Source organism: Pecten maximus, chromosome 5 (assembly GCF_902652985.1).
Source record: "Pecten maximus chromosome 5, xPecMax1.1, whole genome shotgun sequence".
Classification (NCBI taxonomy): domain Eukaryota; kingdom Metazoa; phylum Mollusca; class Bivalvia; order Pectinida; family Pectinidae; genus Pecten; species Pecten maximus.
In genome coordinates, this window is record NC_047019.1 from 29354466 (window position 1) to 29409439 (window position 54974).

General features: G+C 36.7%; 1 protein-coding gene across 2 annotated transcripts; it reads left to right on the forward strand.

The window, feature by feature from the left end:
- Nucleotides 1-773: 773 nt before the first annotated feature.
- On the forward strand, nt 774-40819 carry LOC117327746. Of its 2 annotated transcripts, XM_033884875.1 has the most exons (15): nt 774-826; nt 4245-4310; nt 10649-10789; nt 11517-11607; nt 20623-20656; nt 21219-21318; nt 21644-24129; nt 24980-25059; nt 25754-26707; nt 27438-27607; nt 28268-28481; nt 31822-31926; nt 36256-36483; nt 39009-39044; nt 39485-40819. In XM_033884875.1, exons 6-15 carry the CDS (start codon nt 21277-21279, stop codon nt 39679-39681), a joined length of 4512 nt encoding a protein of 1503 aa, XP_033740766.1. In that variant the 5' UTR covers nt 774-826; nt 4245-4310; nt 10649-10789; nt 11517-11607; nt 20623-20656; nt 21219-21276; the 3' UTR covers nt 39682-40819. The 2 variants fall into 2 exon arrangements, with proteins under 2 accessions (XP_033740766.1, XP_033740767.1); XM_033884876.1 differs by lacking the exons at nt 774-826; nt 4245-4310; nt 10649-10789; nt 11517-11607; nt 20623-20656 and adding an exon at nt 14380-14452.
- Nucleotides 40820-54974: the final 14155 nt, after the last annotated feature.

Sequence of the window (54974 nt, forward strand, 5' to 3'; positions counted from 1 at the left end):
GTAATTAATATATAAATGTCTAGAATATATAACTACAACATGTTTGTAATCCCCTATGTACTTCTGAAATTTCCATGGCAGAATTTGTAATTTGTGAAAACAATGTACACATTAATTATTGAAGTGTGAGAGATATTCCTCTACACTATTCTAGATGTAACCGACCGGTGTTCATGTGTGTGGATCAGTGTGAGTGTGTGGGTATAGGTGTGTATGTGCTGTAGTGTATATGTGTGGATTGGTGTGTGTGTGTGAGTTTGTATGTGGATCAGTGTGAGTGGGTGGGTATGTATGGATCAGTGTGGGTGTGTGAGTATTTGTGAGGACTATGAGGACTTGTTGTACATGTAATTTATATACTGATAAACCATGAAGTTATAAAGAACTTGAACTTGAACTATACAAAATTACACCCCCCCCCCCCCTCGAGCGGCCGGGTACTGTGGCCTCCCCACCTGGCAGGCGGGAGGACGGTGCCCAGACCGACTGAGCGGGTAAGTGGTTGTTAACTGGCTTGTGTAAGTCTATGAATGTGGGTCACGCGCATGCTTATTGCATAACAATATACAATTATTTCAATATGTGTATATGAATGTATGCTGGTAAATGCGTCTATATATGTATGTATTTTATAAGACTTACATGTACCAAAATCAGCTAAGTTATGACCAACACCTATATATATATCATAAACTTTCACTTTGGAATATGCTTCCTAGAATCGGTGTACGTCATGGGAATTAACATTTCTTGGAACAAAGCTCTAATAGTTATATACAAGTTCCTGTTTGTGGTGGACGCCATATGCATTTTTCGTTCAATTCAGGTATAACATCTCGCTAATAACTTTGGATAGGTAAAATCAAATCATTCTTTCACATTCTTAATTAGGGTATCGATGACATTTATTTCAACAATTTTTCAAATATAATGGTTTACTCCGTGATAAGCATTAACATTATACGAGTGCTCGTGATTTGAATTAGGTTCCTTGATGGTGACTATTATAAAAATTATCAAAAGTATTTCTGAATTGATAAAGTTATTTTGAAATTTTCTCTTTCTATGCGAGCCTCATATGAGATTTATACTCTTCTAACACTCCATGTTCGGAAATGGCTTTGCAGCAGATACCTATTACAAAGAGTTATATACAGTAGATGATACAAATTTCTCATCATTGAGACTTATTGTTCTCCCTAACATGTACTAAATATAGACATGTATATACAGCCAATGGGCAGCGCTGGTAGGCTGTATGGACAGGGAAGTAAATTTCATTTGTATTCTACTAAAGACCAGAAACAATTTATACCTACAACATCTGCATTTTCTTCAAAACTAGTCCATTCCTCGCGCTCCGTTTGCCCTAAAATTGTAGAATATAAAATATTTTTTAATAATCTAAATGGCAGTAAAATCTTGGCATTCACCTTAATAAATTAAAACTTAAGATATTTTAGAATTAAAATATAAATCTTAGAAAAGGTTACAAGGCACGGGGGTCACTTTGGCCCCACAGTGGTCAGTGTGCCCCTTGACCAATGAATGGACACTTAATTAGCATAATATAATTTCATGTATTCTAACCCAAGTATGTGTGAATCTTTATTGTACAGAAATATGTCTATAAATAGACATTTATTATGTAGGGACCGAAAAGACGGTTTAAATTAAACTGGAGTGTACTATTGGCACAAATGGCTTCGCGGCCTTGTCTAGATTACTTTTTTTGTTATGGATCAATAACATAAAGCTAATTAAAGTCAACCAAAAATGTGAAACATTTTGAGGTAGCATAAAAAAGTTATTAGTAATTTGACTTACATCAATTGCCCGGCTCCTTGTCGGGGCTATATTTCAGAATTAAACAGTACACTGTATCTATGTGCATAATTGAGGACATTGACAATTCTATTCATAGTGACAGTGACCTAAATTTTGACCTCACTGGGTCGGCTTTTACTTAGCTTTCCAAAACGGGAGGTAAATTCTACCTCTTCTATGCAGATGTACAATGTACAAAGATTATTGCCGGCAAGTATAGTTGAAATATCATTGTATTCACATAACAAGTACTGATTGTAATAGGAAATCATTACAGAAGTCTCCAAAACCCCCATACTCCCGATGCAAATGTGTTGGCAACGGCAACAAAAGCCATAAGGTTGAATTCGCAAGTCTCCCAATACTCCTTTATTCCAAATTTCATAAAAATCGGACAATATCCAAATTTCGACCAAGCATAGAGAAGGAAAAGCGGCCATTTTATTTTTCCAAGAATAAATGCCGCCATTGTTTTTGTTGTGTCATACTACACCTACCAGCCAAATTTCATTTTAATTTGACGATATCTTAATGTCGACCAATCAGAAGTCATCTCTATACTCATTTCATTTTTAACTTCATATTTTGTTGATACTCAATTCAAGTAAATCTTGTAACCATCCCTCCCACAAAGCTTTATTGAATTGCATTAAACAGTAAAAGAGTAAAAGCGAATTAGAGTTAAAAAAAAATTAAGCCAATGAGAGGCCGTGACGGCGATGGTTGACCAATCGGGAATAAAAGGGTCCATTGCACACATCCTGACCATGACCCTTGTGTAAAGTTTCATTAAATTCCGTCCAATAGTTTTCGAGAAATGGGTAGAAATTTTTTCCATAATATGAAGTATAAATAAGAAAGCCGGAGTAAGCACAAAATCCCCCAATTCGTTTTGCTCAAGATATTGAGCTGAAGCTGTTTCGGCAAAGGGCCAACTATGTTGTATAACTTTTGTCCAATTTCATTTGAATTTTTCAAATAAAATATGTTTAAACTAAACTAAAGGGCCAACTCGATTAAAAAAATGTGGGGAAAAATTCGCTATCAAACCTGTCCAAGCTCTCACGGCAATAATTCTTCCTATGAATTTTCTAATTAGTCTACTAACAATTATTTTAAGTTACTTTAGCTGTTTCGTGGAAGCTGTTTCGTCACATCTTCATACGTAGACCAAACACAAAAATCAAGCACACTTAAATTTACACCAACGCAACAAAACCTACACAATCTGGAACTTCATCGTTCCCCTCCTTTTCTGATCCTGTCCTCCAAGGATTCGGATAAGACGAAGTGAAGCCTCATGCTTCACTTATTCTTCAAAGGGTTAATGGTTAGGTGCCCAGTTTTGAAGAACGACCCAGAGGCCTACTTTCAGCAAGAGGACAATATTCCTGTCTCCAAATTTGGACGGATTACCAGTCCCATTCATCATTCTGAATGATTTCTATGGTCATAACAGCATGCTTGGATCATCCAACATCGATGATAGTGGTAGACGCATTGATGTCATCATCAACAAGCAAAATTAGTGTTTCTTCAACAATGACAACCCTACTTACCTACATCTGTCGTTAAGATCTTTACCAACTTCGACCTGTCATTACGCAATCCATACGGCCACATTGACTATGGTTGGAGAATCGTTGATGATCTTTGCGGAAGTGGCCAATTTACTTTTAAGGAAAGTATCGGACCACCGATAGATGAACCTGTCAGTCGACGCAATATACACAAAACTGTTAAAAGAGATCGGTCTTTTCACAAAACATAACTTCATATCTCTCAATTTTTCACACACCATAACCAACTATTGACAATCATCCGTTTTTGTTTTTACATTATATCTTGACTATTTTAACTCCACTTTTATGTGTATATAGAGACCTTTATCATGTAATTTTAACCCAAAACGTTTTAAAATTCCATATATCACAATTCAATGTTGTTGTCCCAAAATCACCATGGCTGTCAACGGGCTGTTAAACATAATCAATCAACCGAACCTTATAGTCCTACCAGAAATACCCGCAGCTGATACCACTGCATCACATCCACGTTTAAAAAAGGGGCGTTTCAATGGCCCACTGATGATGCCCTGACATGATTTCAAATACTTGGATCGAGACCCGGTCATGACACAAGACCTAAACGTTATTTTGGAATCGTTCATTTAAAGGCGCTACATCTCCGCAAATGGGCAATTTCAATCGATTAAAAGCAAGACTATGCAACACCAAAAACTATATACGTGTGCTTGAAGCTGTTAACACCCTCCTCTAGACTCAACTTATCTTTCTATCTTTTCTCCGCGGACCATATATCTTTTATAATAAATAAGGTATCTTTTATAATTTGGTACTGGATCAACATTAAGTGCTCCATGAATATAATCTTCCATTTTTTGTTTTTTATTACAGCATACATAGCTGATTTCTTCCGACACCATCGTTTTTTACACAGAAGGTATCATCAGGTAACTTCAGGTACGTCTTTCAGTCTAAACTCTGCATTTTCCAAATCGTAGAATTAATAAAAGATTTTTTTATTAAAATGTAGAAGTCATGGACTTTTTAATCAGGAAATAATGAGTCAGCACAACTTGGACAATACATGTTTCACGTTGAGAAAATAAGATAATGGATACATCATCGATTACAATGCAAGACAAGGGTAAATGAGACCGCCAGGGATTCATCTAGAATGTCAGTTTAAGTCATTTGTGAAATACATGTATATACAACTGAAGAGTAACTTGGAGAAATTTTGTAGTGACCAAAACCTGCGGTCCAGGAAGAAGTTTCGTACAATATCGCCTCACTTGGAATCGATAGTCATGGAGACAAAATGAAGCCAGTCGTGTCGCTGGGTCATCATATAGTGTCTGAGAGCAACGACTGTAACGCAATTGGATAAAAAAGGATATAAACGCAAACACATCATGGCCATATCTGCCTGAGACCAACTTTCAGTCCTACGTCAAGAGTCCATGATACATATGTTATTTTCATCTTGGATTTTAATTTTCGCTAAGTATGAAATAAGACTGACAACACTCCACGACTTGAAGAACATATACCAGTCATAAACAAAGTTGCGAAGATTTGCATCGATAAAACCGAGCCCATGTGCTCTATAAGAAGACAATAAGAGGTTTTCAATGGTTTGTTCTCCTTTCGCCCACTTTTTGGAGTTCAAAAGAATTATATAAACACTTGAGAACAATGGCCCACCAATTATAGTCTGTTCTGGGAAAGTTCGTAAATACATGCAGATATTTACCTGTATTTTTTCAAAGTCACACTACATCACAAATATTATTATTATATTAGTAATTTATATTAAAATGTAACGTCTTTTTTTCAGTTATATATATACACACACTCAACAACTTCCAGTTTAACAATGAAAACCATGCCACTTGCAGGTCAGTGGTACAGCTATGGGCACTAAGATGGCTCCTTCATATGCTAATGTATTCATGGGACATCTTGAATCCCAACTTTTAGCATCTGCTCCAATTAAGCCATTCAGCTGGCTCAGATTCATCGATGATATTGAAATCAAATAGACTTCGAACCAGACATCACTCGATGAATTTATAGATCACGCAAACACGTCCCATCCAACAATCAAATTCACTGCAGAGGTCTCCACGGAAACTAACACATTTCTAGACACCAGTTCAACCTTACTTGACGGAAAAATAAACACAGACCTCTATTCCAAACCAACGGACACGCACCAGTATCACCGCCCGTCCAGCTGTCATCCCTCGCACACAACGAAGAGCATTCCCTATTCCCAAGCTCTGCGTATCCGACGGATAGTGTCCGATGATACAGTCTTCGAACGTCGATGCTCAGAACATAAATCACACCTTCTTGCTAGAGGATATAAATCTACTTTGATAAATCAGGAACTAGACAAAGTCAGGGTACTTGACAGAGCCAGCCTTCTAGAATACAAAGTCAGAACTCCGACACAAAGGGTCCCTTGTGTTGTCACGTTCCATCCTAACTTGCCGTCAATTTCTTCCATTTTACATAATCATTGGCGCATCCTTGAGTCGTCAGCTGCACTCAAACGGATCTTTCCAGAACCACCGTTATTGGCCTATCGTAGACCAAAAAATGTAAGAGATCTGGTGGTGAGCAGCAAATTACATTCATCTGCCTCTGTCGTTACAACAGGCTCCTTCAACACATGCAGCAAAAAAATGTGCAAATTGTGCCCATACACTGAGTCCACAGACACGTTTAAATGTGTAATAAACAACCGTGTTTATCACATTTTACAAACACTGACATGCACATCAGCCAATGTTGTATATCTGCTCTCCTGCAAAAAATGCAAAATGCAGTATGTTGGAGAAACCATCACAAAGCTCAACATCAGAATCAACAATCCCCGTTGCTCCATCAAGCAAAACAGACCAGACTTTCCTGTGGTAAGGCACTTCAATTTACCCAGTCACAGTTGGAAGGATATGCAGGTGGTCGCCATTGATCACTGTCCTACCTGGAATGAAACGAAACGTCGTTCCAGAGAAAGATACTGGATTACCAATCTCCAAACCTGCTACCCTCGGGGTATGAACGAACGTTAAAGACGTCTTCTGGATGTACTCTCCATCTGACCATTATATTTGACTATTCATGTAGTTAATTATACAATTTGTTAAAATTTTCATAATTGCTGTACTTTTTGGGGCATCTATTCATTGTTGCTCTTTGAGACTCACATTTAGTCGCCTCCCGCCATAATGCAACAGCATCTTGGTCCGAGTTGGCCCGAATCGTCTGTTTTCCGTAGCGTCCTGTAGGGACACTTCGGCATTTGTATTTCTTATATTTTCAGTCTTGATAAATATTTGAAGTAGTTTTTTCACACCACTCTCTATAATTCTAATGATCTAAAACATATTTTTCTAAAGTTTTTCAGACTTTGTACACGATATTTAATCAATCACTGTAGAGACGATAATGCAACATTTTTTATTCTGAAATCTGATATGAATGCAATGTCGTCCACTAGCAGTATTTAGGGATGAATCGTCTTTGAACTCTTCGATATACTTTCACGTGCGGGGGGATTCAAAATATCTCTGCCGTTGGTCGCATAGCGTTCTAGTGTTGAACATGATGCAGTCACGCTAGTAGCCCGAGTTTTCTCTTGCCCTGTCACCATGTCTGGTGTAGGGCCAGAGCGCACTACTATATGAAAACGTGGAATTATCCGACACCGTTTGGTGTCGCTAAGAATTTGGTGGATATACAATAAAATCGGGTGTGACATAACACCTACCTTACATATATGGATAAATGAGATATTTATTTACCCTGGAACACCCATTTAGTCCCATCTAGGTGGTTTATTCCGTCCGTATAGACCCTCGCTTTACGCTAGTCAAAATTTCGTACTGCTGACCCGCCATTTTGTAAGTGACAGTACGACTAACCACCCGAATCGGAACGCAATGGACCGAAAAGACCACGTATCATTTATTGTGTTTTTCGTCTTACATTGTTTAAAATAAGAAAACTAAGCTTATTATTTCCCAAAACCTGTTATATCCAATTTAAAAATTCATTATTTATGAATTATAAGCGGTAAAATATATAAAAATAAATGTTGTATTTTTTTTCTTTTCGCTCCATCGCGCACTGATTAGGGTAATTAGGCCGACCGCGACCTACATGGTTAGCAATATGGCGCCGAGTCAAGTATGAAATTTTGGCTAGTGTACAACGAGGGTCTATACAGACGAAATAAAACACCTAAGTGGGACTAAAGGGGTGTTTTGGAGTAAATAGATATATCATTTATCCATATATGTAAGGTAGGTGTTATGTCACACCCGATTTTATTGTATTTCACCAAATTCTTAACGACACCAAACGGTGTCGGATAATTCCATGTTTTCATATAGTAGTGCGCTCTGGCCCTACACCAGACATGGTAACAGGGCCAGAGAAAACTCGGGCTATCACGCTAGTATCCGCCTTCGGCCCACGTTTGCCGAAGGGTTTATTGTGGTTTCTCCAGTTACTAAAACATTATTCTTATTGTATTTTATTGTATTTCCAGTACTTCTTATATATATTATGTGATTGTATTTGTATTTTTTTTTTGTGTTTTGATAAAGGGGCGGATTGCATCGAAAATTTAACAAGCCTTATTGTTTACACTGTTTGAATTACTTCTTTGCCCTATATATATATATATAGGATATCTAACAGTGTCTTCAGTATATATTTCACTCGTGTGGCTAATATTTTGATATTAAAATATCAAAATATTAGCCCCACTCGTGAAATATATTTAAGGATTGATTGTCAATTTTGTTGCTTGCATGGACTGATGAAGGGAAGTGAACCTCGTGCAAATGGTACATGAACTGCTTCGCAGTTCACTTCATTTGCACGAGGTTCACTTCCCTTCATCAGTCCATGCAAGCAACAAAATTGACAATCAATCCTTATATTTACGTTAACCAAATTTAAAACTTCGCCACCAGATTGCAAAATTCGGTCGCAACAGTGTGACGTAAGTGCGTCACTTTGTAACATTGTTATACTTATCGTACATGTGTGCACAGTAGTGGAACAGCAGACAGTCAACTATTCTCGTCGCCAAGGCAACACAAAATATAGTGCCATACACGTTTTGATTATTACGATGTTGATACACATAGATACGATATTTTCAAGGTAAAATTTTCATTTATAACAAATATTTATGATATTGTATAATAAAACCTTAGCAATACCCATATAAATACGAATTTAAAGTGCATTGTTGACAGTATAGTATGTGTGTGATTTGGTCACTCGAGACACAGGGACTCGGTTAAAAAAATGACGTGATGCAGTCTAATAACTGGGATATTCATAGCTCGAGAAAAAGTGTAACAATGTGGATTTTAGTCGCAGGTTAGCTGGTGATGTACATGGTGTTCTTGAAATATTGGATTTCATTGTCGCACTGGCGTTTTGGGATGTAAATTCTGATAATAGTAAGTAAAGAAACATTGATTTGAAAATTGGCGGTATTCGACGGCCGGAAACTTGTGTCCTCCATATGTTTAGATTGAGTCAAATTACGACAATAATGTGTCCCTGTTCTCGATATAGCATGCTTCTGCTACCAGTCTGTTTTGTGTTGTTAAATAGTGTTAAAATTGAGGTTTATTTTCTGTGACCACTAAAATGGTATCAAGGCATGGCATTCGAGATACAGCTAACGTTAGACCTACTGCGCTACGTAGGTCATGAGCTTGGTGCTATCGGGGGTGTCAGTGTTCTGTCAGATCCTGTTTTCTAAACTGTCTGCATTATACTGTCATTTTTATTAGCACATAAAGCGGCTATTCCACTTGTGTTTATATACGTTTATAACAATGTTAAACAATTCACAAAATGAAAGTGCATTCAAGACTGTGGCGGTACAGAACTCGATCGCCATTGTAAACTCAGTGAATGTATTCACACGCCGGCAACAAAGTGATTCGTCTCTCAGAACAGAAGCACGCGACCCAAAATCTTCAACGGGAAATGAAGTGAAATGAGTTTACTATGTTCATTGAGGCGGAGCGAAGTGAAAATGTAAATATTATGACATGGGAAGGCCTGAACTATCTGTATAACAAACAATATACCTCTAATATATCTTACAAAGAAATTTACCTTCGTTCTATAGATGTCATGTTTTATATTTTATATCTGATTTATTTTTTCTGTATTTACGTTTAGCACCACGGTCTCCCATTACCTCAATGTTTATCTTGGCTGCATGGGTTGCTGATAAAGGGGCAGATTGCCTCGAAAACTCGAATTACTACATGACCAAATATAAATACATAAGGCATCTTATGTAAAATCCTATATATTTTATGTTTAAAGATATATACAGGGCAGACAGAGCTCCTTGAAATAAATCTTTCCTTGCCAGCAATGGTACGGAATGACAAGATATACGGCTTGTTCGATCATCAGGACATCCAAGTATATTTTATACCAGTTCAATAAATTCATATGTTTGAAAGATTGCCTTTGAAAAACAATGCCTTAATTATCATAGTCAGTATTGCTGTAACATTGTTTCATGGTACAACTATGTGTAACTACTGTATCACTACGACTTCATTGTCAAACCCGACAAAAACATAGTTCAAAAAAGGTAAAAGGAATGTTCGGGGGTTGCTGGTAGCTCATCTCATCTTGGTTTCTTTTAGGACTTGACAACCCAGAATCTTATCACTAAGTCAGACATCAAAGGTTTTCTGGTGTTGGAAAGCCTAGATAAAAATCGGACTTCTTCTATAATATCAGCACTTCGGTTGACACGGATAGATTGTTAAAAACGACGAAGCATTGGCTCATTTGTTTGGTTGTTTTAATGGCCACATTTGTAACGTTAAAAACGCCTACGTGTCACGTGATATTGGTCGAGCCATGCCATCAAAGTCATACTGCCCTGTTAGTCACAACCTGTTAAGTAACATTGAAATGATAATATATTGTATTTTTATCAATAGGAAATCCTAACACGATATAAGGAATGTCCCATAACTCCTCCTCCCATTAAGTACAATAATACTTTCCAATGGCAAATTATCCTAAGTTTAGCATCCCATTTATTTATTTTTTAAAGCTTCCGTAGGGTATGATAGACATACGGTGACCTTCTGAACCGGAAGTGAGGGACACTACAATGCAAGATTGATGCCTAACACACTTAGTTGGCATGGTTACGCACATGTATTTCCCGAGAGTTTCTTTGAAATCGTTCATTTTTCTATTGATTATTTTTTGGAAGGCAGAAACCTGAGACAGAGGAGATTTTTGCGCAAAAAAAAAAAAAAAAAAAACACCACAGGAATCAGTAGCATAATTTTGACGACGTGTTTTATGACGTTACACTTGACAAGAACGTGCTGTTCAACGCAATCTGCCCTTACCTGGTAAGTTTAGCTCGTACAACTTTTGTCAGATGAGTATGTTATCAAAAACCGCAATGTATATTTCGGTAGTATCGCAAAATAATCACATATTTAGACTGAAACGAAAAAACGCATTGACATGGATTTTTTTAAAATCTAAAATTGAAGCGAAATTATGATAGATGTAAAATGATATTGTGCTGTTTTTCTGCAATAATGCATTGCAGTTTTTGATGAAATACTTATTTGACAACAGTTTTATACGCAATAAATTTCATTATCGAGAGAGACACTTTGCTAACCATATGAATCAGACGTTCTGTGATTAAATCATTAACATATTGATAAAAATATTAGCCCTCTTACTAAATATAAGAGTCCAATTCATGTGATGTAACTTGACAATTATACTGTTTTTATAAACCAATATTACATTGGAACAGAAAATATAACGAGAAGTTCTAAATAATTTGCTGAATTGTTCGAAGCCTGCATTCTCTTCTGTAATTGCTGTTTATTAAAATCCCCTAAACGAAGGCTTCTGATTGGTCGAAATTCAAATATTGTTTGATTTCTATGAAAATGTGTTTATAGGTGTTTAATGGGACTGCGAATTAAACCATGTTTTTCGCTGCCATAGCCACCACATTAGCATCTTCGGGACCATGGGAGCGTTTGTAGGACGTATCTGATAGTTTCCCATTACAATTACATGTAGTACTTGTTATTAATTTCATTATCATTTTAGGTGCGAAAGAGGAAGACTGCCTTGACATTCATAGCCACCCACACGGACAGGAAAGCGCCTTTGCATTTGCGTCGGAACTTGAAAGAACTAGGTGGGTAATAACAAGCAATTCCTTACGTTAAACGTTTGAGTGATAATCTTAAGAGTGTAAACCATTCCATCTATAATGAATATTTGACTCTGGCTTATTTAGGGCTTTAGAAAAAGACTTCGGGCCCGCCATCAGCCCCTATGGTCCACCAGGGCCAATATGTGCATATGTATCATCAAGATGCCATCCCATGCTGGTATTTCTAGCCAAGTTTGAATTTATTCCAATAGCAATCCAGCAAAAAATCCTGCACAAAAATTTGATTTCCCTATACAAACTACATGTATAATAAAGTCCCCCTCCCTCCCCCGGGGGAAACGTTAGACCCCCTGGGTCACGAATTCACAATTATGATAAAGCATCTTAAGACCCATCTATGAAGAGTATTTGATTCGGGCAAATCGCTAATTGTCATGAACCATATATAATAGCTTCGGTCCATATTTGGTCTTAAGCATCCTTGGGTGAAGGGGAAGCAATTTTGTGTAAACAGTGGTTCTGGTCCCAGGGGCCTGAGGGCGGTCAAATTTTGGTAATATAAAACATTCTTTAAAATCATTCTTCTGTATAAATAAAAGGATTGGTCCATATTTTGTCCAAAGTATCAATTCTGTAGACAACGCCTGAGGTTGAAATTAAACAACAAGTTAACTCAGAACTAAAGGTCAAAGGCCATTTCGAGGGTCAAAGTCAAAAATCTTTTCAGTGGTGAACGTTTTTGATGACATTATCAAACAGAGATGGTCGGAATTAAACAAAGAAACGGCTGACCATAAGTCAATGTCACTGGCGGGTTAAAGGTCGACACATTTTGTATCTTTTCACTGATGAATATTTCGTGATGATATTACAAACAAATTAAGAGGCCCATGGGCCTTAACGGTCACCCGGATTTTGGTATATTTAACCCCTGTGACCATGAATGCTGGTAAAGTTCATTCATTTGAACAAATTATGTATAGCCCTTTACACCAGAATGCTATAGGCCCCTATCCCATCTCGAGGCCTAATTGGTTATTGAAAAAACATTGTCCTTTCAATGTTTTTCCATATTTGACCCCTAAGACCTTCAATGAAGCTCAATGTCATTAATTTGATCAATCCTGATAGCTGTTCAACACAGCATGCCTAAGGCCCCATTTCAGGTCTCTGGGCCTCTTAATTGCTTATAGCCAATCTAATTACGATACATGAACATCTCACGACATCGCATAAATGGTCACGTTCTAGTGACCTTTGATATCTCAATATTTCACTTTCAGATCGAATTGTCAATTTTTCAATGTCATCAATCTCACCCATTCGTCACATCATGATGCAGTGGCGTAGGAAGCGGGGGGGCAGGGGGGGCAATTGCCCCCCCCCCCCCCACTTTTTACAGTGGGGGGGGGGGGGGGGGGGGGGGCAAACATATCTTTTTGCCCCCCCACTTTTTGACATCCAAAATCTAAAAAAGGGGAAAAAACACGAATTTATATATTCATTTCGATAAATATCTGTATATTTTCGAACCGATAATGTTTTCTTGAAGGCAACGATAAAAACTTTATCTTGTACATCCGGAACATTCCGACTTTTATACTAGTATATCAATCCTCAGACCTGTGTGTCGGTCGTCTGCAATAGAGCCTGGTAAGTCAATATTTATATCTTAATACGAAATTTTGCTTAACCTCATCACATAGATTCAATAAGTTGATGATAATTTGTGAAGTTAATTGAGTTCATAATGAGAACAAGACAGAAACACAACATGAATAAGAATGCGCGGTTTTAATGTGAATAGAGTGACACTAATAACCGACAGGTACGAGGAAATACAAAAAAAAAATTCGTCTCGCGCCTACGGCGCTCGATTATTACTTAGTTACTGGACCCCCCGCCCTTTCGAAAATCCTGGCCGGGCCTATAGCTAGTGATTCATGTTTTGCCATAAATAATATATCCTGATTTGCGTCAATAACTTATTTTGTACTACATAAATTATCAAAATTATCATGGGATGTTGAAATGATAATTATTGGCTAATTTTGCGGAGATGGCATACGGTTTGTTTAGTGCGTAAAATTTAAGGTTAAAAAAAATTTTGCCCCCCCACTTTTTGACGACTTACTACGCCACTGTGATGCATCTGAAGCTGACTACTTCGGTACAGAATGGATATAGCTATATGCTTCGTTGGACGAAATGACTTTAAACAGATTGACAGAGTACGCAAGCTTTGCGCTGCTATATCGCATCTTTAAGTAGCAATTTGATTGGTTAATCCAAAATGCCATTCTGACGTGAAGTCGTTAGATGATCATGTAACGTAGTGAGAACGAGAATCTATATCATGTCCACCAGGTGTCAGGACCAGAGGAAACCCGGACTGATTGCTTAGAAAAAAAAGGAGCCATTTAAACATTTTAGCATATGTTACCCATTTGACATTGAATGAAGGCCAATGCCTTTCATTTGAACAATCTTGATAGTTCTTCATCTTAGCATGCTACAGGCAGTGTCGGTCCTAGAGGAAAAGTTTGAATTGTAAATTGTTTACGACGGACGACACCGCACTAAAGCGTTACGTTGAATAGACCTGGCAGGACATGAATGAGTTTTAAATGTGTTCGTCGCTTATAATGTGTGTTTTCTTAATAATATCATCCCTTCTTGCACAAAACACAGAGAAAGTACACATGTAGAATCTATAAGCAATAGATACTAAGGCCCATTCATGTCTATTCATGTCTTTAGGGGGACCCTGTTTTAATTGAAGGGTAATCGCCCAATGCACTCTGGGAGAAATTGCAATAGGCCTACTTCCGGTGATCATCTGAAATGTGAAAGTGTAAATAAACGGGTGAGTTCTTGCAATGTTGAAATTTAGAACATCATTCCTCTAGATTTACTGAAAGTACACTATTGGTGAATGACCTGTCGCCGAGACGAGGTTGTTCTTGCCCGCTTCAAGTGAATAGAGATGGATATCCAGGATGGGCAAAACCACCCACTTCGGCACTTGGCAAGCGATACTGTACACGAACTCGGGCAGATTGATTGTTACAAAAAATAACTAAAAACAGCCAAAATCTATTAAACAGTAAATTTTGAAATATATTATTTAATGTCTAAAAGACGTTTTTACTGAAAGCGTTGTCTACCTAGAAACTTTGTTACACTTCCGGAAGTATTGCATCAAAGGGAAAGGGCTTAATATAAGTTTGATAATTATAACTTGTGCCCAATTCCCATGTATATAATATGAAACAGGCAATGCCTGAAAAGAGCGAAGCCAGCTAGTATGCCAATGTATAACATAAAAATATAGCGATAAACGTTTCGCCGTTTAATAATGAGTAAGTAATTATAACCGGAAACCAGAGACTTCTGAAGATGCTATTTCTCAGAAACTTGTGAAATGCTTTGTAGTATGTATGGTCAATATCAACATGCAAAGGATTTTTTTTGAATTTGCGGGAATGTTTGTGAATTGGTTATCTCCATTGCTTTGTGCTGACTTTCAAAACCCAACATTTTAATTTTTTATTTTCTGTTTGGGGTTGAACATTTGGAATTGTTTCGCCCTTGGTTTTGCATAGTACAGTATGTGTGATCATTCTCTGCAGAGACATATGAATGATTTATTGCATATAATGTGTTTATATACCAGACATATATCTCTGTATATACCTAAAATGAGAGTTTTCTTACAGCAGTTAAACTGTAGGTATATGGCCCCATGTAGTTGAAGGATCAAAGCATGACATTGAGTACATGCCAATTATTTCCATTGGTTCCTTTCAACCATACTTTTATGTGAATGTCCAAATGAATTGCTGCTTTCACTTCAGAAAGTGTAGCCCAACCATTATTGAATAGCGTATGTGTCCTGTATGTGGAATTAGAAATTGATGTGTTTTGAACCAATTTTAATATATTTTTTTTAAATCTTCCCAGAAAATCCAGTTTTTATACATATCTGTACAGATGTGCTTTCTCAATCTTTGAAAAAATCATCACCATGTAATGATAAACATCAAATTGCATCACTGCAACACCAATGGTGAACATGTAAACTTGATTCACAGGGACATGTCTAGTCTTATATTTAAAAATAAATACATTTTGTAGCCAGAAATAGCTATATGTTAATTTATATAGGTATTTCTAGCTATTTTTTCAATATAAGACAAGACATGTCCCTGTGGTTGATTAGAGGAACAATTGTTAAGTTCCAATGTAGACAGAGCTATAACCAAGGCACTGGACTGTTAATTGTCTTTGATTATTTTCCCCTTATTAGCCTTGATACAAAGTAGAATAATCAGTGAGCTTAAATGAGTAATTTAAAATATGTAATACCCAAACCTGTATAGTAATTAAAACTATAAAGTGCAGTACAGTACAGTACAGGTCTAACAATGTTATGTCTAGTTATAACCAGAAGTGGATCCAGGATGGATAAAAAATCTAGACAACAGTTACAATTCAGGATGTCAATCGATTTTATTTCTGCTTAATTTCACAATCAATATAACACTTGAGAAGGATGTAGTATTTTGTTGTTCATGGTGCAAATTCAGCAGCTCATATCTATGTAGTTGTTGTTCTAGCCTCTTTATTTCAGCTGCTGCTGACAAAACTTTCAAAGCTGTATCTGAAAAAATACAATAGTTACAAATGTTGTTTTTTTTCATATTTTTCATTTAATGACAACACTCTTAAGCTAAAGCTTTCATTTTTCTACATGTCGGGAGTATGCTTTACAATATCTCAACAAATAGGATGTATATATTCTATGTATGTGCTATTCCCACCCTATACATGAAGTCTTTTGACATGCCTGCTGTTTACTTTATAGACAAGAAAATAGAACACATATGTACAATCATTTTACATGTATTTTAATTGGTAAATTAGAAAGCTCAGGATTCATATCAGGCAAGGTCATGGATGTTAGAATACTCAGGGGGTGGGGTCGGACAAGATATGCTTACTGATGGTGGATAAGGTCATGGATTAATAACACTCTGGGATTAGATTAGACAGTTTCAAAATTTCACTTGTATTATATTGTAGTTACCGATGTTTATTATAGAGGAAGGAAAATCAAATGCATACAATTAGTCAAGCTGTCACACCATTATGTTTGACTGGTTTATAGATTCAAATGTGGTTTATTAAATATTTAGTTATAATTTTCACTCAATGCCAATATGATAATCAACAGGAAAGTGTTCCATTAAAAAATATCACATTATCATTAGATATCCCAAATATTAGTGCCAAATGGAGGCGTTCCAGTAATATACACATTTCATGTGGTAGTACATTTGGTAATCTGTGAGGGGAAAATAAGTGTGAATCAGATGTAATTTTGCAACATTAATATTGTTGGTAACGGTAACATAGCTGGTAACTACAATGTAACTTAATGTCTCAACCAACCTTATGTATATACGGTGTTCTATAGTGGAATTAAAAATACAGTAAGATTTGAGAGATTGTCATCTTTTAATTAAAACTGGTATTGGGCACCACTGATACATGTATAAGGCATGATCTAAACAATAATTTAATTATACATATTTATTGAAAAAAAAAGCTTAATTTATGGTACATCACTACAAAAAAATCCTACTTTCAGTTTTGAAATATCAAGATAGACAGAGAAATCAATGGAAACAAATATTTTGGCATACTTTTGAAATTAATAGCTAATGAATTTGATATAACCACATGGACATGTCTGGTCTTATATTTTAAAAACAGCCAGAAATACTTACATATAAAGTATTCATATAGGTATATCTGGCTATTTTTTTAATATAAGGCTAGACATGCCCCTGTGGTATAAGTTAACTGTAATAAAAGCATGCATACATGATGAGAGTGTTTCAAATGGTATCAGATAGCCCGAGTAAGAGTTTCCTCTTGCCCTAACACCACACCAGACATACATATCAGACTGCAGTATAACGTTAGGCAAACCTTGCCACAAGAAAGTGAAAGTACACTGCTGATGACTAAATACATGAAGACAAGATTCCAACCTTTCGCAGTAAATACATGTTTGTACTACACATACATGTATTTCGTTACACTAGTCTTACTGTACAGTACACAACGGTGACATTACCTTGTTGCTTCTACTTTCGTTTTGACATGCTTTTGTACGCCTTCACCCACCTCAAGCTCATTTTCATGTCGCTTTTACTTACGTTTTAGGTTCCATGAATTGTAGAATATACAACACCGCCCTCCAATCTATCAGGGTATCGGCCGTAACTGTTGCCAGTTCCCCACGAGCACGTTTTCACCATTTTCTGTTTCCATATATGTATTCTCGCGGTGTTCAACTGAGGTCCGACAAGTTGGCGGAAGTAATGGCGGACAATCGACCTCGCGTTCTGATTGGCTAGATTTATATATAGCAACCACGTTGCCTAGGAACGACATGGAGGGTGCAACATCTCGGTACATTTTCGGCAATCATCGGAAATATGCCGAATGTTCCCAGTTCCGTCCTCGAAACCATAATATTCGAGCTACATTTTAATCGCACACTATAACAGATATTTTTTACAAAAATAATTAATCAGCATTATGAACACACCAACTGGATTTACGTAACGTTCGACTTTTTCTAAAGTTTCTGCAGACAACTGGAGCGGGTTGCTCACGCTCACTTCCGGCAGAAAATTTTCAGGCTGTACCATCCCGTCAACGTTATGCTAAGCTGGACTAGAATACTGTACATACGCGCACGTTAACGGTAAAGAGCTTCGCTCGGGCAGCTTCGCTGCCCGAATAGCTTCGCTCTTATTAGTTCCTGTACATTCATGAATAAAAACGGTCACAGGGATTGACACTAACTTAATCACTTTGACAGACCGCCGGGCTGCCAAGTTTAGGAATGAGGCAGCCCGGGCTGCCAAAGAAGGTGCCCCTCTTTGGGGATTTGGGGGCATATGTCGCTCAAGTCCTTACCCCAACAAGGAGGTGAAAATTGAATATTCTAGATACAGATTACTGCATGCTAGTTCATTCTGAGTATAAAAATATTACATCTTGCACCAAGGGGTTTCATGAAAAAAGTTTTGGAAATAACTTTTTTGAAGTAAATGAAGAAAACTTTTGCTGGACATTATACATTTGACTGAAAATGTTGGCAGCCCACAGTGCTGCTGGTCTGGATATTCTGGCAGCCCGACCAGATTCCAGACAGCGCAGGGCTGCCGGGCTACTGTTAGTGTCGACCCTGCGGTCATTTTTCCAATGATCATCTAACATTATTTCAAATTTTATGACAGAATCAGCATTGACAACAATTTGTGGCAAGCTATTCCATAAATCAATAACTCGGTAACTGAAAAAATGTTTCCTTCCATCAAGACGACATCGCTTTTTGAATATTTTCTTATCGTGGCCTCAGGTTCTACTCATCTTGTCCATTTAGAAAAAGTTTTTTGTTATTCTACTATCGTATATGTTATTTACTATTTTAAAAACGTTAATCATATCTCCTCTGGTCCTACGGTGCTGTAGCGTTGGGAGATTTAAGCGTTGTAGCCGTTCTGGGTACGAGATATTTTTAAATCCAGGGATCAGTTTTGTTGTCCTTCTCTGCACATTTTCGATGAGTTCTATGTATCTTTTACTTTTGATGGGTTCCAAACACTTGCAGCATACTCAAGGTGGGGTCTAACTAGAGCTTTAAATAATATTTTGAACATGAGTTCGTCCAGATACACGAAAGATCTTCTAATCAGTCCAACTATACTGTTAGCTTTATTGACAATTAAATGTATGTGCGTTTTGAAGTTTAAATCCTCATCTATGGTGACACCAATGTCCTTTTCGTTCTTGACATGTTCCAGTTCGATTCTTTCTCCTCCCGATCCTTCCATATAGTATTTTCGTTTTTGAGTTGCTTTAAGCGAAAGAACTTTACATTTATTAGGGTGGAATTTCAGTAGCCATTCGTCGGACCAATTTTGAAGATTATCCAAATCGTTCTGGAGTATTTTAACATCCTCGCTATTGCTTATTTGTCTGTATAATTTGGTATCATCAGCAAAGAGTGGCGATTGGGACACTGGTATTTCTGGTAGATCATTGATATATACAACAAATAATATTGGTATTTCTGGTAGATCGTTGATATATACAACAAATAATATTGGGCCCAATACACTTCCCTGGGGGATACCACTCATTACCGGGTACGATTTAGAGGATTCTCCGTTGACTATTACTCGCTGGCATCTATTTCTTAAGAAGTCTTTTATCCAATTAACAACCTGAAGGTCATTTTGTTAAGCCGTTTTTGCATTTATGCGACGTCGACTTGCATTAGACGGACTTTTAAAAAAGTTAACTTGAAAGCGATTTTGGCTATTTTAAGTAACAAAACTACAGTACCTTAATTGGTGTATATAATGTATTTCACACACATAACCTTATTTTGTGCATAATATGGTCATTAATGTACGAATAAGGCTCCGATCTTGCGAACCCCAATTTTATAATATATAATATATAATTAAGAATAAAAATTAATGCTTGATCATGCTACTCTCCTTAAGCCAAAATAGATGAAAACCTTTGATCTGAAATATAACTGGCTGCGAACAGACAATTTATGGTGGTTTTAGCCTTTGATATAGTCCGAATTTTCTGACGATCTTACTATGTTAACCAGCTTTTGGGATGTTAACATCAGAACCCTTCGGATTACCTTTGGTATTGAGGGGGTGTGCCCCTGCTGTTTGTCAGATGACCGTTTAGACACATGGGTCTCTTGTTATGTCTGTGATTTTTCAGGATGAAGTTGCATGTCAGGGTGTTGAGTAGGGTATCTCCCAGAACTTTCCTGATGCTATGTGAATTCCTCATTCGACTTGACCGACTCCGCCTCCTTCGCTCTCTTCATTCAAACTTTCCATCTAGTTAACGTTGCTGATATTAATATGACGTTTTATTGCCTTTGCTGTCTTGTGTCATCTCCTCATTTTCTTGCTTTACTAGATTCCAGCGGCCCATTAGTTAATCCGAGAGCCAGGTACGCCATTTTTGTTTTTATTCATGAACTTTTCTGCACATGCTCGTATTGAGAGTTGTTGGCAGCGGTTAATTTTCTCACTTCGGGTCTAAGTTACATTTTCAAAAACTTATATTTTTAAGAACTTGGGTTATCTTCAGACTTTGAGTGTTACGGTAAAGTTTATAGTTGAGAAATGTGCAAAAATACACAATCCCAATTCTTGTCTACCACTATACACTGCTACTGAGTATGCATATAATAGCACTATATGGTCCATTGTCATATGACCATCAAGGTCCATGGGCCTCTTGTCCATGGTACATCCATTCTTCCCTCTATAAACAAGCCTTGTTATCGCTATTTCTCGAGAAGTACATGTACTAAGAATGCTTATTTCTTTTATACGTAACGTTTGGGTAAATTCTCTTTAAGCTTTAAACTTGTGCCAGTTGAATTTTTAGACTAATTTGGTTAAGGAAAATTAAAGTGATTATTTTACTCTATAAAATGGGTATAATCGATCATGACTTATTGGCATTTTGACACTAGCTGAATGCCATGTATTTTTGTATCTTTTCAGATATCTCACATGAGCATTTGAGTCACTGCCAGCAATATATCAATTAAAAAAAAAAAAGATGGCTGTACCTGCTCCTTACTACAATGATGCTGAAAACTGTGTATGTAGATCTGAATTATTTTATAGAATATGTAACATGGTATATTGCATAATTGTAACACTGGTAACTGTAAAAGTCTGAATTTTGGCGAAAAGTATGAGATTTATAATACATATCTGAATTTTAGCAGAAAAGTCATAATTTTTCAGATATACCTTTTAATTTCAGATATGTTTGGTAAGATTTAGACTTTTTTAATATTTGTGCCCCCGGGCAACCCCTCTCGCTGGCTACCTCCCGTTGTTTTTTTCTATGTTTCATTCAATGGCGGGTGCCAAGGTCCTTTTTATCTCTTCTTATTTGCATAATGTTGCATATTTTACAGGAAATAGCAAGAAAAGGTGATGCACTGTCTCCGGTACTGTCAGAAGATGTGTGCAATGTATGCTGTGATTCAGGTATTGTAAAAGAACACAAATCCTATAAAAAAAGGTTTGATCCTAGATCTATGTGTTCCCGATGCAAAAGAGATATGAAGAAGAATAAGCTGAGATCACATGCTCGAAACGGGAAGTTATTGGATCATTGGCCTGTAAGAAAAAAAGTTGAGAGTAAAGAGAAGAGAAAGACTTCATCCTCAAAAGAAGAAAGAAAAAAACGGAAGAAATTGTTCAGCCTGAAGAATTTTCATTGTCTTAGAGGGGATAAAACTGAGGTAAACAGTCATCCCGATAAGATAGAACAAGACAGTGGGATTTACCTAAGTGGTAAGACATGTCAGGGGGACACATCTGATGTTTCTGTGACATGTCAGAATGGCCTGGGAAATGTCTTGCCTTTGGAAGGAGAATTATCAGATGCTCACCAGTTTTCTTGGAATGACAGCTTCAGGGATATTCACGTTTTTTCCTTAGACATGGATTTGTCTTCACTGCAGTATCAGTCTGATGTCATAGTGAATGCCATTGTTTCTAGAACTGTTGAGGCAGATGGAATTAGTTACGGAACAACCTATGAATGTGATGAAGATGATAAGTGTGAGGACACCATGGTAAAGGAAGTTGTCACAGCTTGTAAGCAGTCGGCAAGAATTCAGCCAGACTTAACATCTTTTGAAAGATCAAGTTCTGATCTTCAACCATGTGGACTGGAGTTTCATGTCCCTGTTCAATGTACAGAAGTTGTCGAGGACTATACTCCTCGTCCTGTGGCAATAACAGAAAGTCAGCTGTCTGGAAATTCAAGTGAAAGTTACAGCAAAGATGATTACGTTGAGAACACCAAGCCTTCTCCTCCAGACTTCAGGCAGATATGCCATACAGAACCGTTCGTGTGTGTTACAGAGTCATGCAGCCAGTTAATGAGTACTGACTACAAGGTCGTTGAGTCAAAGATTGTTAAATGGATTGACGCTACGGAATCACTTAGTCAACCAGAAATCAAAGATATGAAAAGGGATAACTTTGAAGAGAAGTTGAAGGGGTGTCCTTTTACAAAGACTGGCACAGAGGAGGACCGCCATTGTGATAAACCGTTTATTAATGGAAGCTCTGATGAAAAAGTACAAAGTAAATCCAAGATGTTGATGGGTGGAAAGCTACCATCATGCTCGTCTCCAGATTGGTTCCAAAGAACACCTTCGTGTTATACCTGTAGCAGGTGTGAATTTTCTACAACGGGCTCTGCCCTATCTGAAGGAGAACTACTGAGTTCAACATCTTTGTCCAGGAAACGTAGCTGTGGTCAAGCAAAAATGTCTTCTGTCTTTCTGGTGGATCAGTATACTTTCTCTTTTCGTGTCTTTCTGGCAGAACTCTGTAAGTGTACCTTCCTTTTTTTTTTGATTTCTCTTTGGTTAGACTTTGAGAAGAAACAAAAGGTCCATGAAGGAGAACACAAGAATGTTTTTACCTTACTTCAGTCTCGCACAGATACAGAATCAGGGAAAAGTCCTAAACAAAATAAAACAAATGATGACAGGAAACCAAAAGATTGTAATCTGTTTGGGAACAGCAAACTGGCAAATAATGAGTTAACTACTGCAGGAGATTGGAATTCATCTGATGTAGTGGAGCCCCTTCATGTCTATGTTCCATCTGTAGACCAGTCAAACCCAGCAGTTTACACAGCAAATGAGAATATCTCTCAGCCAAATTCAACAGAATTTCTAAATGTGCACCAGCAAGAGTTAAGACACACTCGGTCAGACCAAATGTCGTCACTCCAAAGAAAAAGCAGACTGGTACAGAGAAAAAAACATGCCCGACATCTTTGCTGCAAAAGACATGCAATAAAGCATGAATACACATGTATACACATTCCTAAATCTAGAACCTCAAGGAGACTTGTCAAAAGGATGAACAGCCTGGAGAATTTTGTTTTCCAACGAAGCAAGGTTGTGAAGAACAGTAAACATGATACAGGAAGACGTGATTACCTGCATTCCATGCTTAATGTGAGGTCAGATCTAAATGTATTCATGCTTCCCTTTAACCATCCAAACAGTCAGCCAGCCAACGGAACTGATGAAGCGGGACATGGAAATAGAGATGGAGAACTTGGGGCTTCAGCAGGAAGACTCTCCAGCCTGGAGACCCCACCTAGCACTGTCAATGGACATATTGGAGTATTTGAACAGATCAGCACAGGAACTGTAACGGAGAGTATGAAGTTTGAATGGGCTAGGTTCAAATCTTTCTGGTCCTTTCCGATGTCCTGTCCTATTCCACCAACTGTTCTGGCTAAGTATGGGTTTTACTATACAGGGAACGAGGACAAGGTGTGTTGCTTCTGCTGTGGAGTGACGCATGGAAACTGGCAAAAAGGACAGTCTGTCTATGCTATGCACTATCAGATTTCAAGAAGATGTCGGTGAGTTATTTGAATATATTGTTTGTAAACAATTGTAAAATGTCAACTCCTAGTGGAAACACTTTCTGAATAATTCTTAAGTCCACTCAACTTCAATTAAAGGAATATGGTTTAACCTCTCAATAAAGACCAATGTCACTTATTAAAGATAAAATTATAACTCATACTAATCCCTCAGGAGTCTCAGTTCTTTTAAGATTTTCCTGAAACTAAACATCTTTCTACAAAATTGTACAGACGTATCTATAACAGATCAAGTACCAGTATCATTGGTTCAAATCTAACCTCTTCTTAATGCCTTGTCACCACTCCATTTATTGTGAACCTATTTAATTGGGACGCTCTCAGATTTCAACATGTGACTTAATTTAAATCAATTATTGGTGCCTCCTGCACACAGTTAAACAATATAAAGGAACTTCCATTAGAGCAGCCATGATTTAGTGAAATGCTTTTAGAGCAAAAAGTGCCAATAAACTATGACCTCTTCAGTATATAGGTAAACAGTGTATATAGCCGACAGGAACCAAGGTGGCTCTCTTGATCTACCTGGCATTTACGTATACATATTCCTATCACTCACTGTTATAACTAAAACAGTTGATGTGTAATGCACATCCTAATTGATCTCTAATGATTTTTCAGAACATATTCATAGAAATAAATTGTTTCCTTCATTTGGAAAATTCATCTTATGGCATCTCTCCTTTTTAGAAACAATGTACTTTATGTATTTTCAGGGAGAACTTTTGTGTAAATTTGTATAAAAATTTAGAAAAAGGACCAGAGTGTCTGAACTGTATATGTAAGGAGTGTCACTGATATTAACATACTGTGAATTATTTTGCAGCTTCATGCTAGGGGAAGATGTTGGAAACGTGCCGATTCATGGTCCATATTCCTCCCTGAACCGAAGAGGTGGAGGTCAAGGTAAGAATAACTGATGTAGTCTGATGGCCATTGTCTTATTTTCCTTTAAGACAAACAAATTTTGACTCAGAATTTTCAATTTTTATTAGTGAGACAATCCTGTGACATCTATTATCATTGACGTTGCAACAGTCTTTCTCTGTTTTATAATTATAACGGGTCAGTGATAAATTATGTTATGATACGCTAGGTTAATCAGAATCAATTATGAAAGTGTTTAATCAAAAGATAAGATCACAAGGTCAAAAGTCAAGGTCAAATTTTGTTCTCTTCACCGGTAAATATTTTTATAACGCATTTCGAATCAAAGTTCATTAAAATCAAACAAAGAGGCACAGGCTTAAAGTTCAAGGTCATTACACTGAAGGTGAAATATCAAGGAAAATTGTGTAAATGTAAGTCTTTTTACAAATAAATATTTTAAGAAATCATGAAGCAAAGTTGATCAGCATCTTATAATGGAAGTTTTGCGATATCACAGTTAGGATAAGTTTGATATACAATAATGTCTAACAACGTGTTCATCATCAGCCACGGCATTAGGACACATATTGGGAAGGTGAGTATAAACTGCAGAGTCACTGGAGGTTGTACTTCTAACATCAATTATATCAATACTGTTTCTAAAATCAGTTAAACTAATACTGTTTTAATACTGTTTCTAGCATCAGTCAATGTTTTCTATTTCATGCAGAAGCGTCACTAACTACAGAACCATCAGAACTAACACCACAACTGCAGACACCAGACAGCGTCACATCAATCCTTCTGGGACGAGAAGGAGATTCAGGAAACCAAGTAACAACATCACTTTTACAGGCCTTACCAACAGTACCAGATCTTCGCAATGAAACAAGGAATGGACTAGGAGTTGGTAGTGGTCAGAACAGTAATGAAACGAGGAATGGATTAGGAGTTGGTAGTGGTCAGAACCGTAATGAAACAAGGAATGGACTAGGAGTTGGTAGTGGTCAGAACAGTACTGCAGCAAGGAATGGATTAGGAGTTGGTAGTGGTCAGAACCGTAATGAAACAAGGAATGGATTAGGAGTTGGTAGTGGTCAGAACAGCACTGAAGCAAGGAATGATTTTGGAGCTGGCAGTGCACAGAACCGTAATGAAATGAGGAATGGATTGGTAGTTAGCAGTGCTCAGAACCATACTGAAATTAGGAATGGATTGGAAAGTGCGTCTAATCTCCCAACACCACAGACATCAAGTGCCAGTTCTTCCTCTGTATCCCAGTCTCCACAGCCAGTCAGCCAAGTATCTACTCTTGGCCAGACTCCTGCTCAGCCAGGACATGCTGCAGCCCATCAGCAGGCCTCAGCTCCTAACACCTCTACTGTATCTCAGACAGTAGCCAGTCCCCAAAACCAGATAGCCACCCAATCACGTATGGATACTATGGCTAACCAGCAACGACCAGCAAACCAACAACATCCAACCACTCTGGCTCAACGCCACCAAGAGCAACGACAGATTCCAGCAGCAGCCAACAACCATGGCAACTTGGGCATCATCACAGCAAGGCCTCGTTACCCTAACTACGCAGTCTTGACAGTGAGGTCAAGTACCTTCAATGGCTTCCCAAACCATTTAGACCAGACCCCCCTACAGATGGCCCAGGCAGGTTTCTTTTATGCGGGTAGGTATATATACTTCATTTGTTGGTAATTTAATTTTTTGAAAGCTCTATGAAGCATTCTTTATGCTGCACATTTCACAAAGTGGATTTTTTGTTAAATTATTGTTTCACAATATGATATATCCCATTCAGGATAGTATGTACATACTGTTTTTAGAAGCTGTGTGTCCTTCCACACTAGATTACTTAATCATGATGGAACTTGGTAAGCTTATAAAATATACCAAGTGACTAACGTGTAAAGGATAAGTTGAAAATTAAACAAAATATGCAAGGGTTTGCTATTAACTTCCTTGGGTTCAAAACAAATTCACTATAACCACAAACATAGCATTTCAGAGAAGTGATTTTGACAGAGTGTAGTATAAGTTTTTCATCAAGGGAGGCTATCTGTAGTAAAACAAATAATTCCTGAGAGTTAATGACCAAATCTGATCAAAGTACAGATCATCATTTTACACTACATTATGAAGATCTGATGGTACTGTCCAAAAAATGTTGTTGATTTGGTTATATTTGGTTACCAGAATACACAAGAACAAATCAGTTTGTTATACATACTTAGTATACAATGTAAGTTAGTGCTACAATGCACATGGCCTGTTCATGGTTTACCAGTGGAAATCGAAATTGGTTTAGTTGACATTTCCTATCAAAACTTTTGTTAGTTTGATTTGATTTTGCATACTTTCAGTATTTGCTTGTTGACAAAATTATATTTTATTCATAGGTTATGGAGATTATGTAAGGTGCTTCTTTTGTGGAGGTGGACTTCGAAACTGGGAGCCTGGAGATGACCCCTGGGTGGAGCATGCTCGTTGGTTTCCTCGCTGTGCTTATGTCAAACAAAACAAAGGTCAAACCTTTATCAACATGGTACTTCAGAGGCAGCGGGAGTTGGTAAGTTTAGAAACGTAACCTGTCAGTGATAGAATCACTGATGCAATTCTCAGATTTACATGATATGTATCTATCAATGATGTTTTTATGTCTATTAGTCCATTAGATAAGTCTAAAATAAGGCAATAACTGTTAGTTGGTGATTCTTTATATAAAAAAAAAAAAATACCAGGTGAACCGAGCATACTGAGTATAGCTAAATCAATGTCACACACTGGCCTCGCCAGATATTAGTACACTTCATATATTTTAAAGAAACTCGTGATTTTGTAATAGGCAGAGTCCTGTAGGCAGTATACAAGTCACTAACTAAGTATTTTATTCATCTATTTGTTTCATAAAAGGATGGTACTTCAAGGGAAGTAACTCTTACATCAAGATATTTATTTTGGGCCAAGCAACTATTACATATTTGTTGGGGATGCAGAAAGGGGCTGGTTCATATGGTTCATGATATGTTTGGAAGACACAGTATGAATTATGTGTTTTACTTTCGAAATGTTGATTTTATTTGCTATGAAACTTCACAACTTTTTCTGATTTATCTGAAACTTATGCTTATAATTTTGATAATGTTTTAAAGAAATAAAAAGCATTAGAATTATTTGATACAAAACATTAAAAAAATATTCCATTCCTTTGTATTGATTACTTATTTAGACACTGCCCAATGAATACATCAGGACCACATCAGGAGCCTCTAGCACGACATCCAGCGCTACCACCCAGACAGCCAGAATAATGGACAACCAAACTGGTTCAGTGAGAGAGCCACCACCTGTTTCTGTCCCTACTACAACCTCCACAGCTAACACTGAAACTCCTCAGACAGGTCCGACCACAGCACAGCGACAAACTGAAATACAACTGACAGGTATACTATACCTAGTTAACACTGAAACTCCTCAGACAGGTCCGACCACAGCACAGCGACAAACTGAAATACAACTGACAGGTATACTATACCTAGTTAACACTGAAACTCCTCAGACAGGTCCGACCACAGCACAGCGACAAACTGAAATACAACTGACAGGTATACTATACCTAGCTAACACTGAAACTCCTCAGATAGGTCCTACCACAGCACATTATACTGAAATACAACTGACAGGTATACTATACCTAGTTAACATTGAAACTCCTCAGATAGGTCCGACCACAGCACATTATACTGAAATACAACTGACAGGTATACTATACCTAGTTAACACTGAAACTCCTCAGACAGGTCCTACCACAGCACAGCGACAAACTGAAATACAACTGACAGGTATACTATACCTAGTTAACATTGAAACTCCTCAGACAGGTCCAACTACAACACAACACATTATACTGAAATACAACTGACAGGTATACTATACCTAGTTAACACTGAAACTCCTCAGATAGGTCCTACCACAGCACATTATACTGAAATACAACTGACAGGTATACTATACCTAGTTAACACTGAAACTCCTCAGACAGGTCCAACTACAACACAACACGTTATACTGAAATACAACTGACAGGTATACTATACCTAGTTAACACTGAAACTCCTCAGACAGGTCCTACCACAGCACAGCGACAAACTGAAATACAACTGACAGGTATACTATACCTAGTTAACATTGAAACTCCTCAGACAGGTCCAACTACAACACAACACATTATACTGAAATACAACTGACAGGTATACTATACCTAGTTAACACTGAAACTCCTCAGATAGGTCCGACCACAGCACATTATACTGAAATACAACTGACAGGTATACTATACCTAGTTAACACTGAAACTCCTCAGACAGGTCCAACTACAACACAACACGTTATGCTGAAGTAAAAACTATCAAATATGGCTGATAATCATCGCCATATGCTATTGTTATACATGTTGTTAATAGACATTTCTAACATAGCCTGTGACGCGAACTCCGAGACCGACTCCGACTGTTTGGGGGTCATCTCAAAATGCTCAAACAGCGAATATGTTTTCTAATTTTAGCAATGTATTAGCCTACCGTCACATCATAAGATGGTCGCTCATATATATATACGTGCTGCATAACAATTGTTTTAATTCACGGAACACATATGACCTGTTATTTTTTGCCATTCGTGATGTTTTCGACGGCCTGCATGATGATACCCAGACAGCAAGCTTACGTTGGGCCAACATCGGTAAATCACGCTGGGCCAACGTAATGTTGCTCATTGGCGCAACGTTGGTCCAACGTGCTGGTCCGACGTTGGTCCAACGTCAAAATGAACAAATCCATGTTGGCCCATCGTTGGTCCAACATCAGATTTAAACAATTTATGTTGGCTCTACGTTGGCAATATCGGGAAACTTACAATGGACCAACGTTGGATTAATGTCAGAAGTTTGACCTATGTGTTGGTTTTCGGTTGTGTTGGAGCTGATACAGTTGATTCCATACAGCACGAAACCGCGTGGATATGGTTTACATCCTTTGCCTAATACCACCTTCAATGTACACGTTTAACTTCAAGAGCATGATAATCCAACGGTAAGGTACGCATTACAGGAGATAAATGCTAATTTAGGGCAAGTGAGCTTATGTCGTGGTGCGGCGTCCGTCGTCCGTCCGTCCGTCCGTCTGGCGTCAACTTTTTCATTTAAAAGACTTCTTCTCAATAACCAAGAAGCCCAGGGACTTGATATTTGGCCTGTACCATGCTGGGGTGAAGGGCTACCATGTTTGTTTAAATAAATGACCTTGACCTTCATTCAAGGTCACATGGGTCAAATAGGCTATACTCTTCAAACAACTTCTTCTCAATAACCAAGAGGCTCAGGGACTTGTTATTGGGCCTGTAGCATGCTAAGGTGAAGGGCTACCATGTTTGTTTAAATAAATGACCTTGACCTTCATTCAAGGTCACATGTGTCAAATAGGCTATAATCTTCAAACAACTTCTTCTCAATAACCAAGAGTCCCAGGGACTTGATATTGGGCCTGTAGCATGTTGGGGTGAAGGGCTACCAAGTTTGTTCAAATAAATGACCTTGAACTTCATTCAAAGTAACATCGGTCAAATAGGCTTTAATCTTCAAGCGACTTCTTCTCAATAACCAAGAGGCCCAGTGACTTTATATTGGGCCTGTCTGTAGCATGCTGGGGTGTAGGGCTACCAAGTTTGTTCAAATGAATGACATTGACCTACATTCAAGGTCACAGGGGTGAAATATTTTTAAATTTTGCGATAGCCAAGAGTCACCAAGACCCAATATTAGGCCAATAGTATGCTGGAATGAAGGACTAGAAAATTTATTGACATGAATAAACCTAGCTTTCTCTGATATTTGAATAAATTTGTGATCAGCATAGTATCTGTTGAAATGTCCTCAATCAACTGCAAATTTGCTGTAGAGCCAGGTGAGCGATACAGGCCCATTGGGCCTCTAGTATTTTCTCACATGTAACGCAAATTCTAAATTTTTTACTAACCGTAGGTCCAAACATGTAGATGGATTTTCCGGATACTTGTGTGATACTTGGCGACAATGTTTATCCATTTACTTCACCCAACAGAAGACAACAGATTTTGAGAAGAAACGTTAGGCAGCGTCGAAAATGTCGAAAATTTAACAACATTTTGAATAGTTACAGAGTCAGAGTGGAGCATGCCATCCGAGAAATGAAATGAAATTACCACGTAATCGGAACGCTGTGGAACGGTGCATTTATTTAAGATAGGGACATTAAGGCAAACGGTCTATGTCCATCAGAACCATATGAGTTATCATACAAATCTTATTATTATTTTCAGTAATATATAAAAAGTTGAGTGATAATGTATTGCACCTCTTGCTCACCATAGAATCTCAGGTGAGTCAAGGACATGTACGCCTCGGGCCGTCTTCAAAATTCTATTGACAATAACACGTATGGTGAAAGTAAATAAAGTGAATACAATATGCAAAAATATCTTTATGTGTTGAAATGTATCTATCGATTTAGTTATTATTTATTTTTTCATGATCGAACGAAATATGACATAATCCTATAGTATTCGGTATTTTAGAATTTTGAGATGACCCCTCAAATAGCCGGTGTCGGTCTCGGTGTTCGCGTCTGAGGCTATGTTAGAAATGTCTAATAATAGCACAGGTAATACAGTGTGGCTATGTATTTATGTGTGTAGGAACAACCTGAATGCTGATATCTAGGCATTAATTTCTTAATACTTGACTTTCAGTAACTGCTGAAGAAATGGAGTCTCCAGCTGTACTCAGCATCAGGGAAATGGGATACAATGATGAGATGATTAAAACTGCCATCCAACAACTCCGCCGCAACCAAGGTAAAACAAAATAACCAACTAAACTCCGCCGCAACCAAGGTAAAACAAAATAACCAACTAAACCACACACTCATACCTGGTAATTTTCACCCCCGTTTAATTTTCGCCCTTTGATGATAGGGCGAATTTAAGATGACGACGAAAATTTCAAGCTCAATTGCAGGATTTACAAGTTATCGTACATAGGCTACTTGCAGTCGGATCCAAAACATACCCTCGTACTTTTGAAGTGCGTTATATCCTATACATTTACAAGCAACGTGTTATATATTTACACTAAGTTTTTAGCCCACCATCATCAGATGGTGGGCTATTCAAATCGCCCTGCGTCCGTGGTCCGTCGTCCGTCCGTCCGTCCCTCCGTCCGTCCCTCCGTCCGTCCCTCCGTCCGTAAACAATTCTTGTTATCGCTATTTCTGAGAAAGTACTGAAGGGATCTTTCTCAAATTTCATATGTAGGTTGCCCTTGGTCCCTAGTTATGCATAGTGTATTTTGGGACCGATCGGAAAACAAAATGGCCGACAGGCAGCCATCTTGGATTTTGACAATTGAAGTTTGTTATCGCTATTTCTGAGAAAGTCCTGAAGGGATCTTTCTCAAATTTCATATGTAGGTTTCCCTTGGTCTGTAGTTATGCATATTGCATTTTGGGACCGATCGGAAAACAACATGGCCGACAGGCAGCCATCTTGGATTTTGACAATTGAAGTTTGTTATCGCTATTTCTGAGAAAGTCCTGAAGGGATCTTTCTCAAATTTCATATGTAGGTTTCCCTTGGTCTTTAGTTATGCATATTGCATTTTGGGACCGATCGGAAAACAACATTGCCAACAGGCAGCCATCTTGGATTTTGACAATTGAAGTTTGTTATCGCTATTTCTCTGAAAGTACTGAAGGGATCTTTCTCAAATTTAATATGTAGGTTGCCCTTGGTATGAAGTTGTGCATATTGCATTTTGGGACCGATTGGAAAACAACATGGCCGACAGGCAGCCATCTTGGATTTTGACAATTGAAGTTTGTTATCGCTATTTCTGAGAAAGTACTGAAGGGATCTTTCTCAAATTTCATATGTAGGTTCCCCTTGGTCTGTTGTTATGCATATTGTATTTTGGGACCGATCAGAAAACAACATGGCCGACAGGCAGCCATCTTGGATTTTGACAATTGAAGTTTGTTATCGCTATTTCTGAGAAAGAACTGAAGGGATATTTCTCAAATTTCATATGTAGGTTGCCCTTGGTCCCTAGTTATGCATAGTGCATTTTGGGACCGATCGGAAAACAACATTGCCGACAGGCAGCCATCTTGGATTTTGACAATTGAAGTTTGTTATCGCTATTTCTCAGAAAGTACTGAAGGGATCTTTCTCAAATTTAATATGTAGGTTGCCCTTGGAATGAAGTTGTGCATATTGCATTTTGGGACCGATCGGAAAACAACATGGCCGACAGGCAGCCATCTTGGATTTTGACAATTGAAGTTTGTTATCGCTATTTCTTAGAAAACACTGAAGAGATCTTTCTCAAATTTCATTTGTAGGTTGCCCTCGGTCCCTAGTTATGCATATTGGATTTTGAGACCAGTCAGAAAACAACATGGCCGACAGGCAGCCATCTTGTATTTTGACAATTGAAGTTTGTTATCGCTATGTTACAGAAGGTACTGAAAGGATCTTTCTCAAATTTTATATGTAGGTTCCCCTTGGTCCCTGGTATTGCATTTTGGGACCAATCCAAAAACAACATGGCCAACAGACAACCATTATTGCTAAATCTTAAATTTTAAATATGGGTTCCCCTTGTTTGAAAAGTACTAGAGGGCTGTTTCTGAATTTACACAGATTAGTAAGGCTTAGAGGAAGGGAAAAGTAGAGAAAAGATCAATCTGACATGGAACCTATAAAGATCATTCAATGGTGGGCGCCAAGATCCCTCTGGGATCTCTTGTTAAAATAGGTTATTGTTTTATTCTAATCTATGCATGTGAAATAAAATCTAGATCTAAATCTAGGCCTTGTAAATTTGCGATATCACATGGAGTTAAATCGAGAGTATCGGCTAAGACAGCGTACTAGGTTTAGTATATTTGATTTAAAACAAAAGCTATAAATACTAAGTAACTTTTAGAATCCAATCATTTTTTCAAATGCACACAAATAGGTCTCTGCCATTGTGAAGACTGATTTTATGAGTTCACCGTCGCTTGTGGCTTGAATCGATGACAAATGAACAAAAGAAAACACTGGTCAGTAGACTTCTAATTAGTCACGGCATGGTGAACTTACCACTCATCGTGTTTGCTTAAAATCGACCATGCATACCTAATACTATTTGAATCAATATAGGCTAAAAGTAAATCTGAACACAGGTAAATGTTGTATATTTCACACCCGATTACATTTCACACCTCAGCAGGATATGCAAAGAAAAGAATATGGGGGACTGGATAAATCCTGAGTGTTCCAAGTGCAATTGTATTGAGAATTCCGAACGGAATTTTCCGATTGTGAACGAGGAAAATATGTTTCTCAAAAGTAGTTTATGGCGAAATCAAAACGGGGCAAATATCTTTTGTGTTGCTCAAGGGCGTAAATAACCTGGGGTGAAAAATACCAGGTTTACAGTATTATAGCAGTTACGCCGCTTTATATTTATAGACAGAATCTTGTTCAGACTAATGTTTCAAAAGTTGTCATCCAAATTTTAAGAAATGTTGGTAATCAGCATATACACTGAAATTGTATACACTTAAAGTTGTGTACCTGTGTACAATGAAGTTGTGTACCTGTGTACACTGACGCTGTTTACATTAAGTTGTGTACCTGTGTACACTGAAGTTGTGTACATTAAGTTGTGTACCTGTGTACACTGACACTGTGTACATTAAGTTGTGTACCTGTGTACACTGAAGTTGTGTACATTAAGTTGTGTACCTGTGTACACTGACACTGTGTACATTAAGTTGTGTACCTGTGTACACTGAAGTTGTGTACCTGTTTTGACAATGGTGATCTGCTCTTTTGCCCCTTATTATCCTATTCCAGGTGTTTGAGGCAGAGTAGGAATCATTGAGTCAACCTAAATAAGTAGAAATAGTTCTAGTGTCTGTTGACAACACAATCTACCATACACTTGTCAGTTTTAAGTTGTCAGTATTTAGATCTGTTGAAAAAATCTGCCCTATTGTATCAAGGCACTTAACTAGAATCGGTACCAGGAATATAAGATTGCAATAACTTTACATGAATATTTCAATATTTTGTATAAATAAAGTTACAATTTCTGTGTGGCCAAGGTATGAATCACGTTGTTTTATGCACGAAAAAAAACTACTGGAAAAGTGTACCTGTGTATGTCAAACAAAAAATTTACCATATACATATAAATAAAGACACTTGCAAACTTTTCATCAGGTAAGATAATCCCTAAATGACAATTAGATTTTATTGTGACTGATTTCATGGATCAACATAGGTTATATAAGCTAGAATTATCTAGTCCGTAAATCACAGTTAATTTCCTGTGAGACCTACTTCACAGCGCAGCATATGTTATAAAACATATTTTATCCAATTCCTAAACCACAATGATTTTCCTATATTACTTCACAGATCTACACTGGTTATAATGACAACAATTATTCATCTCCTTAATGTGATTTAACTAATATAAACTAAGTTAGTTTTCTCTGGATCACACATCAGGGTTCACCAGATGTTATTAACAAATCAAGTCCCTACAAAAGATGTCCTAACAAATTATAAGAGTTACCTCTCTTGGTGCCTCTTGAGTCTCGGTTGATTTAAACCCCAACTGTGACTGGCTTTGGTCACGATGATCAACGTTTACAGATACAGTTAATGTTAGGATCATACAAATTGATTATTTCTTATGCCTAACATAGGTGCAACACAATACCTATGTATTTTCAGTGTGAGGTACTAAAAATAGCTTCTACAGGAAGTTACATCATAAATTTATCAACAACAACTGCAGAAAATTTGCAGCAAAAAGTTTGACGTGGAATAAGTGTCAACATCTAAGGAATGTGTATCTAAATCCCAGCTCCCATAAGCAGAAACACTAGGTAACATTCTACAATATATACATCTGATATTCACACTAAGTAAACAATATAAATGATTCTTCCTAGAATATACAGCATGTGAACACCGCAAGTACATTTGACTTGACCACAAACCATTTTGAATAACAAATTTCACAACAAATTCACACCAATTTTTAGATACCCAGTTTCATAATATCTGGTTACTGATCAAATTTCAAAGAGAAAAGTTCACTACACTTTTATTTGTTTGTTGTAGGTCCTGTGCCGTTATCAGCTGAAGTGTTGGTGGAGATAATATTTGGCTTTGGTGATGACTTACCACTACAGAGACCTGATCAGACACAGACGACAGGGCCAAACAGTGTCCCAACCACCCAAACCGAGACCCCACCAAGCAATGAGAACCCTTCCTTGGCCAATAGGACACCAGAACCCCAGATGGGAGCCGCACTACATGATCCCAGGCCTCCTCGCAGGCCAAGAGGTTTGCTGGACTTATTTATAAATATTTTTACTCATTATAATGAGTCACCATATTTGTTCAGAACTACATTTTTAGCCCACCATCATCAGATGGTGGGCTATTCAAATCGCCCTGCGTCCGTGGTCCGTGGTCCGTCCGTCCGTCCCTCCGTCCGTCCCTCCGTCCGTCCGTCCGTAAACAATTCTTGTTATCGCTATTTCTGAGAAAGTACTGATGGGATCTTTCTCAAATTTCATATGTAGGTTCCCCTTGGTGCCTAGTTGTGCATATTGCATTTTGGGACCGATCGGAAAACAACATGGCCGACAGGCAGCCATCTTGGATTTTGACAATTGAAGTTTGTTATCTCTATTTCTGAGAAAGTATTGAAGAGATCTTTCTCAAATTTCATATGTAGGTTCCCCTTGGTGCCTAGTTATGCATATTGCATTTTGGGACCGATCAGAAAACAACATGACCGACAGGCAGCCATCTTGGATTTTGACAATTGGAGTTTGTTATCGCTATTTCTGAGGAAGTACTGAAGGGATCTTTCTCAAATTAGATATGTAGGTTCCCTTTGGTGCCTAGTTATGCATATTGCATTTTGGGACCAATCGGAAAACAACATGGCCGACAGGCAGCCATCTTGGATTTTGACAATTTGAGTTTGTTATCGCTATTTCTGAGGAAGCACTGAAGGGATCTTTCTCAAATTTCATATGCAGGTTCCTCTTTGTTCCTGGTTATGCATATTGCATTTTGAGACTAATTAGAAAACAACATGGCCGACAGGCAGCCATCTTGGATTCTGACAATTAAGGTTTGTTATCGCTATTTCTGTGAAAGTAATGAAGGGATCTTTCTGAAATTTCATATGCAGGTTCCCCTCAGTGCCTAGTTATGCATATTGCATTTTGAGACCAATCGGAAAACAACATGGCCGACAGGTAGCCATCTTGGATTTTGACAATTGGAGTTTGTTATCGCTATTTCTGAGGAAGTACTGAAGGGATCTTTCTCAAATTTCATATGTAGGTTCCCTTTGGTGCCTAGTTATGCATATTGCATTTTGGGACCAATCGGAAAACAACATGGCCAACAGGCAGCCATCTTGGATTTTGACAATTTGAGTTTGTTATCGCTATTTCTGAGGAAGTACTGAAGGGATCTTTCTCAAATTTCATATGCAGGTTCCTCTTTGTTCCTGGTTATGCATATTGCATTTTGAGACTAATTAGAAAACAACATGGCCGACAGGCAGTCATCTTGGATTCTGACAATTAAAGTTTGTTATCGCTATTTCTGTGAAAGTAATGAAGGGATCTTTCTGAAATTTCATATGCAGGTTCCCCTCAGTGCCTAGTTATGCATATTGCATTTTGAGACCAATCGGAAAACAACATGGCCGACAGGCAGCCATCTTGGATTTTGACAATTGAAATTTGTTATCGCTTTTTCTGTAAAAGAACTGAAGGAATCTTTCTCAAATTTCATATGGAGGTTCCCCTTGGTGCCTACTTATGCATATTGCATTTTGAGACCAATCGGAAAATAAAATTGCTGACAGGCAGCCATCTTGGATTTTGACAATTAAAATTTGTTATCGCTATTTCTCTGAAAGTAATGAAGGGATCTTTCTGAAATTACATATGCAGGTTCCCCTCAGTGCCTAGTTATGCATATTGCATTTTGAGACTAATCAGAAAACAACATGGCTGACAGGCAGCCATCTTGGATTTTGACAATTGAAGTTTGTTATCGCTATTTCTGTGAAAGTACTGAAGGGATCTTTTTCAAATTTCATATGTAGGTTCCCCTCAGTGCCTAGTTTTGCATACTGGGACCAATCGGAAAACAACATGGCCGACAGACAGCCATTATAGCTAAATCTTAAATTCTCTATAGAGGTTCCCCTTGTTTGAATAGTACTCGAGGGCTGTTTCTGAATTTACACAGATAAGTAAGACTTAGAGGAAGGGAAAAGTAGGGAAAAGATCAATCTGACATGGAACCTATAAAGATCATTCAATGGTGGGCGCCAAGATCCCTCTGGGATCTCTTGTTGTTGGGTGCTTTAAAGAATTTCTGAACTATTAAACCAGAAACAAATTACTGATAATTCCTGAAAAAGCATCTATCCCATGGGGGGACTCTAGTTAAAATAAGTTCTATGCATGTTGATACAGAGAATAGTGTAAATCACTACATTTTAATGTTTTAATTGAATAACTTCGATGTTGCCCATTTGACAAGTTTGGAGTCCTCTTCTGAAGTAGATATTTTACTGGAATGGCCCTAAGTCATGTGTCTGTTGAAGTGAGATTTAGTGACAATGAATTCTCAGATACAAAGACTCGTGACCAGTTAGCTTTTAGTTGAACATCAGGTATTGTTTCATTAGTACATGAAATGATTCTAAATCATCATCTCTCTACAATATTAAGATATGTGGTAGAGTGTTACTCTGCCCTACTACTGACTCTGTTTTGTAATATCGCCTTAATCGTCGCAGATCTTTTATAATATCACCTTAATCATTGTAGATGGTGATTCCTCCACACGTGCATACACCGAAGAAGGTAAATCTATACGCTCTTTATCCTTGAAATGATATTTATGTTTGGAGATGGTGTTAAATTATTTTTGTAATAGGAGAGACAAGTTTTAAATATGTAGTTGACATCATTAAAATGCTAGGCTGTTCAATTCTCCCTTTGTTCCTCATCAGTTCTTTATATTAGATTTCCATGTATTTATTCATTTTGATGTAGAATGAATGTCACGTCGACATGGGATGTGGTAGCAGTGTGTACTCTAGCTTGTTACATATTTCTATCTTAGTTAATTTTCTAGTCAATTTCACAACCTGAAAGGACAATTTCTTACATGCCATATGATTATTTTGATTGTGGGCACAAATCTCAGGGGTCTTTTTTAAAGATAGCTGATACTGTTAATAATAAAACATATTATTTGTTTTATTCTATCCTCTGACTGGTCATTTGTACCTTATTTCTAGAATTAAAATCCATTGAAGAGGAAAACAACCAGCTGAAGGAACAGATGAAATGTAAAATCTGCATGGATAACATTGTATGTATTTCTTTCCTCCCTTGTGGACATCTTTGTTGCTGTGCGGAATGTGCTCCTGCAATGGTCAAATGTCCAATATGTCGACAGATAATACGTGGCTCCGTGAAAACCTATTTATCTTGAAATTCAAAAAAAAAAGATGTATCCTTCATGGTTAGGAGTTTTTTTTTTCTTGAAAATGTCAAATCTATTTCTAATGTTAGATGTTGGATGAAAGGCTATCAAGTTTTGAAAATGAAAGATCCTAATATCTAGGTCACAGGGGTCAAATAGGCTAAAATCTTCCAAATAACCAAGAGGCCCAGGAACCTGATATCAGGGCCTGTAGTATGCTGAAGTGAAGTGCTATAAGGTTTGTTTGAATGAATGACCTTGACCTACATTCAAGTACACAGGGGTCATATATGCTAACATCTTGAACAACTTCTTCTAAATAACCAATAGGTCCAGGGACCTGATATTGGTTCTGGACCATGCTAAAATGATGTGCTATCAAGGTTGCTCAAATGAATTAACTTAAACACTTTCTCAATAACCAAGAGGCCGAGGAACCTAGTACTTGGCCTGTGGCATGCTGGGGTGAGGGACTTCTAAGTCTGTTAAATGAACGACCTTGATTAACATTCAAGGTCGCAGGGGTCATATATGCTAAAATCTTTAAAGAACTTCTTCTCAATAATCAAGAGGCGCAGGGGCCTGACATTGGTCCTAGACCATGCTGGTGTGAAGTGCTACCAAGTTTGTTCAAATGAATGAACTAAAACAACTTCTCAATAACCATAGTCCCAGGTTTGAAGAATCTTGATATCTGTGTGAATAATAAACTAGGTGTCTGATCTGATACCACGCTGTCTGATAGAATGTCAGGAATTAATTTGAAGGATTGATTGGAGTTGTTTGTCAAAGGTTTGAAAAATGTGTCTACCATTGTTATAAAAGACAATTTAGATTATAAAAGGTCCCCTTAGATTTTCATGACTTCCTGTTTTTTACTCCTTGTACTGAAAGGTCTTAGAAGTGGAGGTAGCTTGTTAAAGTATTGAAAGAAGCAGCATGTGGTGCAGTTTTGTATGGTTTTGATATTGTGTCATTGTAGTTGGTAGATTGTTTAGCTGACATATATGACATATTTATATAAACTATTCAACCATATATATAGAGCAATTAGAATAACACTGGGATTCAAAGCCCATGTGATGGGTGTAAAAAAAAAAAATGAACACAGTACTCATAGGTACAAAAAAAAAAAAAAAAAAAAAATTAACACAGTACTCCTAAGTACATGTAGTATATACATGGATTCAAAAGTCCACATAATGAGTGAAACAAGACTAGAAAAACATTTTAAATCGACACAATGCTAATAGGTACATGTAGTACATGATGTCTACATAATTTCCCTTCTTATAGAATAAATTAAGTTATTTGATTAAAAATATGCAACACACAGATTGGGAGACATGGCATTGGACTGTAATATTTTAGCTGTCAAGGGTTTTTATAAAAGATACCAAGTACTTCATTGTTAACAGACAAAGAAAGGGATCCACAGCAAAACATCCAAGTTTAAAATCACCACCTGATGAACCCTAATTAATGTTACTATAATTTTGAAGGTTACGTATACCTTTGCCCACAAGAATCGCATGTTGGTGTCATTACTTGTATAGTTTAAAACTATATATAAACAATCAACATTGTATAAAGAAATTAATCTTTATCAGAATTGTACAAATTTTTAGGATTGTACAAACGTATATTGTATGTTGAATTGTGTAGTGTTTACTCTGCCCATCCCATCCTGATATTTTGACCTTTTGTTGTTACACATGTTTATATATGGTGAGGTAAACAAAACTCTGAAATCTTGAATTCGGACCCTCAAAAACAGTATCTTATAGTTTCCTGTGACGACGGCAAGCTACTGCCATCAGACATGGAAGTTTTGGAGAAAGGTTGAACATTTGACCTTGAACCCAGGTTTGATTCCTATTGAGAGTAGTATCAGTCTTTTTATTGTCCAGTGTAATGGTGATTTATATATATTTTAGATGATACTTTATCATCAGTATAAATATTGTGTAGGATATGTTTGTAGTTGTGCTATTTATTTCCTGCATTTCGTGTTCACATTTTGTTTGTATGAACATTTAATGATATCAATTAAGTTTGTATTGATTTAGAACTTTTTGGATAATGGGAAATTTCGATGCTTTTGTAATGTACATCATATAAGCTAGTGAATATTATGTTTGTAATGTGAATGGTATTTCAGGGCTGTTGTTCAAAAGAAGATTAGCTTAATCACTTGATTAGTGAGAATTTCATTTCTCATCTGTTGCAAAACCTGTGAGTATATCATCTTTAAATTATGCCAGTTGGAAGAAAATTAAGAATTACAGAGTTTTGTCAAGCTAATTCTACCATAAATTATATCGGGATTTGAAAAATGTTGTTAAAATATGATTAGCCTAATCACTACTTTGACAACTGGCCCAGATGTTATATTTATATACTGAAGTTGATATCAATCTGTCTACTGTTGTATACTGCTCGTTTAGGAGAGCATTGTATAGTTTGTAATATTTTACTTTTTCACATATTAAAACATCACTATTATTTCTTAGATAATTCAACACATCATAGTATATACAAATGTACTAACATAAATTATGAGGTAGCGGTGAGTTTGTTTTTGTTTATGCCTATGTCTTTAACATGACTGTAGTCAATCAGGATGATTGTCGTTCTCACAGCTTATATATATGTACATGTGTCATGATTCCTTCAGTACGAATTGAATGAAAGACAATTTGATGAGGAATTCCACTTCACAACTTTAAGTGTATGTCAATTCAAATTTTGATCAATGCTATGTATTAGAAGTGTGGGAGTTGTCCTTCTTTAATCATGGCCTGTTTGGTGCATGACAAGTAAATACATGTACTGTGTCTTTTATGATTTTAAACGTTACAAAAAAAAAAAATTTTTTTTGTTAATATTTACCAATTCCTCGATTAACATTGAACTTTGGGATATCAAATATATCTCTACTAGTAAGTGTTTCATTTGTTATATCTCTACTAGTAAGTGTTTCATTTGTTATATCTCTACTAGTAAGTGTTTCATTTGTTATATCTCCATATGTTCATCTATATATAGTTGTATTAGTATATGACTCTCGTGTCACTTATATATAGTTGTATTAGTATATAACTCTCGTGTCACTTGTATATAGTTGTATTAGTATATAACTCTAATGTCACTTATATATAGTTGTATTAGTATATAACTCTAATGTCACTTATTAGCTCACCGGTTACGAGTAACCGAGAGCTAATGCTGTCACCCCGGCGTCCGCGTCGGCGTCCCACCCCAAAACTTTAAAGTTTTTGGAGTAAGTTTTTGGAAAGCTTGTAAGTCCAAAAGTATACTCCTCATGCCCTTCTAAGTTAGTTTATACATTCATTAGGGGTCTCGGAGTGATGTTATGGCAATATCATGCAGAAAAAAATTGTGATTTTTTTCGCATTTTACCATTTAGTGGACTTAACTTTTTTTTGCACCAAAACTCACTTTAAATTTTTGGGGTTAGTCAAAAAGTATACACCTATCACCCTTCTAATTGGTTTATACATTCATTAAAGATCCAGGAGTGATGCTGTGGCAAATCATAGAGGAAAAAAATTGGCATTTTACTATTTAGTGGACTTACTTTTTTTGACATAAAAACTCCCTTTAAAGATTTTGGGGGTTAGTTTTGAAAAGCTTGAAAGTCCACACCCTTCTTATTTGGTTTATACATCCATTAGAGGTCTAGGAGCGATATTACGTGACATACAATTTCAAAATGACATGCTTATACATACATAAAAATATTGTGATTGCTGCCACCGGTGAGCTTTCGCAATCATTGATTGCACTTGTATATAGTTGTATTAGTATATAACTCTAATGTCACTTATATATAGTTGTATTAGTATATGACTCATGTCACTTATTTATAGTTGTATTAGTATATAACTCTGTCACTTGTATATAGTTGTATTAGTATATGACTCATGTCACTTATATATAGTTGTACTGTATATAACTCTAATGTCACTTGTATATAGTTGTACTAGTATATAACTCTAATGTCACTTATATATAGTTGTATTAGTATATGACTCTCATGTCACTTATATATAGTTGTATTAGTATATAACTCTAATGTCACTTATATATAGTTGTATTAGTATATGACTCATGTCACTTATATATAGTTGTATTAGTATATGACTCATGTCACTTATATATAGTTGTATTAGTATATAACTCTAATGTCACTTATATATAGTTGTATTAGTATATGACTCTCATGTCACTTATATATAGTTGTATTAGTATATAACTCTCGTGTCACTCAATTCTTTCACATGCTATGATACAAAAAAAAAGAATGCCTTCATTGTTGAAACAAAATTCATTTTCATGAATGTGTTTATTGTGTATATTGTTGATGTTAGCCACTTACAAATATTTTGGAAGGGAACGAAATAACAGAAAAAAACAAATTGAAGTAGGTTATTTTAAAATTCATTTTCCCCCTTCACTGTGTGGTAAACCATATTTGTTTTTTGTTTTTGTTTTTATCATTTTTAACTGGCTCGCTTGCTTCTGATGCTCCAACAGCTTGGTATTCAATTATATTGAAATGCAACTTGATATAGCATTTTTTTTTTTATTCTACCAAAATTTTCTTGGGATATGATCAATGATATTGGATTGTTTAGCATGTGTTGATCTATTGATTAATTACATATGATGTTTATTGATATATTAGTCCAGGATGTTGAAAATTTTTGGTAAAATCAGTTGATGTACTTATTAATCCAGAACTATTGAAGAAAAAAACAAAGAAATGTAGTCAATAATTTTGGACTAATGATGGGCTTTGTATTTTGTTGGTTTTGGTTTAAATAAAATAAATCTTCAGACAATCGGGTAAAGACTCTTTATTACAATACATGGAGGACAGGTAAAGTGTAAAGACTATTACAATACATGGAGGACAGGTATAGTGTTAAGGCTATTACAATACATGGAGGACAGGTATAGTGTTAAGACTATTACAATACATGGAGGACAGGTATAGTGTTAAGACTATTACAATACATGGAGGACAGGTAAAGTGTTAAGGCTATTACAATACATGGAGGACAGGTATAGTGTTAAGGCTATTACAATACATGGAGGACAGGTAAAGTGTTAAGGCTATTACAATACATGGAGGACAGGTATAGTGTTAAGACACTTTATTACAATACATGGAGGACAGGTATAGTGTTAAGGCTATTACAATACATGGAGGTCAGGTATAGTGTTAAGTCTCTTTATTACAATACATGGAGGACAGGTATAGTGTTAAGACTATTACAATACATGGAGGACAGGTATAGTGTTAAGACTATTACAATACATGGAGGACAGGTATAGTGTTAAGACTATTACAATACATGGAGGACAGGTATAGTGTTAAGACACTTTATTACAATACATGGAGGACAGGTATAGTGTTAAGACTATTACAATACATGGAGGACAGGTATAGTGTTAAGACTATTACAATACATGGAGGACAGGTATAGTGTTAAGACTATTACAATACATGGAGGACAGGTAAAGTGTTAAGACACTTTATTACAATACATGGAGGACAGGTATAGTGTTAAGACACTTTATTACAATACATGGAGGACAGGTATAGTGTTAAGACTATTACAATACATGGAGGACAGGTATAGTGTTAAGACTATTACAATACATGGAGGACAGGTATAGTGTTAAGACTATTACAATACATGGAGGACAGGTAAAGTGTTAAGGCTATTACAATACATGGAGGACAGGTATAGTGTTAAGGCTATTACAATACATGGAGGACAGGTATAGTGTTAAGACACTTTATTACAATACATGGAGGACAGGTATAGTGTTAAGACACTTTATTACAATACATGGAGGACAGGTATAGTGTTAAGACTATTACAATACATGGAGGACAGGTATGTGTTAAGACACTTTATTACAATACATTAGGACAGGTATAGTGTTAAGACTATTACAATACATGGAGGACAGGTATAGTGTTAAGACTATTACAATACATGGAGGACAGGTATAGTGTTAAGACTATTACAATACATGAAGGACAGGTATGGTGTTAAGACAATTAAAATACATGGAGGACAGGTATAGTGTTAAGACTATTACAATACATGGAGGACAGGTATAGTGTTAAGACTATTACAATACATGGAGGACAGGTAAAGTGTTAAGACACTTTATTACAATACATGGAGGACAGGTATAGTGTTAAGACTATTACAATACATGGAGGACAGGTATAGTGTTAAGACTATTACAATACATGGAGGACAGGTATAGTGTTAAGACTATTACAATACATGGAGGACAGGTAAAGTGTTAAGGCTATTACAATACATGGAGGACAGGTATAGTGTTAAGGCTATTACAATACATGGAGGACAGGTATAGTGTTAAGACACTTTATTACAATACATGGAGGATAGGTATAGTGTTAAGACACTTTATTACAATACATGGAGGACAGGTATAGTGTTAAGACTATTACAATACATGGAGGACAGGTATGTGTTAAGACACTTTATTACAATACATTAGGACAGGTATAGTGTTAAGACTATTACAATACATGGAGGACAGGTATAGTGTTAAGACTATTACAATACATGGAGGACAGGTATAGTGTTAAGACTATTACACTACATGGAGGACAGGTATAGTGTTAAGGCTATTACAATACATTGAGGTCAGGTATAGTGTTAAGACTCTTTATTACAATACATGAAGGACAGGTATAGTGTTAAGACTATTACAATACATGGAGGACAGGTAAAGTGTTAAGGCTATTACAATACATGGAGGACAGGTATAGTGTTAAGGCTATTACACTACATGGAGGACAGGTATAGTGTTATGGCTATTACAATACATGAAGGACAGGTAAAGTGTTAAGACTATTACAATACATGGAGGACAGGTAAGGTGTTAAGGCTATTACAATACATGGAGGACAGGTATAGTGTTAAGACACTTTATTACAATACATGGAGGACAGGTATAGTGTTAAGGCTATTACAATACATGGAGAACAGGTATAGTGTTAAGGCTATTACAATACATTGAGGTCAGGTATAGTGTTAAGGCTATTACACTACATGGAGGACAGGTATAGTGTTAAGACTCTTTATTACAATACATGGAGGACAGGTAAAGTGTTAAGACTATTACAATACATTGAGGACAGGTATAGTGTTAAGGCTCTTTATTACAATACATGAAGGACAGGTATAGTGTTAAGACTATTACAATACATGGAGGACAGGTAAAGTGTTAAGACACTTTATTACAATACATGGAGGACAGGTAAAGTGTTAAGACACTTTATTACAATACATGGAGGACAGGTATAGTGTTAAGACTATTACAATACCTGGAGGACAGGTATAGTGTTAAGACAATAGCAATACATGGAGGACAGGTATAGTGTTAAGGCTATTACAATACATGGAGGACAGGTTTAGTGTTAAGACTATTACAATACATGGAGGACAGGTATAGTGTTAAGACTATTACAATACATGGAGGACAGGTATGGTGTTAAGACAATTAAAATACATGGAGGACAGGTAAAGTGTTAAGGCTCTTTATTACAATACATGGAGGACAGGTATAGTGTTAAGGCTCTTTATTACAATACATGGAGAACAGGTATAGTGTTAAGACTATTACAATACATGGAGGACAGGTATAGTGTTAAGACTATTACAATACCTGGAGGACAGGTATAGTGTTAAGACTATTACAATACATGGAGGACAGGTAAAGCATTAAGGCTATTACAATACATAGAGGACAGGTAAAGTGTTAAGACTATTACAATACATGGAGGACAGGTATAGTGTTAAGACTATTACAATACATAGAGGACAGGTTTAGTGTTAAGACTATTACAATACATAGAGGACAGGTATAGTGTTAAGACTATTACAATACCTGGAGGACAGGTAAAGTGTTAAGACTATTACAATACCTGGAGGACAGGTAAAGTGTTAAGGCTATTACAATACATGGAGGACAGGTAAAGTGTTAAGACTATTACAATACATGGAGGACAGGTATAGTGTTAAGGCTCTTTATTACAATACATGGAGAACAGGTAAAGTGTTAAGGCTCTTTATTACAATATATGGAGAACAGGTATGGTGTTAAGGCTCTTTATTACAATACATGGAGAACAGGTATGGTGTTAAGACTATTACACTACATGGAGGACAGGTATAGTGTTAAGGCTCTTTATTACAATACATGGAGAACAGGTATAGTGTTAAGACTATTACACTACATGGAGGACAGGTATAGTGTTAAGGCTCTTTATTACACTACATGGAGGACAGGTATAGTGTTAAGGCTCTTTATTACACTACATGGAGGACAGGTATAGTGTTAAGGCTCTTTATTACAATACATGGAGAACAGGTATGGTGTTAAGACTATTACACTACATGGAGGACAGGTATAGTGTTAAGGCTCTTTATTACACTACATGGAGGACAGGTATAGTGTTAAGGCTCTTTATTACAATACATGGAGAACAGGTATGGTGTTAAGGCTCTTTATTACACTACATGGAGGACAGGTATAGTGTTAAGGCTCTTTATTACACTACATGGAGGACAGGTATAGTGTTAAGGCTCTTTATTACAATACATGGAGAACAGGTATAGTGTTAAGACTATTACAATACATGGAGGACAGGTATAGTGTTAAGACTATTACAATACATGGAGGACAGGTATAGTGTTAAGACTATTACAATACATGGAGGACAGGTATAGTGTTAAGACTATTACAATACATGGAGAACAGGTATGGTGTTAAGGCTCTTTATTACAATACATGGAGGACAGGTATAGTGTTAAGACTATTACAATACATGAAGGACAGGTATAGTGTTAAGACTATTACAATACATGGAGGACAGGTATAGTGTTAAGACTATTACAATACATGGAGGACAGGTATAGTGTTAAGTCTCTTTATTACAATATATGGAGAACAGGTAAAGTGTTAAGGCTCTTTATTACAATATATGGAGAACAGGTATGGTGTTAAGGCTCTTTATTACAATACATGGAGAACAGGTATGGTGTTAAGACTATTACACTACATGGAGGACAGGTATTCTTATATTAAGGTATGTAACAGTATCGTACTTAAATTTGTAGCCAAACACTTGCATAGTCAACCGAAACAATTCATCGGGTGTTCCCTAACAAAATAGTTCACCAAAACAGATGTTTATTGAACACCAATACATATGCCTGGACTCCTCTGTACCTCAGTCAGTTAGCTTCCACCTCCGGGATCGGTCACCTCTTTGTCTAGAGTAGTCGTTAACGACCGTTCAAAATCTGCCATGTGATAAATATGTGCGAGGTTCCTATAGTGACAGAATGAAATGACCAATTTCTTACATTCTTGGCGAAAGGATCCAACCAATTATCGGAACGGAAGCAAATTAATTTGCCCGTCTGTTTCAATCAGTGGTGCAGCGTCCATTCCTCACAACACCAACTGTCGGCCGCTGTGATGGATATGTAGGGGGATCTTGGCGGGGGGTACCTCAAGTAGTGTCGACGCCCTGATCAGGAAAACAGCGATTCGCAAATTTCATCTTGTAATGTCTTATGATATTGGTAGTAATATTGGTAGTAATTGCTTTATTTTGCTTGCAAAAAAAGTGATAGTAGGTATACTATATATTTCGAAGTATGATAAAAAATAATGCTCTTGCAAAAGCAGTCATAGATTCCCGAATATAGAATGAATCATGTGAAATGATTCTGTTGTTAATCAAGACATCTAATTAAAATACGCTCGGAAATTCGTGTCTTCGCTTTCCCACAAACATGGACGTATTCGTATTTTTGTCGCCGTTGTTTATAACCAATAATTGACCGGGTTTTACGGGACAAGGAGACATGTCAGCCTCGACACTAACGATAGACCTCTGTTTTACTGAGTGCTAGGTAAATCTGTCGGCATGGAACACGTGTTTGCTGGAGATTGACAGATTGTCAATTTCAGCTAGTAATTTAACAGTCCATTTGGACGGGGATCCATATTCCACACTCGAACAGTGATGGGGACTGTTTTCCCATCCACACTCGTCTTGATGGTGTAAAATAAACTTCAAAAACATTGTAAAAATGCCTATATTCACTTGTTTGCATTTTGAACAACCCTTTTTATTGTGAGAATTAAGCTTAATATATTTATTGATTTTGAACTCGCACTTCAAAATCACTATTAGGTTAGTGAAAATATACACTGATTTGTATAGGGGTATAATATTTTTCTTCATGATACACCCGACCGCTGAGAAAAATTTGGTACAACTCATTAATATCGGACAAGGAGTAGCATCTTTCTATAGAAACATTATTTCAAATTTAATACAAATTTTATGCTCGTTTTAATTCCGTATGAACATCTACCACACGAAGTCATACGGAGTTAATCTGAACATCAAATTTTAATTGATTGAAAAGTAGGAGTGATGAAAACATCTTTTATTCAACAAAATTAGACAGAATATAAGGTTGTGGTGATGCCGTTATAGAACCGTCCCTACCTAACCATGTAACTTCACTGTCTGTTCTCCACATCTAGATCACACACATCGTTTACAGCAGGAGCTGAGAGCAAAAGATCAAACTTAGCAGTCGAATTGAAACTGGTCCCCAATTATTTGAGTGTAGAACATGTGTTGTGTCAGAGAAGGTGAAGAAGAATCTATCGCCCGTGTCAACATACATAAGTATTAACAATCACTGGTTTCAGGGCGGGGTGTGCTTCACACAAACTATTTAATGTATTCTTCGTTCTCAGAGATCGGTAGAGAGAATTTCTAAACGTTAACGCTCGTTGTGGTATTTAGATATAATAATGCAACATTCAGAAACGTCCTTCGTCCGTCCGGCCATCGTATTGACGCAGATGTACTTGTGGGGTGAATTTACGATCATTCCATGCAAATATCTTCGTCGCCCATAGGAGAAGAATGTTTAATGCTTCTTGGTTTTCCCCCCTACAATTCATCATTGAAGCTCTCTGCGCATGCGCTTTTTAGCGACGAAATGAACGAAAATAAGAGTAAATCCATAACAAAATACCCCCCCCCCCCCCCCCAAAAAAAAAAAAACACCTGCACATTGGACCTCACAGGTCATTGGACAAAAGAATGCAACGTTAACCCATAAGTCAATCCCGTCCGTCCGTCGTCAACATTACCAAATAAACAGTTTCTCAATAACCAAGAGACACAGTCACGATATCGGACTAATAGCATGTTAGAAGTTCAAATGAATGACCTTGATACATTTTCAAGGTCACACGAGTCCAATGTGTTTATACAAAGACCCAGAGACATGCCATTGAGCCAGTGGCATGCTGGGATTAATGGCTCCGAAGTTTGTTCGAATTAATGGCCTTGACATACTTTCAAGTTTACAGAGATCAGATGTGTTAAATGATTAGTTGCTTTTTGCTGAATGAGTAAGAGAGCTAGAACAATTAAATTAGATAAGGAGTATATATTTCAATGAAGAAACAATCAGCTTATCATCTACATAAATTAACACAATCAGCCTTAAATTTACTTTAGTTGCAAATGAGTTTTATATATCTATGGAACCTATTGTAAAATATAGCATTATATAAACTTTTTTGTCGGCAAAACCGTGTTAATTTCGAAACAATAAAGAATAACAACATAATAACGAAGCCAAAATTCTAACTCAAAATCGATCAAACGAAGACGAGATAAGTGTATCACAGTCTTTCCCTTGATCACGAGAATGTTTAATGGCCGACAACATGATCTCGATATAATATTCTATCATCTGGTGCGATATGAAGTAGACCTATTCGATGCTCAGTGAGACCTGTTTCTTCCATCTTCGTCCACAATAGCTCTGCAATCAGAAGACGCTTAATTCACTGAAACGTATGGTCTATTTTTGTACATTTTCATCGGTCTCCTTGCAAATTTATATATGTGTTCGTACTTTGACCTCGTTTTGTCGACTTTTGAGTCACGGTTATAATGTCAGTATTCTCTGTTGTTTAAGATGACATGGCCTAACCTTGACCTGAATTTACATGGCGGAAGTCGTCGATGAAATAAAGGACACCTTGTCTTGTTTTCGTTTTTAGATTTTCAAAAATCTCAAAATATGTATATGTATATTTTATTTTTATTTAGCCCTAGATTGATAGGAATTTCAAGCGATTTCGTACTGTTACTTAGCTGTTAATCAAAACCAAACATGTATAACACTGCCGGCTTCTGTGACAATAATGATATGATATTAAACATTGATGTCAATATTTTTTAAATTTCGTCGGGGTATGAATTTTTTTTTTTTTCAAACTATGATTCTTACAAAAGTTTGCAAACATTTTCTTTTCATACCCATATGAAGCTAAAAATATCAACATCAATGCTTATATTTTATTTCTGAAACTGTATTTCAAATTTAAAACATGTTTTATGTACAATTTTACTAATTCAATAAGGGATTCTTTTGAACAAATCAATAAGCAACGTCAATGGTTGTATTGCGACGTCCAGTTTTCGCACCGTTAACGTTGTTGTTTTCATAGAGGTATGAAAAGAAAAAAATCCCAAGTAATCAGAAATCTACATTCTGCATACAAACAATAGGAAATTAATTATTCAGAAGTGATTTCCCGATTATACACTACATTTATAGTTAGTGTGTAGGGTATCCAAGTAATTTTCTGAAAAGATAAAAGCTATAAATTATCATTAATATTGATCTTAAAATATTTGCTGAACAGAAACATATAGGCACTTATCCCGATGTTCGCAGGCATCTTTGTTTTTTCATGCATGGAACCTACATATATATATGTATCTACTACTTGATTTCAAGGTTAATGTAGAAATCATAATTATATATCATTATCTAACAATGACCCTAAGCTTACGGTGAAATCACACTTTTCTAACATTGGTCTTGAGTTTGCCGTAGTTCACAGTTCTTTTCTAACATTGGTCTTGAGCTTGCCGTAGTTCACAGTTCTTTTCTAACATTGGTCCTAAGCTTTCTGTGAAATCTAACTATGGCAAGGGTTTTACAGAAGATGTCTAATTTAGAAAAATACCATGTAGTTTGAAGTGCAATCCTATTTTGTGATAAATCAATATATTGTGTTACCGAAGATGCAGTTCATTAGGATTATGATTGACACATATAAGAGTTTTTGAAACCGTCATTGGCAGAGTTTCTTCATAAAATCAAAACAATTCCGTTGTTTTGTCTATAGTCATATCCTATGTAAATTAACCAATCTTTTTTGGAGCCGTTCGTTTTGAAACAACTTTGAAATTTTGGTTTCATAAATAGATTTTACATCACGAAGTGACAAAGTCTGAGAGTTTGGTTGAAGCGGCGCCTAGGCTTGTCGGCTCTTGGGCTCGTCAGTAAGATTTATGGGAGGGAAAGTGTTATCGTTAGCATCAGTTCCACCAAACAACCATCTTTATTACTGGTAACGTTATAACGTACAAGAGCGCACCAGCTAATTGAAAATCTGCAAAACCGTTAAAGTGGTCAGGTTTCTCCGGAGATTGGTTCCATTCATATTCCAGTAAAATGTTTGAAATAGTTTCAAACTCGCTCGTGCACAGTGAAATAGATATGCATAGAGTCTGTTTGAAATCCATGCAGGAATTTACATAAGACAACCATTATTTTGGAAAAGAAGTGACCCGATTGAAAATATGATCAAAGAATTGGTTACTCGTAAATATTAGGAATAGTTGAGCGGCTTAAATGTTTCCTCTCCTTTTATTTCGAGTCATCACACCCGGATACAATAACAAACCTTTTCTAACTTAATGTTTGTTTATAATCTGAACCGGATATTGTCAATATTCTAAAATATAAAAAAAAAACATTGGTATGTGACGGGTTTCTTATTTTCAAATAAATGCGCGAGATAATATTTACATACGATCATTTGGCAACATCATGTACTTTAGATGGTTAAAGGATGACAAATTACCATCCTCTTACAGAATAGACACCCTAATCTATAATGACAAAAGTGGGGATGCAGCAAAATTAATGTACACAGTAATACATTATATGTAACAGACGATTTCCTTGATCAGTCAAAAAACTGTTCTTTGGTGACAAATATTTATACATTTTAAAAATCATTTCCATTCGGGGATCTCGTTGTACATTGAATGAGAACTAATAAGTAGTAGATATACCTAATAAGTAATAGATGTAACTAATAAGTAGTATATGTAACTAATAAGTAGTATATGTAACTAATAAGTAATATATGTAACTAATAAGTAATATATGTAACTAATAATAACAACTGTAACTAATAAGTAATATATGTAACAAATAAGTAACAACTGTAACTAATAAGTAATATATGTAGCTAATAAATACACGTATGATAGATAAAGATTCCGTTGTCACCACTTTAGTTCTCATTGTCAGAATGTGAATTAACTCAGATTTTACCTAGATTTAAATGACGAGTGACGTCAATGAAGTAGAAGACGCCTACTCCCCCGGGACATCTGGTCTTATTCTCCTACTCCAAGAATCTCTGCAAATCTTTTGTTTGTTCGTATTTGTCCACGATTTAACGATTTTGAATTGAAATAACGGTTTCGTTTGGACGTTGATATTCTCTGGGTTTTGTTTGTTTGTTTTTTTAAGAATAGCAAGTATTCGTATTTGGATATCGATGGTAGAAAACACTGCCCGGCCTGATTTTCGAAGTCCTTTTATGTATAATATTCACTATAATCGTACATATTGTTAGACAGAAAATAAACGTGATTCCGGTTATGAGGTATACATGTAGATGGGGTGACATATCGAAGGACACTCCGATAACCCCCGGTTTTGATATTTCACCCTTCCTATCTACCTGTACATCAACCCAGGGGAGATGTTAGTCGTATAGGTTCATTTCCGTGACAGGTGTTATATTTCTGTCTGTAAACATAATGATCCAAAACCAACGATATCAAGCCATTGTCTTAAGCAATGGTCATCCGAAAATGACGTCATAATGCCATAAGTAACATGTAGTGGCCAAGCGAAGAGCGACAATTGCTCTCTTTGCTTGGCGCACGGTCGCTCTTCGCAAGGCGCCTTGTCACTATTCGCTTGGCGCACTGTCCTTCTTTGAATGGCACATTGTCGCTCTTCCCTTGGCGGGGACGCCAATGTGACAGAGCGGCATGGCCGAAATCAGCCACCATA

Bases quoted from the DNA above. Each gene is read 5' to 3' on its own strand.
- LOC117327746 (XM_033884875.1), top strand. From the start codon at position 21,277: ATGGCTGTACCTGCTCCTTACTACAATGATGCTGAAAACTGT. The intron at 21,319-21,643 runs GTATGTAGATCT...CATATTTTACAG, and splicing joins ACAATGATGCTGAAAACTGT to GAAATAGCAAGAAAAGGTGA. The intron at 31,927-36,255 runs GTAAAACAAAAT...TGTTTGTTGTAG, and splicing joins ACAACTCCGCCGCAACCAAG to GTCCTGTGCCGTTATCAGCT.